At 37.3% G+C, this 72089-nt stretch overlaps 1 protein-coding gene across 1 annotated transcript; it reads right to left on the reverse strand.

Moving 5' to 3' along the window:
* Nucleotides 1–3639: 3639 nt before the first annotated feature.
* On the reverse strand, nucleotides 3640–13936 carry LOC139731371 (uncharacterized). The gene is made up of 12 exons (XM_071642262.1): nucleotides 13932–13936; nucleotides 12408–12498; nucleotides 11307–11658; nucleotides 9920–10730; nucleotides 9403–9509; nucleotides 8177–8340; nucleotides 7270–7471; nucleotides 6761–6833; nucleotides 5800–5857; nucleotides 5076–5149; nucleotides 4187–4262; nucleotides 3640–3798 (listed from the first exon to the last, which is right to left on the reverse strand). The coding sequence occupies exons 1-12, from the start codon at nucleotides 13934–13936 to the stop codon at nucleotides 3640–3642; spliced, it is 2172 nt and encodes a 723-aa protein (XP_071498363.1).
* Nucleotides 13937–72089: the final 58153 nt, after the last annotated feature.

Raw genomic sequence — 72089 nt, forward strand, 5'->3', positions numbered from 1 at the left:
AACACAGCATTTGGCATGAAATAGCACATGATGAATGCGATCATATCTGATAGCTCAGGGCTCCATTCAATAGAAAGTTGCTATGATAGCAATTTTTGCTGCAGTGACAAGTGTCAAGATTGTAGTGGCAAAATCCTGCTTCTGGATTGGCTGGTGCCACAATGTATGTTGCTTTTCTAGGAAAAAAATGTTATCCTGACATATTTTATGAAATGAGATCCTGATCTATGGTTTGACCAGTGTGATGTGAGGAAGTGATTAGGCATAGATCACTTCTTGCCAAAAGTAGCTGGTAAATACTGTAAAACGAGAAATGTTCGCGTGCATTTTAATTTCGCGAATTTCGCGAGCGCCAAGATTCGCGAAATTAAAATGCACGCGAAATTTCTTATCTACACTATATGCATTGAACGCAAGAGGCAATTCGCGAAAATTTCTTGCCACGAAAAAGGCCGTCGGCTCCAATTCGCGAAAATTTCGTGCCGCGAATATATCATGTTTTACAGTAAATTTTCTTTTCCTTCATCTTTTTTTCCTCATCTTCCTGCTCTATGGATATGCAGGCATTTCTCTAGAAATTCACCAGTATGATCTATGATTCGTCTATGCCATCATGTGAGTCAGTCCACTTATTTTAATCAGTATATTGCAGTTCTATGTGCTGCATTGGAGCAGCCAAAGATGTAGAATAGCACTGTTCTCACAGCGATTTATAAGGAGTATTTCACAAGGATGTTCATTACATCTAATATACAGCAATGCAGTTACACAGTGCGTATATATTATGCAGTAGTTGTGCATTACATATAAACACGTAAAGTGTAAACCCTATCCTCACATGCTTCCTTACTTTCGGTCTCATCCTTTCTTTTCTTCCACATTACAGTGTATTTCTAGTTTCATACTGGAAGGAGACAGGAAGTCAGAGGATTTTGTTCGTATGAACAAAGAAAAAGAAACATGAATTCTCAAAATATTTTGAGAAAATGCATTACCCCAATGTTTGTAAGCTGAAGTAATTCTTGTCATTAATCTATGGCACATCAGCATGTACACTTGTATTTTCATTCACCTTTAAGAACTTAAAAAGTATGAAGCTGTCCATTGGTATCGTTTTGTATGTAAGAGACAAAGTGCAATTTATGGGTTGTTGATTATATTGGTTTTTCATATGGAAGAAATTAAAAGCCCAAGAAAAGCTTTGAAAAAGAAAGTGTGTTGGTTTTCTTTTATTGTGTTGTGTACAGTGCACTCCCGTTATATTGAAGTCCTATGGAGTGACAGTTTTCTTTTGTTATATCAACATTTTGTCAGAACCAAGCACTGAAGTGTATAAAGATATTCAGCGGAAACTCGATATAAAGAGATCGGATAATACAAAATACCTGGTATAACAAACTAATTTCTCTGGTCCCAATGAATTTATTTCCTTTGTTTTGTATTGTTTACTGAGTACTGATATAACAAACTATCTGATATAAAGAACAAAATTGTCTTGGTTCCATGGATCTTGTTCTACCAAGAAGATAATTTTGGGACCTGAATTTTCACTTCGTTGTAATGAGAATTTCATTGTAACCATGCTCTTTTTAACAGAAGTATCCACATATCCATTTGATATATATATATATATATATATATATATATATATATATATATATATATATATATATATATATATACATGTATATATATATATATATATATATATATATATATATATATATATATATATATATATATATTTATTACAATATACACAAACATGCATATATACACATATATTCATACATGTATGTATATGTATGTATATATCTAACACTACATGGAGGTCATGGAAGCTTTCCTTTTTGATATTTAGTAGTATGCCAAGTTTTCATTATCACGTTTTAAACAAACATCTCAGAAATCAGAGGAGAGTAAGAGCTACATAGTGAATGCCTTCACGTTCTCATAATATTTATAAAACGCTCATTCACGCATCTTATCATACTACTGTATTGTACAGTAATTTGATAACATGAGCGAATAAACATATCCCAAGACATCTTGGTACATGATGTAAAAGTGTATCACACATAGACACAGGTAAGAGCACATATGCATGCACAAAATGATTTACGAATGCCCGACATAAAAGAATAAATAAAATAAAATATTTCACGTATTGATTGGTCGGTGCGCCATGACATTACAGTAGCCTGAGCCTTCTGTACACAAATTCCTATAGATGGCTCCGGCAGCTGCAAGTTAGCCTTTAGGTGGGACATGTAGTCCAATTGAAATAAATAAAATCTAGGTTCAGGTTTGGTATTTGAATATACGAACTTGTTTCACTTTAATTTTGATAATTCTAAGATTTGGTGTTGTGTTCAAACTCTACCCAATTGAAAAGTAACCATAATTGTTTCCCTTCCCATACGCACGGACGGACACACACACACACACACACACACACACACACACACACACTCACTCAAAGACACACAAGACACAAAATAGGAAGAAAACAAAAAACAACAACAAATACTAGTAAGTATTTGAGATTTTGACAAACAACATACATCTAGCCCAGTTAGTTAAAAAGACAATGCCCAAACTCAACGTGCATTGCAGCTGAGAAGTTAATGTTATCGTGTTCTTCATAGATACATGTATCCAAAAATCATTACTCGGGGGTTTCCCCCAACGTCCTTGTTATTTGTATATATTCATTTTATTTCTTTTTAATCACGCGTTACAGCAAAGGTGATTTTCATAAGAATGTAAACATGCACACATGTACTTTCTCGGTGCACCATTAATAATGCATGTTCGTATTATGTGTTATATTCACAACATTATATCAAATATTTTTGTCACTACAAACATTCTTGCCGATGTATTTTTATACAAACTTTTCAAGACTGGTGACAATTATTGTTTCATATTCACCTTACCAAATACACAACAATATTCACAATATTTATGTTAAGTCATCCATATTAGTGGTCCGTATCTTGCAGCGAAAACTATCACAGGTCCATAAAAAATAATAATTTTAGTTTGCTTTAGTTAATCTACATGTCTACAGCGGAGACTGCTGCCTCAGTGACGTAGTCTCGTCACGTGATGCCATATGAACTTTCATCAAGTCACCATTTTACAGGACATTCAACCTTATGACATTGGTGTTTCACATTTTTTATGTTGATTTGCAAGGCACGTACACTGTACATGGAATAATCATTCATCTCTCTTGATTTTTTTGATAACGTTTACTTCTCGTTCTCTCTCTCTCTCTCTCTCTCTCTCTGTCACAAACGCTCACACACGTTCACATACGCACACATGTACGCATAATTATTATTACATAAGACGTAATGATGGCATAAACATGCGACGCTTTCATCAAAACTCTGCAATTACCACTTACAACTTTAGTAGTTTAGTCACTGACATCTTAATGAAAGGATCGAGCTCTGAGCGTCAGTTTTCCCCTCATCGCATCAAAACTTTAACACTACATAAGTTATGTAGAAAGTTTCCAACATCAATTTGACTGTAAGTTTTCAGCCATGTTTTAGACCCGATGGTTATATGGCACTACCGGATCTTTGGTTGTAATATTTAACTATCAAAAAGGCGTTGCCATGGAAATCAGGCCACCACCGGTTGGATCTTGTTATTGCAACACGCCCCGAATAAGGTGTGCTTGAGGAACTCGAGGAAGAGGAGAACGATCTCGACCAGGGTGACGACCGAGAAGCCGATATAGAGGCCGAGCAGACCACCGACCGAACTGAGGAATGAGACGAACTGGGTAGGAATGGAAAGAACATTACAAAGAGTTAATAAACAAAGATATGACTACATATAAATAGATATAAGTATAAATATGTATATACATATACATATATATATATACATATATATATATATATGTGTGTGTGTGTGTGTGTGTGTGTGCGTGGTTTGAAAAGAGAGAGAGAGGGAAACAGATTGACGGAGGGAGAGAGAGATAGAAAGACAGAGAGAGAAAGAGTTGGAACATATACGACATAATAATGTATGTGTACACATGTGTTGTTTTGTGCGTGAAGGCAGAGAAAGGAATAGACGAACAGTAGACGGAATGCATCAATCAATATGTGTTCATCAATGGTAATTACAAATGTTTTACTTGATGACAATTGTATATACTTACTGTGTATGCCTTTGTCTGCACAATCGATTGGAAGTTTAGCTCCTCAAAATATATCCGAACTCTCGCCAGATTTTTCCTAATTTGGAGAGATGAAAGATCAGAAACAACTGAGAGAACAGCATCGAACAGGGTAACTGGAAAATGAGTGAAGGAAATCTACAGTAGATTGCAGTTTCATTTTTATAAATTATGTCTCAGTAGATGATCAGATTCTGTGAAGGGAATGCAAATGTGACCCCAGCACAAATCAGATTGCAAAACGGAGCATCACTCCGAAGAAATACTTAGTTGTATCGATGAAAGGCCTACCACCGCAAGTAAAAACTGAGCCCAGCAGTGCAAGCACAAACACCTTCATCGACCATGCTGGAAAAAAAAAACTGTTTCCAACTAAAGTTCGCTAACAAAATACATTTCTTGCTAGGACATAGCACCTTCTATCATTTAAAAGTGCACGTTACAATCATTGTGCAAGGACGTATTAAAATCTACCCACTTTTCTCTTCGTTTAGAATAATATGAATAATGACTTGTTGTTGGCGTCACTCATAGAATCCTGGCAAACCAATTTCCTTAAGATGTGCGTATTTTGTATATCTTATATATTATGTCTTATATATATTATATATCTATTCTTATTACTGTCTTCATACCGGAAAGTAGGGAACCGTTCTTTTTTTTTTAAACATAAACATAATCATACAAGTAAAGGTTGACTGTCGGCTCTGGTTTATTGTGTCACTTGTCGCTTGACAGTGATGATTTGCGTCTTATTTCCCATTTCCCATTTGCGTGTACAAGTACAGCAACAAGGGGATAGATTTTGATGGTCTGCAAAATAGATAGATAAATCTGTATTTAAAACAGATTATACGAATTTTCCTCGTACCTTGTTGTCTCCACATTTTGAAGGATCCGTGCAGCTATCTCGTTTGATTCGGAGACTCTCGAGTACAAATGTTCCTGTACAAAAAAAAGGGGGAGCGAGAAACTGATGAATATTGATATCTCCAGGAAATTCAGATATTAATGCAGTGTTAATTTTATTCCTTTGAGTCACTTGTGAAATGAATGCAAAAATACGCAATTTGGGGTTTATTTTTCCCGTTTTCTTTATTCTTCTTTTTCTTCCTCTTCCTCTTCTACCTATACCTTCCAACTTGATTTTTTAGATTGCATAATCAACTTCTGCCGAGAGATAGGGTGCGACAAATCTTTACCTTTCCTTAGACAATAAAAAAAACCTGAATGAGTGATTTACTTTCATTAAATGCAGTGGAACTGATATAAGATAAACCATTTATTCAAGGTAGCATCTTATGACAGTGAATACAACATACTGAAATACAAAACCACAAAACAAAAGCAAAAGTTAAAAAAAAAACCGACAATCAAAGCCTCTGATGTTTTGTAAATCTATTTCTGTGACTCTTGTGCATAGATTATGCATTGTGCAGATAGTACACATGGAGGTGGAAAGAGACCACCTCCCTGTAGTACATCATCACAGTCCTTGGATTTTGCTACGTCACTATCATTTCATACGTATGCAACATAGTGATTGAAATAATAACTGTTTCCATTCTGTAACATTTATTTAAAAAAATCTTTACCTCATATCGTTCAGACGGCCAAAGCGATCCGGATGCCGAGTATACATAGACAGTTTCGCTGATTAAAAAAAAGAAAGAATAATATTGCTTTGTTTACATCGTCATTTTTCTGAATAATAGTAGCTTGAATAAAGCTTAGTTTATAGTATTACTTTGCGAAGCCTGCATTTACATGTCTTCCAGAGAGAGTGGTGTCTCCACTCATAAACGAGTTACCCTTCTAAAAACAAAACGCACGAGAGAAATGAGCATAAAAGATAAGGTATGATGTGCATCATCGGTATGACAACAGAAACCACCTAAAATACTCACCCACCTCCCTCCCCCTAGCTTGTAAACCTCTGAATGAAATGATATACAAATATTCAATGTTTATAAGTGCGATGGTTCCGAATATTACATGAGCGTGCAAGTTTGACCATTCTATTCAACGACGTGAAGCGGAGTTGAATAAAATGGGTAAACTTCCACCGAATTTAATATTCGAACCGTCGCACGAATGATAAAACATTGAATATTATTTGTTTTATGTTGACACGCATTCATCCAATCAGATGGCAAGGATCTACACATGTGTTGTCTAATGAACAATTTTAAGTGGACTTAACTAGATACGTTTTGAAAAAGAAGCGGCGGTGATAATGATTACTCACGATGTATCATTAAGAATAAAAAAGGGAGGGTGCCCCCCCCCCCACCAATAAAAAAGAGCGTCGACAGTGAATCTGCAGGCGCAGTCACATTAGCAAGATTTCTCGAAGTGAAGCTCTCGAAGTTTTGCTAGCGTTGAATGAAATCAAATTTTTAGATTAAATAGATAACTACCGTGGAAAGGAGTCACTCCAGGAATGTACATCATTGAATACTATTTAATTATAATCATTAATATGCTTTTAACAGGTTGAGTAAGTCGTTATTAAAGAGAGTCGTTTTAAAACTTGAAGGAATATAACATTTGTACCTGCAAGGACTCGGGCAGTAGCATTCTAGTTTTCCGTCGTTATTCAGTGACTCGATCAGCTGCCGGCATTTCTCTGCAATTGAATGAAGAGATTCAATTGTTAGCGTCTTGAGGCGGTTGATACATGTAATATCTTGGTGACAGTTTCGTTCCCTTTTCGGCACCGTATGACTTTAAAACAATAACGACTTTTAGGGTGTTTTTGTCAAATTTTTCTTTGGAGAAGGCTGTAAAAGCTATAACGTCAGATGTGGCCATCTCATATCTGTAGAGTAATCCTAAAAACTTGTCTCAATGAGAGTAATGCACAGAATGTAATTTTACTCTTTTTATCAATAACTTTGAAAATGCTGTTACAAAGAGATAACACCATATAAGATGTAATGTTATATTTTTACATAATTTGTCAATACAAAAATGTGTACTGTGATTCGATGGCTCAATATTCTGATCGTAGAAGTAAGAAATAAGACGTAGAAGTTAGTGGCGATGCTGACAGACAAACTTACGCTCAGTGGAATTGAGATAGCTACACTTGTTCTGATCGCCCACGATGTCATTGACACAACCGCAGCGGTCCCACATCTCGTCCAGGACACATTGCTTCTTGCAAGCCAAGGTCGAGTAGCTGTAGAACTCGTCTTGGAACTGGGTGTCGCTCCCGTCGTGTGTGCAGTTTCCGTGGGGCTCAGGGAGTCGCTCAATGAAGTTCTATAGACGAACAGATGAATATACGTTGTCACCATCTTGTCTAATTTAAATTAGCGAATTTTATATCTGCTAAGACGACGCAGCCTCCAGGGTTGGACAATGGAAATAGCTGTCTCGCATGTGCAGAACACTATCTTAAGCCTGACAGCGGCGTCGTCTTCAGCGTTCGCGTCACAGATCTAAAGCTCGCTATACTCAATTTGGGAAGACGGTACTTAAAATTAAGCGTTCAGCAAATTCAAGCCTTCAACCTACACAGAAACATCCATCGGTCCGGGGAGTTTTATATCACTTCAAAAAAGAAAGGAACCCCCCCCCCTTTTTTTATTTGCCTCTTTGAGTATTCTGTGAAGCCAGACGTATTCTCAGCGAAACATGTCCCCGACAATAAAATAGAGATTGATCTTTCGGTCAACCTTCCACAGTGACGTCGTCGGAAGATACTTTAATTGGCCAAACCGCCTCATTCAGCATGAGAGTGTGTCCAGTTTGGGAGTTGAGAATCGCAAGTTTGCAGAATGAAAGACTCTTAATTGTGTATTACTTGAACACACTGAGGAAATTAACGTCGTCACATCTATGACTAATATATCAAGGTAGGAACGTTTACTAGCAATTTAGACTATGTTTTATTTCATTCAATCGTTGTTTTCTTGTGCATGGGAAGAGTCAGACACGGGGGTACGATGTTTGAATCAAAGTTACCTGCCGGATACCGATAGAGGTCGCTTGACCAGTCGGAGCGGTTATTCCAACGTCCTCGGGGTAGGGCGTCACAGATGGATGATGAATAGTTACCCTGACTCCGGTTTCTTGAGAGAAGAGTCCGACGTACTCTGGCTGCTCAATGAACAGCGTCATATGTAGGCCTGGAAATGGTGGAGAGGTTAAATTATCCGTTGAATGTCAACGCACGATGAACTCATTACACATAAACTAATGAAACAATTTCGAAAGGCATCATAGTGCAAAGAGACCACGTATCAAAATTGTAAATGAAATATTACAAGGTTGAGCTGGAATGCCATTGTGAATGTAGTTCTTCTTTTTTTGTGCGTGTGCGGTGGGAATGTTCGTTATTCGCGTAAACGCGGAGCAAAGTGCTGTTGGAACATAACAGTCATAAGGGAGAGGGAATTCACCTTCACAGCAATATCATATCATACCTTTCATAAGTATAGTGTTATCTGTTGGAATTAAGTTCATCAATTCCAGTGTCGTTAAGTATACCCACCATCTTGAAAGGTGGGACACTAAGCCGGAAGGGAGAGAGAGAGAGCGCCAGAGTACAATGGAGCCTGAGGAGGACGGGGTGGGGTGGGGTGGGGTGGGGTGGGGTGGGGGAAGAGACAGGAACTGGAGGAGAGGTAGGGAGGAATTGTGGAGAGATGATGCCCTCTAACGTACACCTGTCTACCTTTCAAACGACACATTTTCAGTGATTCTTGCTGAGCAATGTAGCGTAAGGAGCAAAATACTCAGGTAGGACATAAAATGAAAGTGTGGGAGAGAGTCTGAACACCTAACAAGGGTGCATGGCACCCAATGTAAAGATCGAACCTATAGGGAGGTAAGCAGCTTTCCACCTCCCTTATTATCCAAACAAGAAAGAGAGGGAGGCATGCCGACACCGCGTGGTTCGCCCTCAACGACAGGCACTGCATAGTCAGCAGACGGCATTAAGTGGACGCGGGATGCCGTTTGAGATGGAGGAGAATACAGTAGAGTTCGATTGCTGAGCGTGTTTAAATTAATTAATACCTAGGTCTTGATGTTTTCATCGCGACTGACCGACAAAGTGCCCTTCATCGACTTAAGTAAGAGCCAATTATTCAGTTCATACCCATGATTTTTACCATGGCTACCAATAAAACACTCAATAATCGGTGCTTATTTACGTCTACGTAGGGCGAAACACTTGCTATACTTACCATATGTAGAACCTGATTTGCTTGTAGTTCGCATGGTCGAATTATCATCGCCATGGTTAAACGTGAAGCAGTTTCCGTAGGCCTTGTTTTGCCACATACGAAAGTCGCTACAAAATCAAAGGAATAATGAAAGTGTTGACATGGATATCATGACAATAGTGTTAATGATGATAGTTTTGCCAATTATGGTGATGATGATAGCTATGATGGTAATTGCTTGAAGGGTCAGGTATTTTGCACAGGGTGCAGCATGATCATGAATATTCACACTATTCTCAAAGTACGGGGTTAGGAAAATGCAAGTGTAAGCATTTCAGTTTTCTTGTAGGCCCGGTAAAAGCGCTAGATATGGGATTAATTTGTGGGTGTCAAACGCAAAACATTTAGATCAGGCATGAAAGGGGTCACATTTTGTAGCCACCGTGACATTCATCTCAACACAGAAGAATTTCTACATGATAATGGAAGGTTATGACACGAAGAAGTGCATTGTCTGTGACTGTGACGTCATACATACGTGTAGTTACAACTCCTCTTATCGAAAGTGCACTGTAAGATGATGTCTTCAGGTTGGTGCCCAAGTTCCTCCAGTTCGAGGCGTGTAGGGTTGGCCACGTCGATGATGTCGCTGAAGTCGTCGGCTCTGGAGTTCTCGTAGAATCCTTCCCAGTCACTCTCGCCTTCTACGAGGTCTCCCCAATCGTAGTAATCATCGTACTCGAATGTCCAGCTACCCCAGAGATCGTTGCCCCAGCTATCCCACTCCTCAAACCAGTTGTCCCAGTAGCTGCTCCATCCCCCAGAGCTGTAGGAGTTCCATCCGAAATAGTAAGATGAACTGCCGCCCCAGGCATACGATGATGACCAAAAACCGTACGATGATGACCCAAAACCGTACGATGAGGATGAAAACGACGATCCCGCTGATGACGACCCCGCTGATGACGATCCCGCTGATGACGATCCCGCTGATGACGATCCCGTTGATGAAGATCCAGCTGATGATGAAGATCCAGCTGATGATGATCCTGCTGATGATGAAGACGATGACGATGACGAACCAGCGCGCTTTTCGCGAGAAAGTCCTTGAAAGTCCTCCTCATCGTCTCCCATGGCTTCGGGCACGAGTTCGAAATCGTCGAAAAAGTTGTCGTAGGGTGTGTCACGCCGTCTCCTACCCACGGCGGCAGAGCTTGAGGAGAACCCACCACCACCACCCCAAGAGTACCCCGAGGAGTAGTACGTGTTCCAAAAGTCAGAGGAGAAATCGAACCACCAAGAATAGTCGCCGCCATCGTCTGAGAACCCACCATCAATTTCAACGATCCCTATCGAGAGGACAGTGAAGAGCATTGAAAACAAGATTTTGCCAAAATAGTGCAGCTCAGCTCGATTAACAAAATCTGTGAAAAACAATAAGACAATTGTATGCACATCCACATCTATTTATTTACAGTAAGGGTATTTCGTAACTGATACATTATGTTGCTGGTGATACTTATGTGGAAAAAAACATATAGACATTGATAGATAGTACTCGTTTTAAAGTTTAGAGGACAAACAAACTTGAAAAGAGGTAAGTTCTTCAAGGATACAGGGATATAAGTTCTTTAATAATGATTAAATGCATGTAACTGCTCGTTGGTGTCATTGTAATTTTTTCTTGTATCATTCTATAATCGTGTTTAAACCTACTATTATTTTTTTTCCAAATGTTTGTTACGTTGCTTCAAGTCCTTGTGATGCTACCATTTAATTTTTTGTTTGTTTGACCTTTGTTATGTTTTTTTTTGTTTTGGTTTGTTTTGTTTTGTTTTGCTCTTGGTATTGCTATGTATGCTATTGCTATGCAGTAGCCTTGACGTTTGGTCTTCTCCCGACTTTGTTTGTCGTTTTCATCTTACCCTCGAATCTGGTGCCCACCAACTGGGACCGTTTCATGCGGTTCATGTTGCAAATGGTGACAGAAGGAAACGTGATCGTGGTTTCCGTAACCACGTCGATCTTGGTGTTGTAGGGATAACTGCGGTAGTCCCAGAGGATATCCAGAGCCTGGGTGGTAAAAAGATAAAAAGCGCCACCGAAGATCAAGAACCAGAAGATCTTCCAGTACCACTTTTCCGAGGTGACGATTCGGGGCAACCCGTGAGCCGTGGTGGAGTCAGCGAAATCGACAATGATTGAGAAGTAGGTGGTTCGCTTCGGAGGCTGACTAGGGGGAGGATCGGGTGACTTCACCTGCTTTGGGAACGCGATCTGGAAGTTGAACAAGTCAGAGATTGTGAAATGTCAGCTCGTTCATTAAGGCAAGTATAGTAGGAGCAATCTTAATCACAATTACACTCATAGCATTGATGGCGATGATTTAACTGTTATGATAATGATAATACCGATAAATAGTCTTTTGTATAGTGTATTTACAATCAGAAACTGATCAAAATCGTCGCAATGATCAGGTTAACAAAATAGGAAGTCTTTGAGTTTCTTTTTGAAGATTAACTCTGAGGGTGATGACCTTAGTTCCTTTGAAAAGGTATTTCATGCTGATGGTCCTAGAGATGAAAAACTACACTCACGTTCAGCATTACCACGACTCAAATTTCATTTTAGCTTCTGTCGTTCGTTCCTTCTCATTGAATATTGCTCCTATGGCAGTGGTAGATCTACGGGGGGGGGGGGGGGGAGATCTTTTTTTTTTTTTTTTTTTTTTTGCTTGTCATGACCCGTCGAAAATGGGTCAACATCCCCCCCCCCCCGCAAAAAGCTATAGGTCCACCCCTGTATACATCAGTAATATAGCCTATATATTGCTACAATCATTTGTGGAGCAATGACATCATCACCTCAACTATTACGTACAATGCTGTCACATCGATTTATTATTGTTGTTGTTGTTGTTGTTGTTGTTGTTGTTGTTGTTGTTGTTGTTGTTGTAGTTGTTATTGCTGTTGCTGTTGTTGCCTACAGATGGAAATATACATTTTCAAACACCAGTGATATGTTACCTCAGGCTCCACATCAACCATGGGGTTCGGCGAACCTCCCCCATGAGACATGCTGAACTTCTTGGTGTAGGCTGATTCGTCGTTGTAGTACCTACATCGGAAAAAAAAGAAAGAAAATGAAAACCCTTCTCAGGTACTTTACTCTCAGAACGTTTTACTTTGGATAAGATTGCACGTAAAAAAAGGAAGTGATAAAGTCTTGTTCAATGAAATTTGTCACTATTTATAACATTGCGATTATGGCACCTCTGCACCCTTGTTGACGCACAACAAGGATTGTTCATCCCGGTATAGCTTCAACGGAGTTGTAGTTTGGGGATTATTTCAACAAGTAACAAGTAACAAGTAATAAGTAACATGCAGTGCTTTTCATAAGGTTCCTTCGTTCTACTCTCATTTCATTTCATTTCATTTTATTTCATTTCATTTCATTTCCAATATAAATGCAATTATAGCAAAACATTCACATGCAGATAGTTTTACCAAAAACAAACAAACAAACAAACAAACAAACAAACAAACAAACATTGCAATAAAGGAAAATACTGCAACGGGAAATACAAATATTGGCTGTGATTTTTGTAGGCCCTACGACTTACGGAACAAAGCTCTTGGAATGGAGGGGGCTTAATTTCTGTAATAATGATGATAATAAATATCATCTATATAGCTCATAATACAGACATTTCAAAGCGCATTGACATAGAACACAAGGCAATGAAATGAAATGCCATTGATTTCTTTGCGTGAGTTATGTTCCCTGTTGGTTCATAATGACCCTCTATCCCCGGGACCCGAGGGACGCTACCAGTAGTCATCATCTCCTTAGGGATTGAGTCTGATCTCTTTTGAAAGTCCCAGGTTGGTTTAGTCATTATGGGCCTGTTCAAGGGTCCGTTTCATTAAAATCTTATGAGAGATTTTTTTTTTTTTTTTGGTTGCTCACAAGACACATTTGATATGAGATACCTCATGAAATTGATTTGAAAGTCTCTAGTTTAGCTACATCATGAGCGACTTTGGCCATTCTGAAATTTACGTACAGATTTTTGCGTGATGACTTCATGAAACGGACCCTTGGTCAACCTTTGCATTTGTTCAAGTTCATCTAATTGTGCAGTTTTAATCAAAAAATGGTAATCAAACTCAAGTGAGAACGACATAGAATTTCATAATTATACTGCAACCTTTTTTTTTTTTAAAGAGTGCAATTATGAAATATAACACTCTGCGCGGAAATACCAGACTAGAAGTAATGAAGTATGGCAGTAAAAAAAGATCCAAGAGTCCTGTTGCGAAGTCGACGATATTTACTGGGTCGATATGAGGGGATATAAGTGATGTAACACGCTCAGAGGCTGGTCCCAATCAAACTCGCTGTATGGTGTAATCGATATGATCGCTATGTCGATATTTACACTTGAATGCAATCGCAGACTGATGGAAGCTAATCGACGCTACCATGTGGTAACAAGATGGGATGTGGGGATGACTGAGTTTTTCTCATTTCAGGAGCCCTCTTACGCCATCTTCAAAATAGGTCGTCAAATTCATGTATTTCGTTGAAGATTCGGATTTGCACCTTAAATCAGTCAGTGCTTTGTGGATTTAGGCGTGTTTTTCGTTGATAATAAATTCGAGTGTTAAACATGAGATTAAACAGAATGATATATAGCAGAAATGTTCCTTGTAGAAAATTGCTGAGATTTCTGACGGCCTTAATTTGTTTAAACTTTTGTTTCATAACATTTGATCTATGGTCACAATGTTCCCCATTTCTTAAGAAATGCATACTCGATCGTGTAATGCAAAGCGTCGGAAACCTTCTTACTTTCATAGGCATTGAAAAAGAATGACGTAATTAATCTTTATATATTTTCGCCATTGTGGATTTTATACATATATTTCACCTGTACTTTTTATATACAAATTATCACTCCAATTATGAAATACTATTAAAAATAAACTGCTGCAAAACAAAATAACCGAAGCTAAAACTAGGACACGCGTATAATGTAGAGAACACGATGATTAAATCATGTTTCAATTATCAATCACCTTCGAAGTAATATAAGCAATCCGTAATTCTTAGAAATGTTTGATGGTGAAGGTCAGAATTGGAAGCTGCATAGAAAAGTAAAGCGCAAGTTGCAAAGGCATTATACTGATATTCACTTTATCATGACTGTATCGGATGAAATGAAATCGTCTGTAACAGCAAAGTGACAAAAAAAAAAAGAAGAAAAAGTAATAAGGTGAGGATGTAATGATTACGTCATCACAGAGCTCGATATTGGCGGAGGCCAAGGGCCACAAAACTTTCAAAAAAGCATGTCTTACCGGCATCAAAGAATATAGATAGATTCCTATGTTTCCTTTTCTTTAGCGCCACTGCACTTTTTTTTTCGGAACATCAACATTTCACATTTCATAATTTTAGCGGCCCTGACGGGCCACTAGAGAATAAAGTGAGTGTCGAGCTCTGCGTTGTTGAAAAAAAAAAATATTTGAGGTTTTGATAGGAAAATGCAGTAGAATGTAAGGGAAAGCTGTATCAGTAGCCTGATCTACATTTTTACCCAGTTGTCGTTGATATATGGAAAGTCTCGCTAATAACATACTGTAATTTCATTTTTTTAAATCACTTTTATTGTCGTTTTGGTTTTATATGAACGCATATGTTGCTTATGTTGCTTTCAGAGTCCGTATCAAGAAACATTCACTGAGCTTGCAATCAATACGTAAAGTGCAAAAAAAAAAAAAAACCCGCAAAAGTGGACGAATATGCACGCTATTTCAGACATATGTTACTAACACCAGAAATGTAGAAATTTGCTTACATCAACTGAGGAGATGGGAAGATAAAGTAAGTAGTGAAGGAGAGATGAAACGGTGATAAAACAGTGTGGCTCTTTTTTATTGCAATCAAGTACTATTTTCGGATTGACCTTGTTGAAAGGGAGACAAATCAAACATTGAAAGATAAATAAAAATCGGATAAAACGATAGCTATTAGATGTATACTATCTAAGAATTGCACAATTTCACCAACAATTTACCAATATTTTACTGATTTAACTTCCACATGATATGCAAATTAGACAAGGTGATGCTGTCATATCTTCCCAAGTATCTGTTGACGAACAAACGTTTTTCCTTTTTATTTTGGAAATTTTAATCAAAAGGAAAAAAATAACGTATACTCTTTGCAACAATAAATTGATTGAAGCAATAAGCTAACAATCAAAATAGTATAGGAAATCAATGGTTGTAGTTGCTCTATAGGTTACCCGCCAAAATATTTATAGGATACCGTTGTCCAGAAACTAGCTGGAATGTTGTGAGCTGATGTCATAATCGTTTCTCGTTATTAGTATAAATGGATGCGACTAATATAACAATCTACAGAAAAACAATGAAAAACGTAAAACTTTAATATTCCATAAACTAACGAACGTTCTACCATATCCCTTAACTATCTGATAATACTCTATTCACTAAAGTCAGTTTAAACATGGTGCGGGCTTAAAATGTAAGAGGACAAAGGAGAGATGACTATCAGAAAAGAAGAATAACTCAGAAAACCGCCAATGATATTGACTTCACCTGATAAACATATCTATTTTTATCTTCATTTCAAAATTAAGATGGAACGAGGAGACAGGGTCGCACGAAGGGTTGTGAGGGAATTGCGAAAGTGATAAAAAAAAAAACTTAAATTCTGACCCGATACCAGTATTACCAGCTCGTAATGATGATGTGCAAAAAAAAACCTCTCAAAATTTCATCTCAGTTGGTTTTTTAATGTAACATAACAATATGTCAGTAGAATTGATATAGTGTAATTATAACGATATGCGTTTGCCCATTTTATTTTGAATACTTATAAGACTACTTATGTGTATATTGAAACACGTTGGGTCTTTTGAAAAGCAATCCTATGTGAAGGATAAAAGTGACAACACTTAAAAGTACCAGTATCTAAAACAATCGGTAAAATCGGAACAACATAATTATCGGCAAAAGTCTTTTATCGGTTAAGCATGAAAACCCATTATGGTCGCTATGTGGAGATTTGATAATAGTTTTACTATGGGTTACGCTGTACAAGTTGTTATTGCGTAGCGTTACTGATTGTGGCAAACCTGTATAAAAAAAAAGCCAAAATAGCCTGAATAAAGAAATCAATAGTCGCTACATTGAACAACTTTTTAATATGAAGTCGTTAAAGAAAAAAAAAAGGAAAAAAAAAGAAAGAAAGAAAAGGAAAAAAAGAATAGAGTATGCTCTGTGTTCGAGAGAAATCCGACACATCACGCGCAGAGCACAATAGACGAGATCATTGCTCAAGCGACGCCACAAACCCAGGGAGGTGTCTCCTACCTCCTTGATAAACCAGGGGATGACACCAAAGTATATGTTGTAAGCATGACCTTACATGCTTATTACGGTTCCATTCTTGCTTTTATCATTTTATGATGGATGGTCTTTTGATGTTTTTTTTTTCTTGAGGTTCGAGTTAAGCGAGACTGAGGCGAGTATGCATGCAATCCCGCACTGAATTTCCTGTATTTTTTTATTGGACGATTAAAATGAATTGAATTGAATTGAATTGAATTGGATTGAATTGAATTGAATTGAATTGAATTGAATTGAATTGAATTGAACTGAATTGAATTGAATTGTATTGAATTGAATTGAACTGAATTAAATTGAATTGAATCTCACTTCGCGTTTGAGTTCATTATGCTGGCTAAAAAATACAACAACAATGAAATAAAATTCCGCTTGTCTTCTGACCTTTTGTATATAGGAAAAATACTTTAGTGATTTTAAAAAAATCATTCTTTAATCATTTCAACGGGATCACTTGCCATGGTAACCACTGCACCATCTCGTATTTCATATTATTTTCATAAAATATTAGATGAGGAAACCCTGTAATGACAAGAAATAGCCGGGAAAGCGACAGCGCGAGTATCAGTCTACCATCCTTTATATCCACCAATGAAATATATCTACCTATACGTGGTATGTATCAATAATGTCTATATTCCCCATCTCTCCTCCCTCTTATCTTCTCCCTCCATTCTGTATGTGTCCCTCCCTGTCACACTGCTGTCTCATACTAGTACTTGGATCCATTTAATTTCCTGCCACTTTTTCTAAACAAAGACCTCTTGTTAGCAAGTGTATCTAGCTGTCTCTATTTCATGTTGTATTTGCCTACTTGCCAACTGTTACCGAATCATAATTATATATGTTAGATTTAAAGAGTAAAAACAATGACAGTGAATATACCAAAGAGCAGAGTAAAGAACAAAGAAAAATATAACGTATTATAAGTGAGATAGACAAAGTATTATATAGTCTGTCTTATGGCGCTCCTTAGCATCCAAGGTATTGCGGTTGTGCTGTCAGTCACTCGTGGAATACTTACGTCATTGTGAAGGCCTTTGAAGCTGAACTCTAATGGCTGACAATGACCGTACCAGTAATAAGAAAAACTGTCACTCCTTGTTGATTAACTCCAAGGGCAAACCAAGCCCACTTTTCTTCCTTAGGTATTCCAAACTTGCTCTTCTGCTACATGTAGATAGGATCCCAAAATTGAGGATTCCCTCCAGCCAAGTTGCACTGGACGCTCCCTCGGGCTCAGAGAGCGTGAGCAGCGATGACTCCCTTAGACCAAAGTACACATGCACGCAAGGTACAGATGCCGTGAGCTTAATCTTTCTTCGTCACGAAATCGCTGTACAACAAACAAGCCCCTTAGCATCCAAAGGAAGACGGTCCAAGAGTTACATCTAGACAAAGTCCTACCATTGTTTCTATCCATCGATCTACACCATCCGGTCGATAGGGAGATGCCTCAGTGGCATTTCTCTTGTTGTTGTTATATTCTGGTAGATGAGGAGGATCGAAACGATCCCTCTCCATGCACCCTATACGGCACTCTTCTCTCCGATGTGCCTTTTGCTTGTTAACTCTTTATTTCTGTGACAGTATGAATAGATTACAACGCTAAGGAATCTTCTGTGTCAAATGGCACACAGCACACAAAGGGTTAATCTTGTAGTCTTCTCATCTAAAAACAAAACAAAACAAAACAAAACAAAACAAAACAAAACAAAACAAAACAACTAAACAAAAACAGCAGCAGTGTGGAACGTGTAAATGGTTTATTTATCAGGTTTTCATTTAGTTCATAAGCCTAAACTTCTGTCGATAAGAATTTTACTGTCTTGCAGATCGTAGGAGTTGTTTGCAGACTATTGAAGGTCTTAGTAAGTGACAATTTTGTTCCAGCGTACTTATCTCTTAACCATTTATACAAATTTACTCAAATTTTAATGATTGTCTGTCTTTTAAGGCTGCGAAATTATGGTCTGATATACGCTAACAGAACACAAATTCAGCAGTTTCGGTTTGTCTTAATTCTCATTGCTAAACGATAAGAATACTAAAGTTGAGCCATGCCATTTGTCACAAAAGTGAAATCGATCGGCAATATACATATGGTTTTATTTTGTTGGGTTTTTTTTTTTAGTTTCACGCAAATAAGCAGGAAATTTATGCCGACACACCTATAACTTCAAAACCTAAAAGTCTTAAACCTGTATTTAGTGGTATACGACTAAAGGAAACATAAAACGGAAAGGGAAGGAAGCAATACAGCATGTGAGAACAAATTAGTTCATATTTTTGATCTTCAATATAGGTTGAATAAACTTCAGGTATTACGCATCAATACTTCAACCCCCAATCAATCTTGTATTTTCAATTCTCTATAGCTTACCTTACTCTTTCTGCATTTGTGTTTGTGTGTTAGTTATAGTGTGTTTGTTTGTTTACATCGCAATATGCATCAAACCTGAAAAGCAATTGGTCCGTACCTTGATGGACAGTTCGATGAAAACTTGCGTGTATTGGAACCTTTATATATTGGTGTTGGTTTTTTTTTTTTTTACTCTTCGCTGATAAAAAGTAATCACTGATAAAAAGTAAAGAGTAAAGAAAACAAACGGAACAGTCTGTAAAATTGACGAATGATTTTTTTTTTTCAATATGTCTCCCTCTGTATATATCAAATTTGTAAGATCGCAACTGCGGCGATCTACATTTTTACAAGAATGTCGGGAAAAAAAGAAACCAGCAGGAATCGAACCTGTCATGTGCTGCTTTCCGGGCAGCGACAACCACCAGGCTGTCCCTGGTTGTCGGCAGTGACATGATGATAGTTGCGATCTTATAAATTTCATTTGTATACAGAGGTAGAAAAAGAAACCTCATACATCAATATTCATCCCTCTGCTTGATAGTATCTTGCTTTCATTTAAGAATATGCCTTGTCCTCCTTGGACTATCTAACATAACAATGTCGGAATTTCGGAGCTTGGATATTTGTTCCAAGTTCATCATTTCACTGCCGGCAACCATGCAGGGGTAGCCTGGTGGTAGTGTCGCTGCTCGGGAAGCAGTGTGGATGACACGTTCGATTCCGGCTGGATCCTTTTTTTTTTCCCCGACATAATTTGTTAAAATGTAGATCAGCAGTTGAGATCTTACACATTTCATTTGTACAGAGGGAGACAAATAGAAGAAAACTCACATCTCAATCTTAGCCCCTCTACTTGATAATCTCTTGCTTTCATTTAATGTGTAAATTATTACTGTTGTGTGTTTTTTTCTTGCGAAATACGGATATATACTTTGATCGTAATAAATGCAAATTAGAGCCCTCAAAAGTCTTCCTTCGTTCTCGTATGAAGACAAACAGCAGCTCAACTACACCGTGTGTTAAAGTTGTTGATTTTTTTTATTTCACTTTTGTCCACTTGAGTCAATATTACACTCACAGTGCTTAGTTTTAAAGAAAACCAAAACCCAAATAGCAATGTAGATTGAGTGAAAGCAGCAATGTATAGTAGAACACATCAGTGGTGAAGGTTTCACTGATGTGTTCCACTAATGTTGCTGCTTTCACTCAATCCACATTTCTTTTTGGGTTTTGGTTTCCTTTAACAGCTGTACTAATTTCGATTCTGATGCAACCATAGCTCATTTCTGCGAAGCATGGTGTGTATTGAAAAAAAAAAAGTACCGGTATGTTTTGATTCTAAAAACATGTGAGCTAGTCCGTCCAAATGACGCTGTATTGTTAAAAGTTCATCTTCTCAACATCCTTTGATTTTTATGATGTCAATCTTAAAACTGACAAACAGTTCGGAAGACAAAAAATAAGTATGTGCGCCAAACATGGCGCGGATTCCTTTTTTTTTTTGCAATCAATAGAACAGTCTCAAGATGTCAAGAGTATTGAATGAAGTCGTGAAATGCAAACAGACTTTTGAGCAAGAATAAAGAAAAAGGACGATTCCCTGCCCTTAGGCACTTGTAGAAGTTATCGATTCTGAACAAAACCCAGGAGAGAGAAGAACGCGACAATCTGTGATGACAGTAGAAAACTTTCCGGGAGTTTTGAAGAATGGATTCCGAGGCGTTGTTACTCGGCATTATGACGTCAGTGTATGCAATAATGCTGTCCTACAACTCTTCCCCCTCAAAGATCAAAGGGTGGACGAGTTATTCATTTTGTTTGAACATTCGCTATACATTTGCATGAGCATTTACATTAAAGTCCCCAAGCCTATATATCGTAAATATATTCATAGAATATAATTTCTTTGACTGTTTCGCAGTGTTACAATACAAAAAAGAAGAAGAAGATATTGGAAAATAAACCCAAAATGCCCAACTGTGGATTTTTATTGGGATGCAGTAAGGGGAAATGTTCTGCTATAGTCAGTGAAAGTTTATGTAGCTTATTACAGACAAAATAGTTATGACTATTGATATGTCATCCGATTGTGACTTCCTGCAAAAGTCATCTTTGTCCATGACATTAATTAAAGGTATTGTAAATTCAGTATTTCACACGTTATATCCTCGAAGCCTTACAGATTTCTCAGTCATGTTTTCAAATCTAAATTGTTACGACTTAATTTTCTCCGTTCACTATAGTCATGGTTCGAAGGTCTCATTTGCCACGGTTCAAGTACAAGTTCAAATCTATTTTCATTTCCATCAAATAAACAGAGAAAATTATATACAATATATAAGCAGATGTGTGTAACATGATTGATAATAGTGCCATTTTTGTCTGACGCCATGTGGCATTTTGTCATGTGAAGTAGTCAAACCTTTTATCAGATTCGTCAAAATTGGGTTGAGGACGGATGTAGGGCAAGGACGGAAGAATTTACAAGGGGGGGGGGGGGTAAAATTGATTCCACTTGTTACACCAAGACAGCACACCTTTGTTCTATAGCCCGCCATGGAGCTAATGGGATTATTGGTCCCGTTCAAAGACTGACAAAGAATCGGCAAGATGCAGGAGGTATATTATGTGTTCTGTGCCCAGCGTCGTTCTGTTATACGCCGTGGATCGATAAGACATCCCTATCTGAGCTCTGCTTGGTATGTATGCATGTCTGTGATCACCGTCCAGCGCCGTCTGAATTCGGCTCGATGATATGTCATTGATCATAGGACCAGTGCCATTTCTTTAGATCAATTGCTCTACTTTTAATTTCGCCCTCTTGTCGATATTGTTTTTGTTCTGACCGAAGAGGCAGAACAGACACACCCGCAGGCCTTTTCTTTGTTTTCAGGTGTCGCTTTGGGAACAGACTCAATTACTTCCCAATACCAGTCAGACTCAGATCCTTGTTATTTCCCTTTACTAGTATTTTCTTGTTTGTGCCTCATAATTTTGTTGGAGTGATGATTCTTTGGTGTAGATACAAAATTACAATTATTTTCATCGTTTCTTTTTCCTTTCGCCAGTAAAAGCGAACATGTAAGGCTATACATCGTAATTGCATGTCGTTTGTGACCTATATCCTTTTTCAAGAAGGTAGTTGTGAAGCCTCAAATTTAAATGGGGCCTATATACCCCCTGACTTTTTTAAAACGTTTTCCCTTTTATTTACTTATTTTGTGTGTGTGTTTTATCCGGTTTGACGAAGCTGTCACAATTCTGCAGTTTCCTTTAATTTCAGTCTTTTATTCCTATCAATTCAAGGTAAAGTTCATCATAGAGTGGAATTCAACTCTTAATAAACTGTGCATTTTATGGTAAAAAGAAAGACCCAACCAGCTTTTGGGACTTTTTGTTTTGTTTGTTTGTTTGTTTGCTTTTTCTTTTCTTTTCAGAACGTATAACTACCATTAAACAGTATCTTCTCTCACCAGTTCCTGCACGAACGCAAGCCGTTCTCTTTTGTAGAAAGCAATCTTTCATTGGAGAGAGAGACATTTCCAAATTATTCGATTGACCTGAATGTCCAACAAATTGATTCTGTAATTTCTTTCCCATTACAATACTGTTCTTAGATAAGAATAGAGGAGATGAACGTCCTCGTATAAGCTGTTTTTTTTTTCAGTTTAGTTCAGTTTATTCATTCATCATAAATTTCCATTGAAATACAAAGGCATACTGCCACAAAATTACAGAACTTTTTCATGTAAATAGGGATCAACAAAAAGGACTTTAAAGTCTTATGACACGTTAACCCCGGAAGTACAAAATACTACATTAAAAGGAACACAAAACACAAACACAACCGTACGATCATACACTGCATAAAGTCCGGTGTTAAATATGAAACACCGAGCTGGAGTTAAATTTCCGGTGCTCATTCATGGTGTTAGATTAACACCTCCGGGTGTCATTTCAAAATATAAAATTGTTTTTTTTTTGTGGTAGTTTCTTAGTTATTGAATTTCTTGTTAATTCTGAACTTCAACAAGACGATGAAGAATTTTCCGATAGAGTACTTCATTTTTGAAAAAAATGTGTAAACACATTTACACCACAGTAACACCAGTTGGTGTGGTCTCCTATTGAAGCTGGACGGATGTTGTACCATTGAAATCAACACCACCAATATCAAATCAACACCATGCGGTGTCATTAATGAATTAACTCTAGCGCAGTGTCAAAAATATCACCAGCCACAGTGTCAAATTAACACCACGAAGTGCCAGGTGAACACTTTTTAACACCGTCACAATACATTTTCTACACCTGTGGGTGTGGTCCTCTATTGAAGCTTGATCGGACCCAGGGTGTTAGATTTAACACCCATGGTGTTAAATCTAACACCGATGTTTTTACAGTGTATCACAAAGTCGATAGATAACGTTACAAGAGTACCATTCAAACAAATCAGCAACGGGAAGAATACAAACTCATAAGATGATCTTTATGCACGTTTGAAAACATTAAGGAATGGGATATTTTGAAGAAAGAGCGGTAAACTATTCCAAAGGACTGGATCTTTAAAAAAAGACAGTGTTTCTATGAGCGTTTGTTCGGACCAAAGGAAGGTGAAAATTACCGGAGTTTCGCGTATGATAATCATGAATACTATTATTATCCAGGCTACGCCGGTGCGTCTAAGCGGGGGGGGGGGGGGGGGGGGGTGACCTTGATACCCCCCCCCCCCAAACTGAAAAACGTTCCGCGGCCCCTGTAACATAACTACGGGCAGCAAACCTGTGAAACAAAAGTACCGGTAGAACACAAGTACATGAACGTGGCTGTGTTCAACATATAAATTCCATACACGTTTAATCGTGTAGTCTTGAAGATACAACGCGAACTGCACGCGTTTAGATTGACCCACTTTACGGGAAATCGATTGGACCTACACATTACCTGGGGCGCAAAGGAGCATAATTCTGTGCCCAACAAATTATCAGCTTTATGTTATAATGCCATGACACTATATCAAACATCAAACTTTCCCCATGTATTTCTTGTGAAGAAACAAAATACTTCTGCAAGAAACTCTGGCGGGAGAATGAGTATTCATAGGCTTATACCTCACAGAAAACAGAACCCACTTCGGAAATTGAGCGTCATTTTTCATAGGTAGGTGATAGTAAATATAGACGGCGCCCTCCACGGTAATTGTATGCACAGCAAATTACAGCGGAGTGAAGTTTGTGGAACCGATGTTCAGAAAGACACTCAGAGCCTTGTAAGCCAGTACCAAACAATACAAAGCAATTGTCCTACTTTCTAACTCGTTGAAGATGCGAATGACACTGAATAAACGTGCTGAATGTACCCTCTCTCTCTCTCTCTCCACAAAAAACAAACAAACAAACAAACGAGGTAAATATCAATGTTCACTCTTGAAGGAGTGAATAACAGAATAGAGTGAGTTTAGAGTGATTTTTTTTTTTTTTTTATAGCGAAAATGTTTATTTCACTAATTTTGGAGTGACCTCAGGGATAGCTCAAAGTATTTTTAGTGATCCCAGAGGTCACTCCAGAATAAGCGGGGGAAAAAAAAACATACTTCAGCTCCAAATTCACTACGATTTCACCCTAAATTCACTCTTTTCTAAAATTCACTCCTTCGTTAGAGAACGTTTTCACTCGTTTTGTTTTGTTTTTGTTTTGTTCTTTTTTTAGAGAGAGTATAGAAAGGATGGAAAAGAATTTATGCACTCTTTGACAGCTCGATGTCCATGATGTTAGTCAACAAGTATCACGATATATGCCTTAAAAATGTATAGTCTTCAATATATTTCGTTTCTTTTTTAACATAAGATCGAAAATGATTGTGTCATTGATTTCAAATCATTCAAGACTTGTAACCACTCGGCGACGATGTCTTTCTAGGACAGGGGTTGTAATTGCTGACTTCCTTATTTGTATGAATATATCATGTTGATATGTATCCACGTATTGGCATTTGCATATTGATTATTCTGAGACAATTTAAGTTGATGACATTGTCAATTCTAATGTGACTTTTTGGCGGAGACCAAGGTCATTGCCAAAATGTAAGCAACGGGAATTTATAACAAGAAAGGAAAGGGAAAAAACCGAAACAACAAGTATCAGAGGAATTATAGAAGATGGTAATGATGAAGAAGAAGTAGATTAAGAAGAGGAGAAGAAGAAGGAGAAGAAGAAGAAGGAGAAGAAGAAGAAGAAAGAAAGAAAGAAAGAAAGAAAGAAAGAAAGACAAAGAAAAAGAAAAGAAGATTATCCGCAACAACAATCCCATTGAACAGCCCAGATAATTTGCTGTTGTACTTTGAAATAAAGTACTTTGTACTAAAGAAATTGAGGAGGCGCCCTATATGATTTTATAACCTAACGCGTTGCTTCTTCAGGCCATCGATACATTTTACAGGCCTAATCCTAACGTATGCTAAAGTCCGTTAAATTCACTGATCATGTGTGATGATCGGGTAAGCCATATTACGGCCTGAATGATAAACACTTACCAACTCATACCCGGGTCAATTTTCCTCAGACTGTATGATGCTCCCAAAATGTTTGAATTCATAATTTTAAGCCCATAAAAAAAGAAAGAAAAGTCTCCAATATATGCCTTTCGTAAACCTTTTCTTATCATTAAACATAGGCCTAATTCATGTGCATGACATAATAGACACTCTCAATAGGCCTATCTTAGTCACATAGAGAATATCAACGAATGAAAAATAATCAGTGATCGGCAAACAAAGCAAATAAAAATTGTTTTTTATCATCTTGATTTCATTTCATTTCATTTTGTTTCATTTCCAAAGCATATGATTACAACATTGAAATACACATATACTAATGATACAACAGTGCAAGGAAAAACAAACAATGAACAATGATATGATTTTGTACTTTCAAGACAAGTACAGAAAAATGGTTTGAAATGGAGGTGACTGCTAAAAAGCAGAGCTTGTAGTCTGCAGTCCCCTGATAACCCCCTCCCCCTTAATAATGAAAAAAAAAAACCTGTAGTCAGAAACTGGGGAAAACGAGGCAAAGAAAGTGAAGTAAGACAGAGACAAAGTACACGCATACAGACATATGAAAAAGTTGTTCTTTTGTAATGAGGGGAAGAGGAAATGTATAAAGAAAGCATGGAATGAATGACAGGAGACTGCCTTCACAGTGGACAGAGAAAAGAGAGAGGGAAGAGGAAGATGATGGGCCAAAACCAGGGCACGTGCTAGACATGAGATATAAGCTCCCCAAAATAAAGGATAATGATGTTTCCTTTATGTACCAAGTGGTCCTCTTCTACCTCCTTAGTAGCACAGGGTTGTCTCTCTCTCTCTCTCTCTCTCTCTCTCTCTCTGTGTTTTAAATCTTTCTTTTCGGGGAAAAAAGGGGGCAGGGGACAACCACATTGCCATGTAGCAACTTCATAAAAGTGTGACCAGAACAGTTGGATCGGGATCATTTTCTAATGTATCCTAGTAAAACAGTGATCAATTCAGTGCTTATTTACGTCGATGTAGGGCAATTTGTCAATCAGTTGCAATGAAAACATCTCGACGGAAGAATTTCATGAATTTGAATAATTACGCAGTATACCCGCTGCATGCTATAAGGATTAGAACCAACACTTGCTGTCGGGCGGAACAGTGGTCTAGTGGAGATGACGTCTGTCCGAAGATCAGGAGGTCGTAGGTTCGAATCCTGCTCGAGTACGTACGTCCATGATTTTTTTTAAAAAGCATGACTACTAGTAAAACACTGATCAATTCAGTGCTTATTTACGTCGATGTAGGGCAATTTGTCAATCAGTTGCAATTAAAGATCTATCCTATCTTTCACTGTAAATTAAACTTGTCACTGCCCCGAAAGTTCGTGTTTTATGAATGAATTTGATGATTTTTCCTCATCCCTTGATAGACAATCATGTAGCCTATCAAGTTTCATCAGGTGCTCCCACCACGTTCATGGGTGGGGGGGGGGGGGGGGGGGGGGGTCGTCGTCTGCCTGTATCGATCGACCGGGGAACCACCAGATTACCTCACCTTTGTTCGCTGAGACATGTAGAGGTCGCGATTGATTGATTGGTTGTATGATAAAATGTAGACGATAGATGAGACCCGCGAATATTGAAAGAGTGGTTTATGCGTGAACGAGGCTAGTACTCTGAGGGAAATGCTGTTCAGAAGTATGGAAAAAAAGGTAAGAAATTGAATCGTGCTGATGAAATGCTGTATTATGAATGCCCAGAGTTTCGTGAATAGAATCTTGCAAAGACCGATCTTTCGATCAACACACTACAGTGCAGTTTGAACTATCATTTGCTACTCTTCGTCTGGTGTACGGTACTAGCAGGGAGGTAGTTGAGGTGTACAGCGGGGTGTACAGCAGGCCGGCCAGCGGTGACGTGTGGGATGTTTTGCCCGCGACGCGCTACCGTTTACAGTGCAGCAGCAGGCGAGTGGATATGATGGATTGGCAAAGCAATAATAGCAACATGCTGATCCGTTTTTAGTGTAGGCCTATGTTGCAGTCACAATATGTTACATGATGACTGATCACATGCTGTAATCCTAAAGCTTGTGCACTTTCCCGAGAACCAAACTTTACCGAGTGGCGGATCCAGAAGGGGGCGCACCGGGCGCGCGCCCCCTCTTTATATTTTGTTAAAACAAAAGAAATAAAAAGAAAAAAAATGGGGGGGGGGGCGGCGAGTGCGCCCCCCTTAAATTTTGTAATGGTGCCTCCCCTTTACGGAATTCCTGGATCTGCCCCTGTTACCTGTAATTGTACTGTAAACAATGAAGCACTAGAGTATTGTTAATTTTGTGTACCGGTACAGATATTTTTTTTTTTCACGAATGAGGAACTCACAGACATTTTCGCGGGATGTTGTTTTTGCGAATTTACCCCAACTCTGTCCTTATTGCACATACCCTAGTGCATTGCGACTTTTTCACATGTTGATAATAAATTCGCAATCCAACTGTGACTTGCGAAATTTGCGAAAATTAGAACCTCACGAAAATAATACCTTATACAGTAACAAGATCATTTTGAACTATATTATTAGCCTCCATGTTGATCACATACAAGTGTATACCAGCCTGTCTAACTGGGCATAGAAATACTTCACTGGCTGCTCAGATGTGTTGCAGTACATGTGTCATGAAGGAGCTTGTGCAAATGCACTTTCATATCAGTCTTATTTTCTCACATGCTGTAAACATGGAAATATTTGGTGTTACATTAATTTCTTTGCATATTTCGAGCTCCTCTTGGTTAGGACGGTACCTATCACAAATTTTAAAACCCATGAATATATCTCCACAATTTTATCTGCTCATTTTAAATGGGTTGACAATTGCACAGTGTGAATTCAAGAACCTGCGAATATGTTTTTGAGCCCGCTCAGCACGAGAAATTAATCGCACAAAAATATTGACGTTTACAATATTGAATTATTAGATGCATGGGAGACTTGCACCTCGTCTGTGGTCTTTCTCACGTTCACACGCCAGACAAAGTTGTATTTATGCCTAACAAAAAGAAAAAGAAAAAGACCCCCAACACACACACACACACATGCAAATGGATGTCCAACAACTGAAAAATTCACATTTTGAGAACACCGACATGAATTTAAAAAAATGAGAATGAGCTATTATATTGCATGTAGGTACACACTAGATTGACTGCCAAGTTTGCATCTCAAATGGTACATTGCGTCTTTTATGGACTCCTGCTTGGCCTTGTCATTTTGCTATTGTGATTTTGTTTTGAAATTGCATCTGTAGGGCCTGCTACTGAAAAGGAAAATTGTGTGGGAATATTTGGTTCAGAGAAGGTCACTCTGTTGTTGACCAACAGGCTCAGTCTTGGTGCAGGGACAGATTGACACAGGTCAGTGCTCCTGATAATAAGTTACCATCTAATATTCCCAGACTGTCCTGATTAAACCTGATCCTAAACTACCTGCTGATTGATGAAACTGCAGCAATTATGATCATTATTTCTCTACATTTGTCAGGCAACTCATTCAATATTTTTAATGATCTCTACCTCTTCCTTAATCCATTACAGGAGGTCATTTTAGAGCTTTAGAAAAGATTAATGGGAGTTGAATACCTTGATGTCACTAAGGCGGGGTTCACAGGGAGGGAGATTAGATGAGTGTTTGCAGGGAGGGGGATCAGGTGGAAATGTAGGAGCAAAGGACATTGAACTAGGTGTCACTCTTTGAAGTGAAAGGGGCCTTGGCAATGTTAAGAATGAGGATGTAATGACAGTCACTATTTGAGCAATAACAATGAGACACAGTCATGTAGGGACATTGTAAGAGCATCATCCTTTCAATGCTGTTCAGTCCTTATTTTCCAGACAATATCCTCATTTTTATGCAGTTAGTTCTTTGTTTTTAACATGTAAAATGAAGTTTGCAGCAATGGATAGTATTCAATGTTTGTTAGGAATATACATTAGTTTTAGTTGTTTTACTCTATTTTGATTGGAATGAATGCAAGTAAATAACTTGGCTAACACTTGGCAGACCAAAAGAGAAAAGAATAGATTCTCAAAGAAAGAGTTTATAACAGATCAACCATACATGTACATACAGGAACTATTGACATTTGAAATGACCTTACCCACACCCTTTGTGCTTCACCAGCTGCTATAAATGACACAGTACAATAGGTCAAGCATAAACTATACGTCTATTGTGAGATTTGGTACAAGATGAAATGTGTCTGTTTTGTTTTGCTGTCACCATCGAACTGAGTTCTGTTTATGTCTGTTTTTTTCCCCCACTCTCTATCTCTCTCTTTACTGGAATAAAGTTTTTTTTTTCTTTATAAAACTTAAAGATTTGCACAGGCACTTATCCATTGAAATTTGATTTGCTCAATGATTGTATGTGTATAACCATGCTTGTCATTTGTATGATATTAAGAGAATGTTGTGAAATGTATGAAGCATTATATGATCGCAGCATGAAATGTTTGTGTATTGGAGCCGACGGCCTTTTTAGTGACATGAAATTTTCGGGAGTTGCCTCTAACATTCAATGCATGTAGTGTAGACAAAAACTTTAATGTGCATTTTAATTTTTACGAATCTTGGCTCTCACGAAATTCGCAAAATTAAAATGCACATGAACATTCCTCGTTTTACAGTATGTGACATCAAGAAATCCCGGCAGTGTAAGCACATGCAGACATATTGTGTATATTGTTGTGCATAAAGCCTTTACCCATGGTGACTCAGCTCAGATAGCCAACACAATGATGAGGTGAACGATAAAAAAAGAAAAAAAAAAGATACTGTAAAAATATGTAACAATATATATAAATATAATGAAAACAAAGTAAAAATCTGAAAAGTGAAAAATCTTCTTGTCTATGGGGCAAGTAGGAAAAAAGAAAAGTTAGCAGAGAGCCTGGACATTTTTAATGGTAGTCTACAGTAACAAACTAAAGCCATACAATTGCAGTGATCATTAATGATCTCCGTGAGAAAACTATCAATTTGAACATTGCTGGCTCTGAAATAATTGATATTGGTCATCTGTAAGGTTCATAAATCATTTTGAATTGCTTGTTTGTTGTTCAGACCACTCCTAATTTGTATCCTTTTTCCAACATCATAATAGTTCTACATTCATCATACATTTGTGATTGTCGCCATCTTGCTTTCAGTTGCATAAATGCAGTTGGAGTACAGTGATGTTCACTAAGCTTCTTGTAAGCTGATTATGTAACTGAGACTGACAGAATTGTAAATCTTAAGACTTCAAGGCTTGTTTCATCTTTTTCTTACCTCTTTTTGCTTGTCTTAAGCATCATCTCAATTTGTAGCATCCCTCTTGTACTGCTGGTCACCATAGCAACAGACTGAAGGTTTCAGAAAGTAAGCACACAACAGCCTCTCATCAATATTGTATGAAGTCTGAGCAATATCCTGTAGGATAATGTGTGATGTCTAGTAGTACAGCACAGACAAGGGATTGGATGTGTTGACATTTATTGCAGGGGGGCAATCTCAGCTCTTTCAAAGAGCAGGTGAATGCATAATTATTGCACCGCCCCTCCCAACGAAAATTCAGGCATTGTTCTCCAGAGTATTAGGTTTTACCATTATGATGCATGCGTTATTGCATTGCACTAGACCCAAATCTCTTCATTGTGTTCCAAGGTTTCATTTGTTTTAAAATGCATGGCATTAGATTCTTACCAGATGATTTATATTTTGCCATTTGATAAAGAAATTGAAAGAGTTTACAAACTTCTATTGTATGTTGTCACATACCAAAGATATTATGCAACAAAATGAAAAGTTTTGCTGCGCTGCTGCAGTTTCAATAACAGAAATCCAAAACAAAGTGTGAATACCAATCACAGGATACCAACTATCAGTCATGGATACAAAGTTTTTGTATGAATGTACTAACAGACTGCAATGCAGTTCTGTTGCTATGGTGACCGGAGAGAGAGAGAGGCTTCACACTGAGATAATGCCAATGACAAGTTATAAGAGACAAGAAAAAGATACAACGAGCCTTGAGGACAATCGTGATACATAATGGTAAGATTTGCAGTTCTTTCACTTTCAGTTACATAGTCAGTTTGCAATAAGCTTAGTTAATACCAATGCATTTCATCTGCAGACAATTTTAATTTTCTGCTAAAATTTTTGACATATTTTTACGAAGATAGATCACTGTATTGACTCTCAAGCTTGCTCATCCTTGTGACAAATAATGTTAGAAATAAGTAGTAATAAGAATTCGGGTAGACATCGTCTTCTAATCATGCAAAGAGTGAACACAACAGAACTTCAGGCAACCTAGTGAAAATTGGGGTTGATTAGAAAGTGTCAAAACCTGACAAGCCTGCAAATAAAGGTGACTCCTGTTTTTAAGTAATGTATGTAAAGCAACTTAAAATTTTGATATTCATGAAATAACAAGGGATATTGATACCTCGTTAATTTGTATGGAGTTGTAAAAATGGACAGTAACAATAACCCCCTTTGCAACATCAAACATTCTACTGCTGTAAATGTGCATGAGAGGTAATAAATGCATAAAATAGGGAATTTTATGACCACCGATTGGGAAACTACGCAGGTGATGTGAGTGGATGGCAGTTGAAGGTTTCACAGCATGATGAGTGTAATTTCTTGTAATGAAACTGTAATGACTGGGAATTGACACATGTGTGCCTTTTTTACCCACGATGTGGACTTCGTGTTTTGTTTTGCTTTTCAGCGTGATAACCTGTGAAGGACTAAGGCTGGTATATAATTGGAAGTGAGCTAAGGCTGGGGATAATGAGCATGCAAGTCATTACAAAATCATTCTGTCCTCCACAGATTAAGTACCCATGTAATATGGCTGGATTCAATTATTCTGCCGTATTGTCTCATGCATATTCTTTTACCTACAGTGAGAAATTAGGCGTTTTCACATCAGCCAGATGTTTCGAAATAGCGCGCTATTTTCTGACTTGGGAAATTAACCCGATCACGAAATAGCGCGCTATTTGATAATGTGAATACAAATTGATCGAGAAAATTTCTTGAGTCCAACTCGGGAAATTTCTGAAATAGCAGGATAATTAATGCGAACTAGCGCGCTATTTGATAATGATCGGGCTGATGTGAAAAGGAAATGAAATAGTGCGCTAATTTGCGATCATGAAAAATATCTCGAGCTTGGATTTTTGTCGGGCTGATGTAAAAACGCCTAGATAAAGAACACCCAAGGTCATTCAAAACAGTAAAATAATCAAATTATGCCCCCTCATTTTGTGCCATCAATGAGGACATAGTGAAAGATGACCAAATATTAACTTGTTTACCAATTTTACACCAGTAATTATTACACTTCTCCTTTGGACACTCAAGATTATGTTTACATCATGTCTGTAACTTGTCAAAATTATGGAAATCCGCCATTTTTATTTGGTATGATTGTAGTCTTGGTAACAGTGATATCCAGATATCATAATGATTAATAATAAAGGACATTTATATTGTGCAGCTACTATAATAATATACTCTACTGGGTATTACAAAGTCATAATCACAACGTACATAATTCAAACATAGAATGCATTCTTCAGAAAGTGAGTTTTTGTTTTTGTTTACTTTGGGATGTAGATTCTGCTATAAAGAAATTACATTTTTTCAGGTCTACAGGTGTTTATTATTTTGGTGAAAGAAACAACAACATATTTCACCAGTGGGCAGTTCAACAGACTTTGTTTGAATAGTAAGAAAATACTGACATAGTTTCAGTAAATACCCCTATCATACTGATCAACTCTATTCATTCTTCTTTGTGGAGCAAGGTTTTAAATGGGGAGGCGATCTCAATCAACACGATATCATCATATTCATCTGCTATTCAGAAATTGTGAATTCAGTGACCCAGTGGCCCAGTTTGTTTCATAACTAATAATTACACTCTGTAGGCATTTCATATAAGCACTAGTATATTGCAGTTTAAAGGAAAGGAATTCAAATTTAATATCTCAACTTCCTCCGGTCTGAATTTCTAAGTCTAAAATGATTTGAAGTTGGAACTAATCAGCTGTGTGGTACTGTGGTGTTTTGAATTGTTAGAATGCCCAATTTGTTGCGTGCTGGGCTACTGTACACTTTATGTTCAAGGATAATTGTCTCAAAATGGTGTCCATCAGATGGTCTCTGCGGTGGTTTTCTATCCTCGCAAGAAGAGCCAGGACAGGTGGAGAGAGTGGTTTCACACTGAATGGAGTCCATGGCTAAAATCTCTCAATCAATCCTCAGAGCAACATTAGTGATTTTGTACATTTTGTAAAATGATATGGTTAGAGGGTGAGGGGTAAGAAAATTTAATGTTTGCCAATAGATTGTTTTAAGAATAAGTTTCAGTATGATTTTAATACAAAATGCAAGAGTGCATGAACATTTACACTATCAGTGATTCAAAATGTATTTCGGACCTTTTTACCATAAAACATTATTATTTGCCAAAACCTTATTGTGGCCTTGAGATATGAATGTGCGAGTTCTTTCAATTTTGTTATCCTGGTGGATAGTTTACTTAGATTTCATGTGATTACTCAAGCAAAAAGACTTACATAGAGCTGATGTTTGTTCGAGATTCACACAATTCCAACTTAACCCGTTCAATACTGTATTCTGAAATACTCACAGGCTTAATGCACAGGCCACCAGGTTCCCATAGGGAATGGGATAAAGTGATCTGATACAAACATATATGCCAATAAAAAAAAAACATGTTCACATGTACAGTTGTATTTTCATGTCACAGCTATGTTGCTTGGGTATTTCTGTTACTGTGCATTGTAACCAGGATTAGACACATTTCATATCATACACCAGTTATCAATCTTCATTTTCTTTATCATTTGCCCAAACCAAACAAAAACTGATTCCCGATGGCTTGATGACTTCACTGTCTACAGAACACAGAATTATGAATCTAATTTTGTGTGCAAGCCAGGAGCTGCCTAGTTTCATTTCTAATTTGGCAAGGACAGCTGTTGCTTGTTTACACTCTATGATGGAAGCACATGTGTGAGAGTGCTAGTCTTGATATATAGACCCTTGATGGTCAAGTTATCCACTTATCATTTCAAGGACACCAATCCATCACTTAACCATGAATCTCACTTTGCAGTTACATATCACGGCAATTACCCCCACCTCCCCCCCCCCCCCCCCCCCCCCGCTGAATACTGGTTAGTGATAAGGTTAGAGTAAAAATTAGGGTTAGGTTTAGGGTTAGGATTAGGTTGAGGATTAGGATTAGGGTTAGGGTCAGGGGAAGGGTCTGGGGTAATTGCCCTAGACCCTGCAATTACAATGTACTTCACGTTTTATCTGTTTTTACTATCTCAGTGACTTTGTTTGCAGTAAGCTCCTTTTTATGTGCACATGAAGTTGTGATTTACAGATGATTTCAATTTGTAATGACAGTGTGGTGGTGGTGATTGTAATGTTGTTTATAAAGTGGATTAACATTCTTGCATGCATTGTAAAGCATCTATAGGACTACTAACAAATAACTCTTTACTACATGCAATGTTGCAAACTTCATTTTTGTTTCAGTGTAAATACACCAGTATAGACTGATATCACATGCTAGCTGTTAAGAAAGGCAAAGTAGAGAAATAGTGGAAAGCAACCATGAAATATTGTATTACATGCTCATTTCATTTCATTTCATTTCCACGTCTTATAAAAAGCATGTACGAAGAATGTAAGAACTGTACATATGTAGAGCATAGGAACAATACAGGAAAAAAGTACTTAAGCATTTTGACAAAAGACAAAACACAGTGTGAGAACATTTAGTTCAGTATGTGGGGTGGGGGAATCAATGTACATACTTTAGACCATTCTGTCTATGGCCGGTCCCAAGATTTACAGTTGAAAATGGTAATATTCATGCAACACACACAAAAAAAAGGAACAAAAGACACATAAGAATTCAAAAGTCAGTGTATCAAGGTACATACAACTAGCTTTCTACATTTCATCCTGTTTTCCCTTCATTACCTTTCATATAGGGATGATTAGGTTGTTCTGCAATGATCTTCTCTAGTTTTGTTTTGATTGCTCTGTCAATTTCATCTTTTATTTTGCATTGTGAAAGTGCAGAGCATGTATTCAACTCTACTCATATTATATTCAAAATGGCCACCCTCTTGCAGAAAAACAAACAAAATGAAATGAAACGATAAAGGCTGAAAGAACAAAAATGTACTTAGCATTCACTGATGTGTGCCACCTAATCTTGGGTTTAGGAGCAAAGACTAGCATGTACATGTGTGAGTGTTGATAGGAGGCGGGGTTAGAGTGGGTATGGATTGTGACTGCGCTGGGTGAGCTAGCTAGGTGAATCGTCAGCAACGACTCAGTCGACATCTTTTCATCGCATCTGTCAAAACGTGAGCTGAATGCTGGCCTGTTCTCACTGCCTCTCTGCTCATGTAGAAGTAGTCAAGTGCATGTTTTCTATTTTCTCTGGCAGGATGAGAAGAAGGAAATGTTGGCAATAGCTTACTTACTGGAATAACCTCTCCCGCAGACACAGCACTCAAAATTGACTCAGACCCCTTTCTCGAGATTTATTTCATAATCGGATGAACTTCAGTTCCTGTTTCGTCTTCGCAGGCATCTGCTTCCTCCGGTTTATTCCTGAGGACCAGTCATACGGTGGCTGCTCTCTCTGTGAATGAATTTGGGGAGCTCTGCAGACAACGTGATCGTTGACTCATGTGCATAGTCGGGTTTTCTATTTACAGCACCTCATTCATTGTGAATACAAAGAGGATTGGACTTACGATCTAAGACCCTGTGGGGAAAAAAAAAAGATTGAGCATTTGTCATTATTCTTCAGTTACTGTTGCTCTTCTCAGCGCTACCGGGCTGATGCGACTTGTCACAGTCCATATCAGGATACTTAATACGGATATATTCACTCATTGGGAAAGTTGGAAACTGTGCCGTCAATTCCACGGCAGTGAATCACATTACAGGCACAGCTTGGACGATACACTTGTCAATACATTTTGAGAAAGAGAGAATGTTGATATAACTTCTTCTTTCTGGGAGACGTTCATATACTTCTTGTGCAAGTCTGTTGTACATCATTGGTGAATGTGAAGGTCATGTTCTAAACAAGGTAAGAAGGAAAGAACATTGCTCTTTGCTCGTGACATTCAACCAAAGAAATATCAGAAGTAATATTCGTTTTCTCCATTTGAACATTACTTAGTATGCAGGACCAGAAAGAGTGAAGCAATATTCCTTGTAATCTTGTATGTGCCTGCAGCTTGTAGGTTTTCCAAGCTCATTTTTGTGTAGAGGTGCATATCCTTGATATAGTAATGTTGTAAATGTGTCCATGTGATGCAGCTTAAATGGTTGAAATTGATTTGAACTTGGTAAAGATATCAGGCAACATTTTACCCTTCAAAATGATTTTTGCTGATTATTTTGTCAAAATAGATCTTTTATATCAAATTAAAAAGGCAGGACTTTCCTGCTACTTCTTTGCTACTTGTATATCTTGCCTGCCAAGAGTGTATAATGATACTGTATTGCAAGGGATAAACCCAGTATGCTATGTTATTTCCATAGAGGAAAATGTGTTGTGGAAAAATGCAGAATGGAAAGAAGTGAGAATTTTGGCCTATGTGTAGGTATAATGTTTGATATCAATATTGGATGAGTATGAATCATGCCCTGTATGTTTACCAGAATTGAGTTTGTCTGAACTGTGTGGTTTTTTTTTTTGGCTATTGGGTTAATATACATTACCTTTTGTGTGCTGAGTATTGTGCTTCTTAAAGATACAGAAATAATTTTGATCTCAATGACAAAAATTAATGAGCTTTGTGGATATCACAAAGGAGAAGCCCCCTGCAGAAAAAGAGCAACAAATATTGAAGTAGAAGTTTTATGTTGCTCAAATGTTCTGTCAGGCATGTTTGCTGCAAAGTTAATATGATCCATACTTTCATAACTTGCTTCAGTGCATTGTAAAACCAACTCCCCCTCTATCTCTCTCCTTCTTTATTTCTTTTGTCTGCTTATCCATTCATCTGTCATTGTCTTTTGCTGTGCATACTAGTTTGTAAGTCTGTCTGTCTTGAATGTCCCTCTTTCTCTTTCCATCTCAGTCTTTGTGTCTGTGCATACATGTTTGCCTTTGTCTGTTTGTCTGTGTGTCTGTCTCTTCCTCTGTCTCTTTCTGTCTTTTCCTTAGGTGTGTATAATAGTGCTCTGTGGTATACTATAAAAAACAGTTGTCCTGCTTGGCAAGTGTCCTTGTACCGTACTTGCCCATTTGTGTATTGTTGTTGGTTTTTTTTCGTTACCCCTCTGCAAGCAGGCTGGTGTTATTATAGCAAAATGACAGAATCAAATGCATGTATAATTTGAATCATGGAGCATTGTCATTTATTTGATGGTTGTACATTAGTTTACTAGTCATGCGCTTATGACTGTACATACAACATATTTGTGTTGACATTTAGGGCTGGAAAGTTCACATACTTTCCATTATGTGTCTGTGTATTATGCATGCTAGGTAGGTTGTTCATTCTGTGCCCCATTTTCAAGATGCTTTTATGTCATATATTGCCCGTTGAGAACCAAAAGGGTATTACCATTGCACAGAATGTAAGATGTTAGGCCTTTTTGCATCTCACCTTCTAAACTGTGAGAGGCAAGTAGACGTAAAGGCACAGAAATGTGCTGGTATATGAACTGCTCTCGCACTCCCATAGATTGACTGCAGATTTATATTCACACAAACACTTTGTGCCTCACATTTATTTTTAACCAATCATGAGATGGGAAGTTTAGGTTTGCTCAAGGTTTGGAATTTAATGCACAGGTGAGCATGAGTTTATATACGTAATGGAGATGCAGCACACTTGAAGTTACATAAAATGGTGCATCATGTGAATACTTGGGGATGCACTGCATCTCTACCAACATCGAAAACTTACATTATGCATTATTTGTTTTATAAAATTGGCCTTATGCGCTATGATATTAGCTGGCAAAACTTTGTATCTTAGGAAAATAGGACCACTCTTCTATTGGTCTTGCAGACCAGCATGTGAATCAAAGTGATTGTTTTGGTTCGTGCTGCGCACTTTGCGCTAGCTGGCTAGTAGCTGCGCTTGAAATGCATGCGCAGATCATGCCAAAATCCGCAATCTGCTATACACGTAGGATAACATGCCGTGCAATTATGCTTTCCATGCCCATGCATGTGAGTATAAAAAAAATAAAAAATATACATGTGACTCATTTCAGCAATTGTAATTGGCTACATTCTTGAACCCATTTGTAATGTTTATTAAACTCTACTGACTAGTAATCATTACAGTGGTAAACTCTAGTACTATTTTATAATCTCTAAGTGTAATGGCTCACATAGTGCAGAGGTTGTACAAACTCGCAACATGCTACCATCATTGCACAGGTGAAGGAATGGATTTCTGGTCATTGACTCAGCTTTTTGTGAATGTGCATCGATATGATATTTACTATTGTATGGTTGCTCCCTGGAGAATATATCAAATTATAGACTGTAATATTCATAGGAGATAGAAAGATAGAAGAATTGAATAAAGTGAGAAAAGAGGTGTCAAGAAGAGAGAAAGAGAGAGAGACAGGGAGAGAAATAAAGACAGAAATGTGAAGTGAGAGAGAGAGAAGGAGAAGAGAAAGATAGGACTTGACAGAGATAGAGAGATAGATGTAGATAGATAGATAGATAGATAGAGAGATAGATATAGATAGATAGATAGATAGATAGATAGACAAGTAAGGAGAGAAATAGATAAGGCCTAGATATTCATGTATAAAAGGGAGAGATTTTAGAGACAGAGAGAAAAATTGAGTCAAATTGAGCAGACAGCAAAGAAAATCAGACAGGTTGTATTTGTTTTTCCTTTGAAATGCTGCTGACTTTATTTTTGTAAGGGAACTCCCATTTGTGTTCCCTTCAAACTCCATAATGCATACAGTACTATGAGATAGGCACTGTCAGCCATTGACTATAATGCTTACATTGAATACAATGTTAACAGGTACATTGTATGATTCACTACCATTTTTATAGTGTCTGGCTCAATTTGGCGTAATCAACAGATCACACTTTTCTGTTTACTTGCAATAACGCTCAACTGTTTCAGGTCATTAACTGAGTGAGCATGGTAGTCTGATGAGAATAGAAGCTGCGCTTGTATCAACATCAGAGAAATTCTCGGTACCACACCACTCAACTCGATTATTTTGAAAGTCTCAGTAAAGGTTTTGGATTTTACCAGGAAGGAACCATTAACGGCTGTGCACTTGTTTTGTGGCATAAAGCTAATAAGTTGACAACATGTATGAGCATGAATTCTTCAAAAATTGCCAGTAACACATTATTTGATACCCCCCTCACACACACACACACACACACACACACACACACACACACCTAGATACAGACAGATAATGTCTGCTTTATATTGATGAATGAGAAAGCAAAGGGCAAGTTGAGTGATGCTATTTTGATGGAAATATTGGTTATCAACTTTGATACATGAGAAGAATTTGTAGAAAAAAAAGTAATTTATCTGGGCCCCGTTTTATCAAAGGATAAAATGGATTTTAAATTTTCTTACCACACAGGCTGCCATAGACTCACAGTTGAAATCAACTTTATAATAGATTTTAACTCTTCATAAAACGGGGCCCTAGACAGATAATGTTTTCATAGGCAGTGATTCAAATTCACCAAACTTCACAGACAGACCAAACCTAATTTTTGACACATGCATTCCAGTAAACAGGTGGTGTCCTTTTGTAAATGTCGTATGATTATATCTTTAATTGGCACATGGATATGACAGTCACTACCTGGTACTTACTACTTCCACAACAGTCATTGAACACTACGGTCACCATTCATTGTCTGTTGAAATGTTCCAGAGACATATCACAATATCGCATACATACTCCGTCATTGGAAATTACCTTGCATGCAATTTGTGGTTTGATCCTGTTTGTTTTGTCTTGTTGCAACTGCATACTGTATAGATGTTAATAGTCATACTCCAAGATTTTGATAGGTCCACTATGTAGAAAGTTTCTGATTAAAGGATTCCCCTTCCATCATTGACATTCATAATGATGTAGTGTCATGACCTCTGAATAATCAGTTATTCCTGTCATAACTTTGTCGTATGAATAAATATTTCAACCCCCCCCCCCAAAAAAAAAAAAAAAATGTATGTACATATTTTCATTTCTCATTACAGAAGACCTAGATTATGTTTACAGCACTCTTGGTCCATAGAATTGATAAATTTTCTATCAGTCCATTTTCTATTATATGATTTTATGATAGATTTATTTCTTTTTAAAGAGAAATCATGAAGTTGTCCCAAGAAATGTGTGTGGGCATTGTGCAGGTGTATTCGCATACATGCTTTTTGTAGTTTCCAGAGACTTTGAGGTCTGTTGATCTATCTCACTAGGATGATGTACTTCCCTCATTGTATAATGGCAACAATTACATCTGAATAGGCTTAAATCATATAACTATGATGATAGTCATCACTTATACTGTTTTCACAATTGCTGTGTTTTGTGCATTCTTTTTTTATTCTAAGAGAGTAAATGAAATAAATCAGTTGGCACAATCATGAGGGTTGGTAAACTGATTTTATCTCTGTTTGAGAATATTCTTTCCAGCAATTTTGTTGTTGCTGTTGTTTAAACATTGTAATCATATAGAGATCATAATGTAATGACAACTCAGCAGTGATAAAGTACAATCTGTTTTACACCTGCATGTATGCTTCAATCCTTCGTATGCACAGCCTCTTTGGGTGTTGCACAGAAACAGATTCTTGCAACCTTATCTGCCGACGCCTCGCGTAAACATTGGAATATTTATCCTGTAAATGATCTCCATGCATGAAAAAGAAAGCTGTGATATGTTCCCCTTGACCTCCCTTAGAACTTCAAGGATAACAGGTGTGAAATCCATTCTTCTTAGAATAGAAAATGGTAAGATAGTTTAGAGCAGGATGTTAAAGGACGACAACAACAAGAACAGCAACAAAAATCTATTAATAATCATTCCCTCAGGGGGGCTCAATATCGTAATCACAGAAATTTGATTTGTTTCGCACTTGTGGAAGAAACTGCTGTTTCCCCCATATCTATTGTGGCTTTCTTTTCATATGGATGTGCATTCAGGAAATACTAAGGATGTATCTTTTGTGAAATGAAATTGGAGAAATATAATACACAGAAAGAAAGTTGTGACAGTGACAGATTATAATTTTGGTGGTATTTTAGTGCATGCAAATAATGTATGGCAGGCAGGGGAATTTACCATACATAATGTCAGTATGTTGTCATGGTACAACACTGTATAGTATTTGTTTGGTCTGTGCATAAAACGTTATCATAATGATGTTTTTTTTTTTGTAGATTCTTTTTTAATACGTCTGCCCCAAAGACTATCCTTACACAATGTACTGTAAAACATGATATATTCGTGGCATGAATTTTTCACGAATTGAAGCCGACGGCCTTTTTTGCAGCATGAAATTTTTCGCGAACTGCCACTGCCATTCAATGCACATAGTGTAGAAAAGAACTTTCGCGTGCATTTTAATTTCGCAAATCTTCGTGCTCGCGAAATTCGCGAAATTAAAATGCACACGAACATTCCTCGTTTTACAGTATGTCCAATGTTCTCAAACAGTCCTTAAGGACCCTAGCCCCTTACTATAGCAGTGCTACTCTCTTTACAGTACCGTTTGTTCTGGGCGTGTCATTTCCCTGGAACTTGCTAATGACCATTAGGGCTCACCTGTTTGCCTCACGGGTGAGCAATGATTCCTTTGTCAGACTTTTGTGTGTGTATGTGTATATGTGTGTGTGGATGTGAGTGTGCATTCATACAATTATTTATAATCATTCCACACTTCTTGGCAAGAGAGTAGTCTTTGTTTTCAGACCACATTACAAAGTCATCTAAAGAGCACATGTGTGATTGTGTTTTGAAACCATTTCCGTGATAACTGGTAATGTAAGGTTACCACTAGGTTTCACAGAATGGCACTGGCTCCTAAAAATGAAAGGCAAATAAGTTGTTTTTGAACAGATTGTGAAATATTAAAGGTATAATTTACCAGTTGCAGATGAAACAAAAACCCAGAATTAATGCTTCAAAATAGTTCTAAAATGTGAGTTAGGGATAGAAAAAAAACCTATGTAAAAATTTGAATCAGTAATAATCAATGTGAAGTATGGTTAGATATACAAAATGTGAACAATAGTTATAATAAAATTGTTTCCAGACTAAAGCATCTACAGTTATGGTTCATTGAGAAAAACAGTGATATCTCCTTATATTTTAGGCTTTATTGCAAAAGTTTTCTATGGTAGGATGTTTTGTGATACAACTGACCTACAGTTGTACACATATGCATCAAATGTGATATCTTGAACATTTTCTAAATCACTGCTCTCCAAGGTAGACAGGACCTTTGACATCCACATTGAAAGCTGAGGTTCAGGTAATGTTTAACAATCACATTTTGTTAGCACCATTAATTTAACACATTTCTTGTGGGAACCTGATCGATAAGCCCTATACAAGATCCCTGGAGTTTCAGAAGATGGCACAAAATACGAAGGTCAAATCATGTCATGTTCTGTCTTTGATATATTTAACATCTCTTGATAAAGTGGATGGTACACTGTAGATAGAGTACAAACACAAGATAAACACCAGTTGTTTATTTTGATTATGATTTGTTTGGTTTACTATGCATAAAATGTATAAGATACAGATATGAATCAATCAAAATTTTACCTTCTTAATCATAGTTTCCGTTTTGGTTTTTTTCGGCCCAGGGCTATAAAACTACACACACACACACACAAAAGATATTTTCTTCAACAAAGTACATGTAGTTGTGTCACATAACTGTGCCAGCCATAGCTTTTTGATATGAACATTTGCATAGATTTATTAAAATTGTATGTAGTTGTCATGAAAAGAGTGCAGATTTTGCTAGAAAATATGACTGTAAAAGAACCTCTCTTTCAACAGTACTGTTGCATGAGCAGGGACTGCCTTGGTTCTTCAATATAAACACAATGGGTTTGTGTTTGTTATTCCAAGCACACTTCCAAATGTCATTTTCTACACTTTTTTTTTCTTACTCAATCGTATCCCAAGCCCAGAGGGGAAAACCCAGTTTTAATGGTGAAATGAAACTTGGCTGCTCTGAAAAATTCATTGTAATTCTCTGTTTATTCTTTCCTATTCTCCACATCAAACAATGCAGGTGTCAAACATATATCTTGAGCATTGTCGTTGTATGTATTTTTCCTTCTCTATTGTCAAAATGGCAACTCGAGTGCAAATTCATTTTTAAGCGTGCTTCATATTTATTTGATGTTTGTCACATTTTTATATCCATTGCAAGCTACAATACATCAGTTCAGTCTGTGCAGTAGTCATTGGTATTGCAGGGAAACCTAGCATATTGCTCTGTTACCATTTCACACATTGGCTCGGGAGGTATGAAGACAATTTAACACATCATGGAGATTGACTTTTTGTTATTTTTTTGAAATATGTTCCTTTCTGGGAGCAAACTGGACTACTCTGTCGTTATGAAACAATATTAAAGGTACCTACTGTTTACCAGTGAGAGCAGTGATTTTAAAAATGTTTGAGTTGTATTCATTTGATCGATGCATAATTATATGTGTAGGTCAGTTGTATCGCAAAACATCGTACCATATGTGACTATGCACCTCTAAACAAACAAAAAGTCGCCAGACATGAATTTTAAGGTAAGACCATATTCTGAAAGAGCAGACTTTAAGCTTTAAAATGATGTATAACTCAAATCAAATGGACTCTCCTAACCTATCTAAATATTGGAAAGAAAGCACAAACTCAGGAAAAGTGTGAACTGAGAAAAGAGGCTCTGAAGTACAGTGTCTATTCAAGTGCTTAATCTTTACCAAACCGTGCTGGCTGTGCGATGAATGGGACAAAAAACAGGAAGTAAACCACCAGAGTAACAACAATGAAGAGATTATCAAATTAAACTGAAATTAAGCATGCCTCATTAACACATTCTGTCCATAATAAATGCCAACTTTCAAAGCAGTAGCACTATCCCTTCAAAAGTTATGAGAGCTGAAAGTGGAAAGTGTGGACAAGGTTTTTCAGAAAGGAAAAAGGGATTCTAAAGACACACCTAATCACACTATTCTACCAAAAATGTTCGCGATAAACTGCTAAAAAACACACTTTCCTGCCCGTTTTATGATACCAAATTTTAGCATAATGTAAAAGAAGACCCGCTCTTTCAGAAAATATGAAAAAGTCAAGATCGGCTAGGTTGACCCATTTCACTTATTTTCAGTCCTCACGCAAAATCAATGTGTGCGACTTTATGTTCGTTTTGAGGTGCACGGTCACATATAAAAATTTTGCAATAAAGCCTAAAATATAAGGAGACATCACCATTTTTCTCAATAAACCATAATGACGGACAGTTTATTCAAGAAAAAAAAGATATTATAACTATTGTTCACATTTTGTATATTGAACAATATTTAGCATTAATTATACTGATTGAAAATTTTTACATTGGTTGTTTCTATCCCTAACTCACATCTTAGAACTATTTTGAAGCACTAAAGCTGGGTTTTTGTTTCACCTGCAAATGGTAAATAATGCCTTTAAACCTTCATACTATGCTTTCTTGTGGATATGGTAGTACTTAGCAAAGAAAAAAAAGAAGAAGAAGAAGTATTATGAGTTTGACTTAAGATGCCCAGCATTCCCGAGGGGAAATTTCATTTGGTATCAAAAGCGAGCCAATCTTAATAAGTGGCGATGGAAGTGCAATGACTCAAAATTTGATTAGAGCTGTCCATTGCGACACGTCACCAACTTGCGTGTGTCTGTCGGCACTCACTTAAAATGAGCATTCACAATGTGTACAAAGCTGTGTGAGTTGATTTTTTTTTGTACTGTACTTTTGAGTAGAACCTGTCTTTTCCTAGGCTGACTTTAAGATAACAGTTTTATTTATACCATCTCTTGTCTGGAAATGAAACTCTATGGTATCATTGCCAATCAGATGTGTTCATCATGTGTAATACTACATCATAAATTTGATTTTTTAAAGGAAAATGTTTTTTTTTTTAAAATTCCATTTAGCATACAATACATGTGCAATTTTTCCATATTTGAACATAAAAATTATTTTGACTTTCAAAGTATTTCTTTTTTAAGTATGATTTTGTTTTTACTGTGCATCAGTATGTTTGTAGATCTGTCTTAGGTAGGCAGCCCTGGGGGGTGTTTCATAAAGCTGCTCGTAAAGTTACGAACAACTTACAAGCGACTGGAGATCAGTTCTTGTGCTGAATTATGGAAATTCTGATAAGTATAGCACAACAGAACTGATCACCAGTCGCTCGTAAGTCGTTCGTAACTTTACGAACAGCTTTATGAAACAGGGCCCTGGTATGGAAAGAGAGAACTGCTTACCTGTGAAAGATTTTATCTTTAACCTTTCATGAAGTGGAAGAAATGTTAGGGCAATAGGGCCATCTTTAAGGCGCTGATCCCCCAGTTTATTTTGGAGCCTAATATCACTAGAGGGCGTTGAAATGAAATTTCTTCTGTTGTAAATTTGTCCCTAGGGGCTCAGAGGTGTCTGCACTTAGTGGGTCCATTCACACAAAGAATTACTGCTTTTTTTGATCGAGATGCAAAAATCAATGTCATTTGCCCCAGTTCACACATTGGCAGTTCAAAAGCATTGTTGTATGTGGCTGCAAGCAAAGCAGTTTAAATCTCCAAACTGCGCCTGCCTAAACAATAATTGAAGCATGACCTTGGTCACCTTCACCTGAGCAAGTTGAAGGTTCCAGGGATGAAACAAATTGATTTTGTGTTGCTCTTCACACACACTGCAAAAAGCAAGTTTTGACCGATTTTAGCATCACGGCGTGTATCACAGTAGTTTGTGATTTGTGTGTCCACACTCAAGTATTATCTGTTTTTGCATAGTGTTAAAAAAATGAATTAAAAAAACCAACAATGCTATTTTTCGGTGTGTGTGAACATGCCCAGTAATGGGTTGTTTTAAATGAGATTATTCTTGCATGAGATATGATCGACCAACATGGTGCAAAAGACATTGAGCTATAGGACAATTTTAAGTATGCTTGAATATGGAATCCCAGTGTAAGCTGTCTGCCATACAATTAAGGAACCTGGTTACTAATGTGGTTCCAAATTAAAACTAGATGCAAAGTGTTTAAAGCCAGCATAGATGATTGATAATACAGTTTGCTGGGTAGACTAATATGAAATAATCTACCAGGTATAGGCCTACTGGTATACCTGAAAGCAAAAGAGTCTTATCATTTATCATTTTATCTGCGCAAATGTCAGAAAACCATGTGAACAAAGTTTTCTATACTTACAATAGGCTATGTAGTGTTGAGGAAGGTCAGACTTCAGAAAATCACGTTGTACAATACATGATTTATGAGGATTTCAGAGGACATAAGGGAAATAGAGTAGATTGTAAGTGCTGCTTTTTTACTTCCCTTTCCTATCTCCCTCTGTGTCTTGTGCCATCTCGTTATCTCTCTCTCCCCCCCCCCCCCCCCCACCTAAAATCATCTCCACTTTTCCATCTACATCTTTCAATTATGGCTGAGGTGTGTGATGCTTGCCTTTATTGCTGGGCAATCAACACATAACAGCTTTGGTCCAAATGAGGACCTGTGTAGCCTGATTTAATGAGCTTGTTAATGGATGCAATTTGGTGATGCGTGAGGTACGGAACGATCTTGTTGTAGAAGATGAAAGCAGGATGGAAGGTTGATTCAGTCTTTGGCCATGATCACGTAAGATCTATCTAGTGGCAAAATGAAGATATCTAGTTTTCAGCTCAGTTGTTGATACGAGATTTGACTTGGGAAATGTGGTTAAGGTGAGTTATTTTGTTAATGCATATTCTACAAATTTGATGCAGTTTTATGGATAGTTCTGTATGTTATTATCTGTTATGTAGATGATTTAAAATCAAAGGACATCTGTATTCATCATATAGAGATCTTCTCTTGCTGTTGTTTGTGCAATGTAATTAGATAAGCAAGAATGATATGTTACCTATTTTGTGCTCGAGGAGTTGTGCTGGAAAGGCAAGAATAATTGTGCAAGTGCCTTGAGTTGACTATGAGACCATGAGAAAAGATATATTGCTAGAATATTTTCACCAAAGCTTTCTCTCAAGATGGATTGCAAAATGAGCATGATATTGCCAGCTATTTCTGACACGGGCCAAATATTGCGCCATGTGTTCAATATGACATGCCAAATGATCAGTCCCAAAGGGCAATATGATGTTATCTGGTAGGCTTTCATCAAATCCACTGACAGTCTCTGTTATTGCCAAGAGCATATTGACCAGGGGTAGAGGGGGAGAGAGAGAGATGGCAAACCAGGCAAGTTGTGTCTGCCATCAGCAAACACCATTTAGCGGAAAGAATGAGACATCCTTGCTACCGTCTCTTTATCAAATTCAGAAAATTGAGTTTGGCGGAGGAAATCCCGATTTTGACGTCACTCTGTTGGCCTCGGCCATACAATCTCACTTGCCCCTCTAAATTTGTCACCGACATGATCAAACTACAGGCGCCTACCATGTTGTATAAAATTAGTACATGTACTTTCAATGAACTTCACAGAGGTACTGTAAGAGATCATCATTTGAAGTGAAGTCATGTTGTTTGTTGTGAATCAACTTACATTGCTGTCACTGGTGGAGTAGTGGAAGTCCCAGTCTTTCATTTCATGTTGGATTTTATCTGTAATGACTTGACATCACGTTCATCACATAAATCCTTTAGGTCATTTTCAGTTCAATTCAACTTGTCTAAACAGTATAGCATGTGAATGTTTATGAATTTGTCTTATTTTGTCCTTTTTTTGTATGTTGAGATAGATAAACAAAGTCTTCAGTTTGTATTGACATCATGATTGATTGAATGGCAACTATGAGTAGGATTGTCTTGAGCTACTCTCAGTACCTTAGAATGTGTCTTCAGTCTTTCTTTGTCCATTGAATTTTTAAGAAGATTGTAAAGGACAAGACAGCCACTTATTTTTGAGTATACTTCATATGTCACTGTAACATTCACAGGTATGGTATGATGTAGAAAAAAATACTCAAAGGTTGCACAAGTATATTTTGGCAAAAGGCGTAATTTCATAACACCTTCTCACTGTTCATTCTCCATTTTAGCGAAATATGCAAATGAATCGGAAATACATGTAATTGAGATCTTTACCCTAGAGTGATTTACTTTGAGACATTCTTCATTTACATTTTACTGAAATTGCCATTTATACAGTGCAACCCCAGTCTGAATATAACAACTACTGTGTACGTCATATATTTCGCAAGTCGAAATTTTTGTGATTCAGGGATCCCCCCCGACGATTTCGCGAGTGGTTAAATTAGCGATGGTGGAGTCCTGTACTGAACAGAGATAATGTACAAGCGTACATCACATCCACATGGGGATCAGAGTCAATATTTTTGCGTGTCTTTAACTTTGCGAATAGTACCTGACACGGGAAATTCGCGAAAATAGAAACCTAGTGAAATATTCAGCATATACAGTATGCCAATTAAGAAGCATTAATTTTGTAACTATGAGCGAGTGTTGATCTTAGAAAAATCTGAAAATCTTGATCAAAATTTTTATCATAAATTTTGCAAACTTCCAAAGAACTTTTTGAAAATTGTACTCAGTCACCAGAGAGACATAGCAAAATATGCACACATACTCATACACATAAGGATGGGTATATATTAAAGCAAAAGAAGAGAGAGAGAGAGAGAGAGATAATCGTAATTATCCTAATGGATGTGTATTTGCTTCTCCATCAATTTATTTTGAATTCTTTCTATTTGGGACCATACAACTCACACTGGAATGATTCAGGTGCCGTCAGTCATGCAGTGTACTGTACGAGCTGAAATTTTCGCGTACAGATATTTTCGCGAATTGCTACTTGGAGGACATTTTCGCGTGTTGTTAATTTCGCGGTTGCGAGGGTCTAACTGAACCAAGTTATTTTCACGTTGTTATTTTCGCAGTTCAAAGGCGATTCGCGATATTCGCGAAAATAAAACCACCGCGAAAATTTCAGCTCGTACAGTATTCATTTTCATTCACTTTCTGGAAAACAAGTTGGTTGGTCCCTTTGTTATTACCTGCATACTGTGAGGTATGAATGTTCGTGAAATTACCAACAGAATTGTGAGAAAAGGACCTGATTCGTTTCTCAGTACCAGCACAATTATATGATGGTCAATAATAATGAATAATATTGTGCAGAAGATAGTTTTCTCTGATGAATTAAATGAAATGTCCTTTTTAGTTGTGGTGTTTTTCCCATAAGCTTGTCCGTTCATGTCCATGTGCTCTATTTCCTCTGAGGTTGTAATCCAAAACAATTGACTTTTTTTTTCCAATATAATGTGCAATTAGCAATGCTTTACACACTTCAGATTTTTATATGTCAAGAGTGTATAACTATTACCAAAATATATTCTAATTTGCAATTTTTACTCGGAGTTCTGCTACATCATGATTTTATGTTATATCTGTTACATATATCTTTTGAAAGTGTGCTCTTTTTAATATAAATTCAAATCAAAGTAGTACATGAATTTGTACAATGTGGACAATTATACTAGTAGGTTAAGACATATGTATAATTGTCATCATCAGTAGAAAGATTACTTAATTGTAATAAGCTTTTTCTGTGAGCAGTATTCTCTCTCAAAATGAAAAGAAATACAATTCTGTTGGTAGCAAATCTATGCAATGACCCTTGCACACTTCCATCAGTTTATAAAGGTTTTATTCATCTTCCACTGTGGGAAATGTATTGTAAGAGATGCAACATTCAAATTTGTTCACGACATTTCTAGCATGTCAGTGGTCTATATTCCTGAGGGTACGTGCCAAACTTGCCCTCCAAAATTTGTGAGTTGAACGTCGCCAGGAGCTGGGGAGGAAATAGATAATCATTTCCTAATCTGAGATTGACATCCGTTTCCAGGACAGATGATCTCTGGTTTCTTTACACATCCCTCACATTCTCATCGGCTGAGGTGTGACCTAAGGACAGAGTAATATATCATCTCACAGAGGGCATTCATGAAGTTAGATGCACAAAATGATTATACTACCTCTTAGAGGGCAATTGCTACACTGCTAAGTTTTGTGATACCATATAACGTTAACCATATGAGTAAGACAATTAAAAGTGAGCGCTAAAATTAAAGGATCTTTATGTCTTGCTGACAAGCATCACCAAAACTTCCTGCAAGCTACACTCTCTTGTTTAGCCCCTCGTTATCCCTCCATCAGACTGAGTGATTTATACTGATATTAAGCCTCTTAGGCCCACATCCTTGAACTTCCATTGACAACTTTAGTGGTTGCCAAAGTAATGGGACAGTTAAACCCATTGACAACAGGTGCATCATAGCTCAACTGCCAGTAAATATTAATGCTACACTACAACGTGTTACAGGAATATGATGCATTTGCATCCTGCCTGTTCCAAAACAAAATAAAATCGCGAGACAAAAACAGCATGAGTGTACACAACATGCGGAGAGCTTGGTGTTGGGCAGTACTGGGTAATTTCATTTTCTTCCTGTCTTGCTGACTTTAATCAAGGGACTTCCCAGGAGCCCAAGTTAAGGTCAACTTGAACAATTTCCTCAAGATGTTGTCCAGATGTGTCAAAAATTATTGATTGACTTCCAGTCAAAGAGGTTTGTTTAAACCCTGTTTGTGTTTTAAAAAGCTTCCCTTACAGTCATCGTGAATCTGCAATTTCTTTCAGCACATCACTTTAAAGTTTGTTTTGAGCAGAATTAGTTATACAATGTGTGAAGAGATTTAAAAGCAAGGTAGTAGGTATTCACATTATTTCAAGAAATGCAAGTTTTCCTCCATCAGTTTCGTAACTGCATATTCCAATGAGTTGAACCTTTGGTATACAGCTCACATGGACAGGTAATCCCCTTAGAAATGAAGACGGATGTTAAAAAGTAGTAACTAGAATCAATCGTTGTGCTGTATTTCAAGATAATGTGCCTCAATCAAGATTCTATAGCCTTTTCATTGGTTTAGAGAGTGGACATAAAATAGTGACCATGCCTTATTGGATACAAATGTCCATCACCATCCCCCAGCCAATGGTTATTTAAACTGTAACCCGTACATCAGGGTAGACTCAAGGAATCGCATCATAGTTAAATACTGTAAAACGAGGAATGTTTGCGTGCATTTTAATTTCGCGAATTTTCGCGAGCGCCAAGAATCGCCAAATTAAAATGCACGCGAAAGTTCGTGTCTACACAATGTGCATTGAATGACAGTGGCAGTTCGCAAAAATTTCATGCCGCAAAAGAGGCCATCGGCTCCAATTCGCGAAAAATTCATGCCGCGAATATATCATGTTTTAAAGTAAATTGCATAGGTAATTTTTACCATTGGGGGCAGTGATTTAAAAAATGTTTGAGATATCATATTTGATGCATATGTGAAGGTCAGTTGTATCACAAAACATCCTACCCTGTAAAAATTTTGTAGTAAAGCCTAAAATATAAACAGATATCTCTATTTTTTCCATAAACCCTAACTGTAGACAGTTTAGTCTAGAAACATTTTTATTATAGCTATTGTTCACATTTTGTACATTCCTGATTCAAATTTTTACATTACTTGTTTCTATCCATTACTCACATTTTAAAACTATTTTAAAGCTCTAAAGCAGGGTTTTTATTTCATCTGCAAATGGTATATTATGCCTTTTAAGGAGTGGAGTAATGCGCTGCATGCTGGCACTGGTCCAAAGGTCTGGGACCAGCAAAAATCACTGTTGGACCAGTAATTTTTTTTCAGGAATGGACTAGTAAAATATAGAAAAACTAGGTAGAGTATCCTACCTACTGGTTTGACAGGGACAGGTCAGACCTGTAGAAAAAATGGGTTAGTGTGCAGCCCTGTAATGATAACAGTTATCATGCTCCTCAGAGCAATGAGACTTTCTGCAACAGATTGGCATGAAAAATAAGCATAGTGTATAGCCATTCTAGGTGTGTGATATTGTCTTTCTAAATTGAATTATTCCTACCGAGCCGTAATGTACCAAGTATCGGGTCATTCAGAGTTTCTTCAACTCGGTACAACCATCATCTTTGGGACAAACGCATGCTTGGAATGTCACGAAATGTCGAGCAGACTGCTAAGCGATTGCTTGTTGCGGTGTGAGAGGTGTCGTTTGGTAGAGCACTTAGCACTGTCGTTCCTAATTGGCCAATGATGCATCTCCTATACACACTCTGTGATCACCAATTACGGCCTTCTCTTTGATGGGCCATGATTACTGGAGTTGACTTTGTGGCGGTGGTGATGGAACAACAATCACCTTGTAAGTGGTTAAAGCTGTGGGTTATGACTGGTTTGTAATGAATGGAGTGATTTCTTTCTTTCTGTTTTTAGTGGTCATTTGAAATTTCTCTTCATTACAGATGATCAGTCCATTCAAGAGGAATCAAACTGAATGGAGGGTAAAATAACCTTTGGGAGAAGGTGATATAGATGTCTTTCTCTTAATGTCGCAGATCATTTCCATGTTGATGTACAATGGAGATGTAAATTTGTTCATAGAAACAAGATTAGGATAGTGACAATCATTGTAAGCAGAATGAGAATTCAGCAGCTTTTCTTCTGTGTGATGTTATGGAATGTTTATTTAATTCTTTGCAGGAGTTGGATATTCAGATTTGACTTCTTTTTTTGTTTGATTCTTGCTTTATGTTTCCTATTATGTTACTATATAAATGTTGGATATAAGGTAGTCCACATGTCAAAATGAGTAGATAATGTAGCTATCACAATCTATTTTTCATATATATGGTGAGAAAAGCTATTCTGCTGTAAACACTTCAGAATTTCCACCTACATGATGGTAGAATCTTTAATTTCCTGTATGACACAATATTCACCATCCTCTTCTCTCAAGGATATAATCAAAATGTCTTGAATAATTTTGTCACTGGCTATAGCCTGTGATTCAAGGAGGACAAAGAAGGGATTGTGTGGCTTTACTCATACTATGGCTCTGCTTTTGTGTGATGTTGTGTTAACATTTTCTGCAGTATCTTTTATATCCCACATGATTCTACTGTAAGTCACCAAAATGCTAATCACCTAGCCCACAAGAGCCTATTGTGAAAGTCTTAGTGCCAAATCTCTGAGTGCGCTGTACAAATACGATAACATGAAACTCATGCTAGATCGTTTGTGCATCCAAGTTGATATGCTGGGCAATGCCCTGCATAATGTGTGTGACAAAACAAACTTGACAAGCAGTGCATGGCAAATTTGAATTTTCTCACATGAAGTATATTCAATCTCAATCAAAGATGGTGGCTTTAAACCACTCCAATGGCTCAGGAGCCTATTAAATGCTATACTGGGCACACTCGATCTCAGCTGATTTCCAAGTACCAACGTTGACACTTTTCTACTTTGTGCTCCATCAAGCACATTACTGTGTTTCTGGTTAGAAACCAACAAACATTCAATACGTTGAATTTGGATGAGATCTATCAATAATTTCTCCAAGGGAGCCAACATGCACTACAGCAAGTGAGTGCAGTGTATGGACTAGTGTTTTGACTTGCAAAAATAATATAAAATAAAATAAACAAATAACCAAAAAGAGAAGCAACATTGAAACTGCTGTCAAAATTTGGTGCAAGCCAGTAGTACAAATCTCACACACATTAACTTTGTCCTTCTTAATGCATTTGAATATTTCAAAATGCACTGAAACACAAGCTTGCCTGAGATGTGCCACAGGAAATGAATTAGCAAAGATGGAATAGTCCTGCAGAACATCATCGCATAAAGAAGTTTTTGCCAAGAAGTTGTCAGGTGCTCATGTTATTTCTTCAGACAATTCTCTTAAAACGCAGTGTAATTATGTCTTTATGATGATCAGATTAAGTCGTTGAATGTCCATGATTTGTGATATTGTGTTGGCATAATTTTTAATGATGCAAAGCATTTGTATGGTACTGTATGCCATAAGATAAGAGAGTCTAAGGGTATTGCTGTCTACAATTCATATTAGAGTCAGTTCGTGTGTATATCTGTTGGTCAGTTAGGTTCTTAATACACATCCCACTAAAAAAGAAAGAAGGTGATAAATTGCTTCCAACTAGATGATAAAAAAAATTTGATGACTTGAGAAAAGATGGGTTGAGTTTAAGTTTCTCAAAGAGGCCATTACATACATTGTACAATGTACATTCATGCAATCACATTTATGCGTGTTCAGGTTTTGCTGAAATAGTAACAGGTCTGTCTGTTTTTCTTGTTCTACTGCTAGAGTCAGATATTAGCGTTATTTGTTTTGTTTGATGTTATTATTACTATTGTTCTCACTATTCATATCTTTACTCTCACTTTGTTTTGGAGGGAGGGGGAGGTAAATCCTCCAGTGGTTATACTTTTGATATATATATGATTATAAAAGGATATTTCCCCCAAACTAATACATGCCTTTACCTGTGCTCACTAATTTGGGTTATCCATGAAAATTCAAAAGATAACACTCCAACGTGACAGTGGATTCTTTGTAGCTGCCGACCTGCTTTGTATTCGCACTGCCACTGCGTCTGTGTTCTTGAAATATGTCGCGTCATGCTCATTATTTTTGCACGCCGGCAAATCGCCCCCTGAGATAAACCGTCTGTTGTCTTAGAGCAAATGAACAAACACGAGAGCCTCCGTAAGGTGGCGCCTTTTTCTTCTCCACGTATTGATCTCCTGTGCCCAGTGTCAAAGCACAGAAGTGTTGTTTTAATTAGTCCCTGGAGCATTTTCAGAGATCAGATATTAGCTCTGAGAAGCAGAAGGGCATTATTTCAAAAGGTTTTGAAAGCATTAATGCCCTTTTTGGTTTTCAGTTGGCAATTATATCTACAGAGAGATGACATCTTCGGCTGTTTGTCTCCTTTTAATGGAAACTTAGTTTGCATTGTAAGTAATCAAATTGGGATGAAACTTGTCTTATAGGGGAAGATGAAGTAATATTGGTGCAACCTATAATAGTTTTGAATAATAATTTTGTCCAATCAGGACGTTTTAATTTTACATTAAGTTGATTTACATACTTAATAGCAGTGAGGGTGGCATCTTTAAGGAATGAGTAAAATCTTCTTTGAATCTATCCCTGGAAGAAGATAAAACATTCTCCTTTCCATACCAAGAGTCATTCATTATATAAGTGATCACTGTATTAACCATTATCATACAATAAGTTGAAGAATCCTTACTTGCAGGTGATTTTGCAACTTCAGATGCTGTAGATTTGTGATATCAACATAGGAAATTCAATTCTTATTGGCCCTTGATCTATTTGAACAGCCATCTTGTCTCGGATTAGGTGATGTCCCTTCTACTGAAGATGTGATATCACTATGGTAAACATAGGTCATGTGACCTTAATATTGATTAGAAAGTTAAGCTGTATGTACGATGGCACTACACTCTCCTCGTGTCTGCGGACAATTGATAGGGCCAGTACACATGTGGATATGGTATCTGTAAACACACAATACAGCAGAAGGTTCTGGAATCTTTGAGCATAGATTCACGTGGCACTGTAGACAACTTGTCATTAGCATGCTCTACTGTTTTGCAACAGCACATGGCACCATTTGTGGATAGTAGTCTGCTGGCACAGACCCATTCAGCAAAAAGATGTTACATAAGATAGAAAAATGAAAAGGAATTAGACAGTCTGCATGGTAAAGGCAATCAATATTCTTGGTAGAACACATCCCATAGAAAAGGCAATTTTATATTTATAATCAGGCAGAAGGAAATGAGTGAAATAATTAATATTATGAAATATGCCCATTAGAAATAAATCATGTTTATAGTATCAGTACATCACTTTTTATATTACAGTGTCCTTCTGGGACCTTCAAAGACTCATCAATTCTTCACATGACTTCATAATGTTTTGCATACAATACCCCTCATTTTTTCCTTTTTTTTTAATTTCTTGGTATACAATAGGTATAGGTCCTGAAAAAAAGCATATAATCTCCGTGATTATCTGTATAAGATAAAGGCCATTTTGATCATGACATACTCATCCACCAGAACAGAAAAGGTCAAGCCTTTGTTTAGTCAGTATTATACATATGTAGGCCTTGTGTATATATTTTTTCTCTGTAGCAAAATGAAAGTGGACTGTTATTCCTTCAGAACATTATGTTAGATACAAGCAATATGACAACTGTGAAATCATTGTTTGTATCTTGCTTCAATTTGTCTAAATCTGATCAGAGGCTCCAGGTTTGATTACCTTTGAACATTAAAACACTTTTTGAGAATAAGTTTTTCTAGTATTTACATGAATACACAGGGTTTTTTTTAAAATACTGTATATGTATATATATGTATATATACAATTTATGCATAAAAATGTATTATGAAATTATATATACAGAAACACACATGCACACACACATTATTGTATACAGTTATACATGTTATATGTGACCCGCTACAACAAAATGATCCTAAAGTCGGGCGAGGTCGATTATTTGAAAATTGTATGACACAATTCCCTAATCTTTCTGATTTAAATTGATATATAACACATCTTATAAAAATAATCAGCTGCGGAGATATCGATGTTTAAAAGAGAGCATGTCGAGATGTCTGGGAAATCAATGTTTCGAGAAAAGCGCCCTAAAAGTTTTCCTTGCGACGTAATCACGGTCAAGGGACACGCAGGTCAGTATTCACCTCCGAACAATAGAAGGTAAGCCCTAGCAACTCCCGAAATGCTCATTCAAACACATCGTCGGCGATCTCCTCACCGACCAATCAGTGACCAGGATGCCAGGAGAAGCGGCTGGGCATAGCGCAACCCGCCAGCACGCACCAGTCGACTGGGCAGTGTGCGAACTTCACGCTTCGGTTAGCGGCAAGCAGCAAACTGACCAATGAGATCACTCTGGTCATTGTTAGGGGCGGAGCCTATCTGTGGCGCTCAATCCAAATGTTCGAACCAGTTTCTGCTTCGTTGAAACGCCAAAAAACATGGCCCAGAAAAACGCTATTTTTTGGTCTTTCCTTTCATCATTTTGCTTCAAAATTTCAACAGATGATAGAAGACATGTCATACTCTAATAATATGTCAAATTCAGAAAATCATAAGTTTTGACCAATTTTGATGCTCTGACTTCAAACTCGATTTTCAAGGCTTCGACCGTGCGCAACTTTAGGACCATTTTGTTGTAGCGGGTCACATATTCTCTCTGTGTATAGTATAATGTGTGTGTCCACTTGCAGTATCTTGTTTATTATAGCTATTCTTGGGTGAATATTAAAGACAGGAGTTGATATTCAAGATACTAGTTATATATCACTTGTACTAGAAATTCAGCATTTGTGAATAGCTTCTAAAGTCTAATTTTATATATAACCATAGGCAATAAAATATGTTATTTACAGCAAATACTGGTAAACAAGTGAAATAAGTGTATATCAGAGTGACATACACTACCCTGTCACTGATAGCTTGATAATGAAAGGTGTTATGGGAAAGCAGCTCTGAATGAATTTCAATTGTAAGTGTGGTTGCAACAATGATGATGATGATCATAATAATAATGATAATAATAATAATAGTAATAATAATGAGAATAATATTAATAATGATAATGATAATAATGATAATAATAATAATAGTAATAATAATGATAATAATAATAATAATAATAATAATAATGATAATAATAATATTAATAACAACAACAACAAAAATGATAATAATATTAATAATAATAATAATAATAATATTAATAACAACAACAACAAAAATGATAATAATGATGGTAATAAGAGTAACCTCTTCAGTGTTGCCACTGCTCTACCACAGGGCCCTGCCATTATTATTACCCTAGCGTTGCCAGGTACCCATTTATACACCTGGGTCGGGAGAAAAATTGTGGGTAAAAACATCTTATCCAAAGATGTAAGCACTGGGCGGGGATCGAACTCGGGTTCTCCGATCGGGAGTCAAGAGTCTTATCCACTATGCCACGGAGCCCCCATTCATACTAACAATTAAGTGCCTTTCGTGTGCACAGTGTGATGTAATAATAAATCTGTCACTGCTGTTGGGGTGTTGTATTTCTACATCAGTCCATGGTAACTAGTCTGTATAACAAATTACTGTATGCACTTTTTTTTGTATACAGATATTTTTGTGAATGAGGAGGTTATAGGCATTTTTGCGTGATGTTGTTTTCCCAAATTGATACAGAGGCCATCATATAGGTTGTAAGTGCATTATAACTTTAGCGCATGGTGAAATTTTGGTGTATAGTTAAATTTGCAATCCATCTGTGATTCGCGAATTGCACAAAACTTAAACCCATTGCAAGAATGACAGCTTATAGAGTACATCAATACTCCTTTATTCATTACTATGTTCAAGCCAAGTATAAATTCTGGAATGAATCAGACAGGAGTTAAAGTGATAAAAGGAAATAGCATAAAGACAAATCATGCTCCAGTTTCTACAGAAAATCTTTCTTTCTCACCTTGATATATTGTGACTTAATGAGAGTGGATGAAGAAGTAAACTGTATCACAGATGAACAGAGAGACATTCCCAGTGTCACCTGAATTGTTTAGAGTGGATGCCGCCTGCTTGCGTGCAGCTGGAAGGCCATGGATCATTATATTCCAGAAGCATCAGATGAAAATCTGATTCGTATCTTTTCTCCCCTGGGTTCCATAATGAACCACACACAGCTCCTCTCATTCACTAATCATTGCTGTATCATGGGATGGTGATCGCTATGTCTAGCACAATTAACATCCTCCATAAAAGTCTATGGCATTGCTGCAGTCTTGGCTCAGATTCATTTTTATGAATGATATCATGAATGTGGGGGAGGGGGTTGTGGGAGAGAATCTGTTGGGAATTTGCTCATTGAGCATTGTATGAGAGTTTATTGCACCCTTGCGATTCAAAATTTTCCTTGTAAAATCATGATTTACTGGCCTCTCTGATTTTACTGCGTGACTGTTTGAAATCACAACAGATAATTGGATGATGTTCATGAAACAGCACAGGAATACAGCATCAACGCTAAAGTGTATCATTGATCGTCAAGCCAGTTACTGTATACATGGAAACAACTGCAATGCATTGCAACTGATTGACAAATTGCCCTACATCGACGTAAATAAGCACTGAATTGGCTACTACTAAAACACTGATCAATTCAGTGCTTATTTACGTCGATGTAGGGCAATTTGTCAATCAGTTGCAATGAAAACATCACGACGGAAGAACTTCATAAATTTGAATAACTGCAATGCATTCGTTGAGTATATTTAATATGGAAACTGTGTGTAGTATTGAATGGAGGTGAGGGTGGTGGTAGAGCATTTGCTTTAACCACCTGTAATGTTTTTAGAGAGGAAATCCTCGTTATTGTTAGACCCACTGCTCAATCAGTTAGGTTATAATTCTGATGAGTGTTGCAGCCACTCAGGAAAGCCAGAACATGTTATGGTGATTGTCTTGCAATCATGAGACAACCATTGACTCACCGTGATTTCCTCCTTCTTCATGACATTCTCTGCTTCTGACAGTAATCTATTGGCGTTGTGCAAACATTTTATCGAGACCTTATACAATTTCACTGATTGTCAGTCTAATTGGTATTAGACTGATAATTGGTATTACACTGATCTGTGGAATAAGTCTTGATATGAAATCCCTAAATGCACACATTCTTGGAAGTTGTCATATGTGTGTATGCCATTATGCCATTATGTGTGGTAGGTGTTCTAGCATCTATGAATGTCTCAGGGAGATATGCAGTGACTTTAAAAGGATGTTGCAATGACAGTGAACAAAACTACCCATTTCAGCTTGGATTTTCATGAAGACATGGCTCAGCTGTAATCAGATGACAGTCGTAAACATCACTGTCAGACACAGACCTGTCTATTCAACATGACATTCGGGTGTATTACAAAAACCAATTAAAAATGAATGATTTTTTTTTTGCGTCAAGTCAGTGTTATCTTTTTTAAATTGCAACTGATTGGGTAAGTGTCCTTTATTGATGCAAATAAGCACCAAATAATTAACTGATTTTTATCAAATATGTAATAACCACGATGTATATGGATTAGAACCGTACTGGCTGTTGAACAGAAGCTCTGTAGTCTAGTGGATGTGACACATGCATAGTTATCAGATGGTTGTTGGTTTGTGTCGAACCTGAGTATGTAAGCCCATGATTTTTTATAATGACTTCTACTGATACTATACTGCTATTAAACACTCAATAATTGGTGTTTGTAATATTATAACAATTTGTCAATCAGTTGCAATACATGACCAATATCTCACTCTGATGGTTGAACTCATAATCGCCGAGGTTGCAAAAGAAAAATCTGAGTTCCTTTGCTCACTGCAATATATAGATTCACTCTGTGTTAATTTGAAAGGAAAGCCATGGATTATATGTGATAAGCTTTTCCATGTATGCATCAGATTAATGTTAACAAACATATTTCCAATCAATTTATAATTTCAAGTAAGAAAAACAAGTCAAATAAGTTTATAACTATCAACTTACATAGGTTTCCCTGTCAAATCTTTATCAGCATTCAGTCTGGTGTCTTCTATTTTACCATATTCCAGTTTCCAGCATTATTCTTTCCTTTTTTTTCTGTGTGTGTGTCTTTTTTCTTGGCATGTGTTAAAGCATCTGTCATGCTCTTTGTTTGATAAAAGGATGTCCGGCTCTGTAAATGTCCATATGTGGCACAGCCAGAATGTCTGTTTGGACAATAACAGTGCCTTTGCCTCGACTTCCCATGTTTACATTGATGCCTAAAGACAGTATACCATTAAAGCCTGGCCTTGATAAGCAGATGAGATATTCACATTTGGTGAGAATGATGATTATATCACATGTTTATCTTTTGAAAATCATTTCTGCAAATAATAGCATTCCTTCTTCTTACATCCTTGAGATCTTGACAAGGTAAAGTAAAAGCAAATTGCAACCAAACAACACTAGAAATCTGTCACCTCCAATTTACCTTAGGGCTGGAATTCTTTCTCATTGTACTCTTAAAACTTTCCATGGTTTCTTTTTACCAGTCACATAACTTGGGATTGATCACCTGAGACAGTGAGACACATATAGGTGAAACCATTCTAGATTTTGCCCCAAACTGGTGAATACTGAAAGGAATGATCACATACTGACACTGGGGTGAACAGGGAAAGACTTCTGAATGTGGTGAGGTCACAACAATTAAGGGTACTGTAACTTTATAAAGTGTCTCCTTACCAGAGGAAGATGTCTGAGGTTAGGAAGTGACTGAACTTACTTAAAGTTTTTTTTTTTTCACAGTAGTCCTGGGATCCATCATGCCGACAATAATTCTGGTTTCTCCTGGTTTATCTCCCGTCTCTAGGGAAGATGAGTGATGATGGGAGTGAGAACCAACAGCGTTCGGTGAGAGACATGAGGACCGAGTCAGATATCTTTGGTGTCCAGCTTGAGGTAAGCTCAAATGGGGTCACTGGACTGACTCTTACCAGAAGACAAATGGTATATAAAGAACAATAGTTTACATTGGTCATATAATTATGTAATTATCAAATAGGTTTGATTATCAAAATGAAAAAGGAGGGATTAGTGAGAGTATGTCTTCAGTCCATCAGATGTTCTATATACTATAGAAATATAAGCTGATTAAAGCTGGGTTTAATTGGTCCCAAAAGACAATCCTTTGAGCATGGCCTGTCTCTCCACTAATAATCTTTTGGTTTTTTCAGATCTGAATTCCTCAGATGTTAAGCTTTAATTGATATATAATTTGCCCTTACCTTATTCCATGAAAAATGTTTTTAAAAGGAATTAAAAAATCAGGAAACTGTAAGAGTTATTTTGCCATAGTAGGCTTTGCACGCATTTTTCTTCTTGTTATGATATCCAACTTTACACGGGTTACATGATGACGCACAACATATTCAGTTTCTGTGAAGATGACATTACAGTGTTTGCACAGGCCTGAACCTGAAGGTGGAAAACTGTTAACTATTCAAATTGTGCACTCACAGAAAAGAACTGATGATGATAATAATGATAATGATAATGATGATAATGAAAATGAAAATGAAAATAAAAATGAAAATGAAAATGATAATGATAATAATAGTGGTAATAACAAGAGTACTATTGTTATCATCATTATTATGATATGTATAATGATTAAAAGCATAATTATGACAATAGCAACAGTAATCATAATGATATGATACTTAGAATGAGGTTACAATAATGATCGTAATCAGAAAACAAATATTCTTCAATGCTTCAAGTGCATAGTATCGTCACACACTCACACGCTGACGCATACACACACCCACACACACACAAACACACATACAGACACACGACTATATGCAGATAAAATTATTTCTTTATATAATCTCCACTAAGTTCAGTTTGACAATCACTAGCTTTGATGGCTAATATCCTGGACAGATCATCACAACCTTGGAGCTCTATCAATGAGACACAGAACATGACAGAACAGGGCCTTGAGGAAGGAGGGGGGGGGGGGGGGGGAGGCTAACCCAGACAGAGACCAGGCTAAAGAGAGCTTCGAGAAGATATACTCACGTGTAATCGCATCTTCCTTACATTGTCCAATCATTCATCTATTCTCCATCAGAAATTTGTCTGCTAAAAATTAAAGTGATGTGTCCAGTAATATCCTCATGTGATGTTAAACCTGTACTCTCAATGAATCAGTGGTAACTGTTTATCTTTTGGGTTCTGGTCACACTTACATAGAAATATGTATCATATGTGTGTTTGTGGTTTGAATGTCTGATATAGTTCACTGTTCCAGTCAGCTACAGTTTGTAGCATTAGAGAAACTAGGCTCCTTATCAAACCTTCACATGCCAAACATTTCATGTAAGCTCATTTTAAAAAAAAAATGCAAAAGTTTTTGTGTTTCCTAAATGATTGCAGCAATCACTAAATCTTCAATATTGCAAACAAATATGTAAAGGCTTCTACAAATCACAAACATTTAGACCAGAGCCATGTTTAGTGAGAACTTTGAAGTTATCCAGAAATGAGTGCTATTTCTGGATGTTTAGTTGAGAACCAGAAAGAGAAAAAACTCTCTGGACTCTAAACAGTACTTCTGTCCATCTCATTACAAAGAGACAATTTTCCATGACAACTATAAATCTCCATTGTCTCTGTCATCCATACTTGGTGTACAGTACATATGTGTGCTTGCTATCTCTTTTCCATGGTGCTGGTGCGAAACGTTGAAGTGCAGCCGCAAGCCGCACGACACTAAGGATTCGATTTCTCTCAGTTATCATCTAAGGATTGTTAAGCCGGGATTATTCCGTCGTTAGTGGCAGATACCTGACCTGATGAATGTATTCCTTACTAAGCCACATCTGCCACTGGTTTTGCGTGACAGAAATTCCCCACTTCCTGAATGGCTGATATATGAACAGGGACTGGAACGCGCTCTCTCTCTCAGCATCCAGAAATAAAACAACCTTCACTTATACATCAGTCAAGGTGAAACATTCTGACGAATCTGAATCTGCATTCTCCCAGAAATGCAAAGTTAAAGGCATTATTTACCATTTGCACATGAAACAAAAACCCAGTTTCAGTGCTTTAAAATAGTTCTCAAATGTGAGTCAGGAATAGAAACAGTGAAAGTAAAAATTTGAATCAGTATAATCAATGTTAAGTATTGTTAAATTTACAAAATGTGAACAATAGTTATAATAATAATGTTTCTTGACTAAACCATCTACAGTTATGGTTTATTGAGAAAAATAGTGATTATCATATCTCTATACATTTTAGGCTTTATGTATTTATTTTATGTGGTAGGATGTTTTGTGATACAACTGACCCACACATATGCATCAAATGTGATATCTCAAACGTTTTTTAAATCACTGCTCCCAATGGTAAATGGTACCTTTAAAGTATGAAGCTTGCTCTGTTTGGTGTTTACATTATTCATAATGTTAGATACTATCAGGCCAGAAACTGAACAAAATAACAACAACAACAACAAAACATTCAGGCAGAAACATTCAACTTTTGTTTTAAAGTTAAGATCACTCAGCTTTAAATCCAAGTTTAGTAACTGAGATTCATATTTGGTTTTTTTTTTTTCTGTTGGTTTGGAGTACAACTAAACATTCAAATTAAAACATGCCAGACATGTCTTTCTTTTAGTTGTCAAAGCGTGTACCGCTGGCTACTGGCAAAAAGCTGTAAATAGGATCATTCCACCACCGAGCAGTCAAGGTACCTGTGAATATGTTTCAAAATTGAGAGAAAGACAGAGAGAGAGAGAGAGAGAGAGAGAGAGAGAGAGAGAGAGAGAGAGAAACATACAGCAAGAAAAAGAGAAACAGATAGGGGAGAGAGAGAGATATGGGAACAGAGAAAGAAAACAGACAGGGGAAGGGGGCGGGGGGGGGGGGGGAGAGAAGTTGAAAGGAGCCAAGTATACCTTATCAGACAGTCATCACTTTCATTGTGGTTTCTGTGATGTAGATGATCATGTAGGCTACCAGGGGCTATTGACCCCATCATGTGACTTTGTGTCATGTGACTTAATCCCCTTCATTCTTCAACCAGGCAACACTTATGATTGTATCCATGGAAATGGAACAGAGCAATGACAGTGAAAATTTCTCTCACTTCAGGGAAATATTTCTACATGTCTTCAATTAAGGGAAAATCATTTCTTGAGGACTCACTTTGTGTACTGGATTTTTTCTGTTAATGTATGATAGTGTAACAAACACAAACAGAAGAAAACTGACCAGAAATGATTATAATTCATTAGTGGAAAAATGAGCAAAGAAAATGGGATTCCATCAGGATCCCATGAAATTCCATTTTCTTTGCTCAATTTTCCACTAATAAATGTATAATAGTGATGAAATTTGTCATTCTAATTCAAACTTTGCAAGGCAGTGTGACGTGGTTTATGCAAGGTACAGTTTTTGATGTTGATGTTTATGAGATTTTTGTCTTTTGGGAACATCATTTTCCCCTCCAAAGGAGCTTATTTCATATCCTTCTCATGTTACTGCTTGGTGGAAAAAGAAGATTAGGGTTAGAATTGTCCTTCACCAACTACAGCGTATGTCTTGTTAATAGGTGACTTGAACAAAGAGCGTGTTTCTACTGAGCGACGAAAATTCGAGGTGATGCCAGCCGATGTGTGGTGATACCGGCCGATGCCGGCCGATACCGGCCGATGCGTGGTGACACCTCGAATTTTTCCTCAGTAGAAACAGATCGGGTAGTGGCCGATGCCGGGTGATGCGAGGTGCTCCGTTGCCACCTATTGAGGTGGTCGATGCGTGGTGACGCGAAGGACGATTCTCAGTAGAAAAACGCCGGGTAGCGAAATTCGTGGTGTATCGGACGTCTAGAATTTCTCCCTGCGCTTTTCAAATCGTTTCATCGCACACACTCCTTCGACACATGTGTAGAAAATACGTGTGTACACACAGCAACCGTGTTCGCATCATGCTTTGTTTGTACCAACTCGCTTGTGTACGTGTTATAGGTCCTATACGTTACGTTACATGTGAATTGTGGCATTCATAGTCTATTGTTCGCGTGATTAACAGCCTAACTTATTGCATTACTAAGCCCTCATCACTTACTTTGATTTTACACCGCGTTATTTCATTTTATATTGTCTCGAATCGCGAGAGTACCACATTAGTATGTCGCAGCCTTGAGAAAATCTCAACTGGACCCTCGATCTCCAAAGATTTCTCTGGCAGGATACCAGTATGTTAGTTCGGGGTATATTGGATGGGGAGACGAAGAGAAATGGCTTATCAAAAAATAGCCGACGCAGTAGCAAAGCAGGCAGGGTTCTGAACGTATCAACAGGCAGTGCGCGCGTGACCCAATATACCTGACTTCCGGAATCGCCGCATTTGCACGTCACCTTTGCATCACCTCGTATTTTATCGCTGCAGTAGAAACAGCTCGAGTGGTCGTAAAATACGAGGTGCTGCGTTGGACAAAATTCGTGGCGATGCCAGGGATGTGAGGTGCTCTCAGTAGAAACACGCTCAAAGAGATGATCTTATCACATATTACATCATGGGGTCAAAAGTAAATCTTTGCGCTGAATGCATGCATGGACAGCGGTAAGTGGCGGGGGGGGGGGGGGGGGGGGTTTAGGCCGTGAAAGCTAGAGAGTGAATAATTTGGTATTACATTTTGGCAGACAATTCATGAACTACAATGTATGTGAAAATGTTAAGTCAAAATAACAAGGGGATACAATGAAAGACAAGATTCAGCATTACACGTGTGACTTGCTGCCTTCGAAGTCAGAGTTCAAAGGTCAAGATGATTGTTTCAACAGAAATTCAGTGTCTAAATTGTGAATATCGGGGGCAGACAAATCAAGATGGTTGAATTGGGTAAGTTTATGTTGTATAAAGGAAGGTGTCAAACTAGTAAAAGGTTAAACTCTTTCAGCCAGAGAGTAGTAAATACTTAGAATAGCCTCTGTGCAGAAGCTTTTGAGGCCAAATCAGTTAATGGCTTCAAGTCTAAGCTCAATGATCAGTGGAAACAGAAACATAACAAATTTAATCCAGACTGCATAAATTGACCACCCCATGGATACATCACATGGAACTCCTCAGGCTCAGGATTGGATCCTTTGAATGGCCCTCTAGTACAAGTCTTTGACTTGACTGGGCATCATCACAGGTAATTCAGGTAATATCCATGAACAGTAGGATGGTAAAGTTGCCTGATTTCAATACTAGATCCATTTTCCCATGCCAATCACATGTCACAGCTGATAGTTAAAGGACATGTTCACCTTCATAAACATAAGGATTGAGAAAATGCAACAATATTAGTAGAACACATCAGTGAAAGTTTGAGGAAAATTGCACAATCGATGCATAAGTTATGAATTTTTTAAATTTTTGTGTTGGAACCGCTGGATGAGGAGACTACTACAGCTTGTGAGTCATATGCGTACAACAGTATAAAGAAAATGTAAAAGAAAATTCAACATATTTTCACTTTTTTGGCAAAATAAAAGTGCACTTGACTTGCCTCTTTCTAAAGGCAGGGGGAATAATATTACCCATAACATTTGTCGGTAACGAGTCAGGGGAATGTGTACTTTTTTCAAAAGATGGAATTTTGTGAAATTCTCTTTATATTTTCCTTATATTGTTGTACGCATGTGACATCTAAGTTATTCATACACTGCAGTAGTCTTCTCATCCAGCGGGTACTGCACAAAAACTTCAAAAATTCATAACTTTTGAACGGATTGTCTGATTTTCCTCAAACTTTCAATGATGTGTTCTACTAATATTGCTACATTCTCTCAATCCTTATGTTTATGAAGGTGAACTTGTCCTTTAAGATAAACTGCAGAGATTGAGCAAAAAAATCTCAGTACCTGTACTGTATCATGAGTCTCCCAAGAGACAGTATTCATTCAACCAGAAAACCAACTCTCATCTTCCATGTGACTGAGCACTGTGATTCACCAAACTGAGGCTGAGGCAGATGCTTGAAACATGAGAAAATGAAGCCTCCCTTTATTGACACCAGTGGTGTCTGATGCATTGAAGAGGAGCATAGAGCAGACAGACTTAGTGCTGTCTCCATGGCAACCACATCACGCTGTTCCTGCTCTGCACAGAAGGGCTTGAAAAGAGGCGAACCTGTCCAGCAGCAACATCCTTTATACCTCTCTCTGTTTTTTGAGTTGGCCAGGGACCACAATAATTGGGTGGATAAAGCACCATGATTCATGCCACATTAGCATTCACATCCTATCCTATCTCTTCTTCAACTGCCTCATTTGGAGAGAAAAAAAAGAGCAGTATGCTTTTCACTGAATTTTTCCTTGTCTGCTATGCACTCCTTGGACCATGGCACAAAGTAGTGCTGTATGATGTACTCATGTACAGTCTATCCTTGGTTATCTGGTCATCACTTTTCCAATTCTTTCTGTTATCCGAACATGGACTGGCACATGATTGCCTTTGAATTTTCAGTGCAAAACTTAAAGGACAAGTTCACCTTCATAAACATAAGGATTGAGAGAATGCAACAATATTAGTAGAACACATCAGTGAAAGTTTAAGGAAAATTGGACAATCGATGCAAAAGTTATGCATTTTTAAAATTTCTGTTTTGGAACCGCTGGATGAGGAGACTACTACAGTTTGTGAGTCATATGCGTACAACAGTATAAAGAAAATATAAAGAAAATTCAACATATTTTCACTTTTTTCGCATAATAAAAGAGCACTTGACTTGCCTCTTTCTAAAGGCAGGGGGAATAATATTACCCATAACATTTGTCGGTAACGAGTCGGGGGAATGTGTACTTTTTTCATAAGATGAAATTTTGTGAAATTCTCTTTATATTTTCCTTATATTGTTGTACGCATGTGACATCTAAGTTTTTCACACACTGCAGTAGTCTTCTCATCCAGCGGTTACTGCACAAAAACTTCAAAAATTCATAACTTTTGAACGGATTGTCCGATTTTCCTCAAACTTTCAATGATGTGTTCTACTAATATTGCTACATTCTCTCAATCCTTATGTTTATGAAGGTGAACTTGTCCTTTAAAAAAAAAAACAATAATTCTCATGCAAATATAAGGAAATGAAGAAGATTTGAAAAAGAAGGAAGAGAAGAAGATGAGGAAGAGGAAGAAGAAGAAGAAGAAAAAGAAGAAGAAGAAGAAGAAAAAAAAGAAGAAGAGGAGGAGGAAGGAATGTATGTTTGATTTAATTGTTGGCTTGGAGTCTTGTGTCATACAGACTTATTCTTGAATGTTTATCAGTCTAGGATTGAAAAAATTGTCTCAATTCTGCTCGACAGGCTATCATCTTGTGAAGCTTGTTTTCCTACGGCTGTGGAAGCAGATGTTTTTCATGGATCTCTTCATGTAGAATGAACCTCCAAACCACTTTTGGCAATCAATCAAAATTATAAATGAAAAAGTTATTCTTAAATGTTGTTACTTCTGCAGTGGTAATTGGCTTGTTATACACACAAAATATTAGTCCATTATGAAAAATATGATCATCTCCCAAGTTTTTTTTTCGTTGTTGTTGTTGTTGTCACTGCAAGACAAGGGACTTGATTAGCTTGTTATCATTATCCAATCCACACTATAGGCTAGAGGGAGGGATAAAGTTTGAGGAAAGGGGGGTTTACCAGGGTGCATGCTGTTTTTTTTTTTCTCCTGCCTGAATGAAACAACAACTCACAAGGTCAGAGTAATGAATGTACTCATTCCCTGAAACATCCAAAGACCTACTCACATGCACAAATTATCAATCAAGCGATCTCGTCACCAAATCTCAAAAATTCATAACTCTTGAACAGATTGTCTGATTTTCCTCAAACTTTCACTGATGTATCAATGCTGATATTGCTGCATTCACTCAATCCACATGAATACTTGGGGTCAATTACCCTTTAATGGAGAAGAGACTCCCTAAAGTTACCACTGGCTTTATGACTAGCCCACAGCATGCATAAACAACATTTTCCCCCCTGACTCCTCCAATGTAGCAACATTCTACGTAGAAAGAAAGGGGAGACATGTACAGACCGCGTGGAATTCCTCTCATCAGTGGGAAGTCTTAGCCACATAGAGACCTGATTACTCTATAGAAAAAAAAAGAAGAAAAAACAGTATTTTAAATGAACATATCAATTTCAGTGGCCATGCATTATGATTATTTTCAATCACCTTTTGGGAATATATTCATATAACATTGATATTTCAACCATTTTTTGGTTTTCTTTTTTAGTAAAACACAATGAAGAGGAAATAGATGACTGAAATACACACATGAAATTGCACACAGGTGAATCTTGGCAGCAATGCGCAGGGTGAGGAATTGTCAATAATCAGCTTATTATTTTACAAATGAAGAAGAAATCTTATGTTCTCTCGTAAGATTCATCTGAGATTGATCATTCTAACATTTTTTTTTTTGATGTGAAGTATATCATAACCATTCAGTCACAGATTTTAATTCTTTGGAAGCACTCTTTCTTTTATATTTCAACTTTTAAACACGGTATCACAGACCCTAAATATTAAGTAGAGTCTCACAGAGCTCTAACATTTTCAGATGAGAAATATCGTAAAATAGTGCCTTAAAGGTAGATCACAGTACCTTGCACTGTGAAAACCTTGAAAAGTCTATTGATTGCATCCTGTTCCCATCAAAATTCATCAATTTTTGTACAAGAAGAGCAGAGAATGGACATGTGAGGATTTGTGATTGACATCCTTTAGATGACAACACGTATGATGACATGACAGAAACTGTAATGGTTTTGAACCAGTGCCAAGTAAACCACAAAATTAGGTTGGAGTTGTTTTTACATCAGCTGGCATCCGTGCAGACTAGCAACCACCCAAAAACCTGCTGCACAAAGTCAAAACAGGTAATCAACCTATTTTCAGCTAGCACGGATAAATTTGGATCTGCCATTTTTTTCCAACCATGACCTTTTGTGGCATCCAGAGATTAACAGTTTGAGGCTGTTTTAAAGCCTCTAATTACACTCGTGTAACCACATTTTCCTTGTGGTGTAAACCATTCTCTGCTCTTCCACACTTTTGAGGTCCTTGTCATCCCTAGGTTCTAAAATGTCTCTTTTTGATAGAGGCTCAGAGACCAGGATCTCTGATCTATCTCTCTCATCAGTAATTAGTTTATTACATCCTGACAGAGTTGTGATATAGCCGAGTATTTGAATTTCCACTTTCCAATGGCTGTGAAGAGCATGCGGTTTGTTTATTTGCTCTATGTACATCACCCCACTGACTGCCGGTAGACTTGTCTCTGCAATGCCTTTAACTTTTGTCTTTAAAGGGGTGGTATAATTTTGTTTGAGATTGGGCTTCAGCTTTCCAGCTTTTTTGTGAGATAATAAGAACCTCTTATGAAATATTCAAGAGCACTTTGAACTTTGGGTCATTCTTCCTCGTT

Source organism: Diadema antillarum, unplaced genomic scaffold, assembly GCF_040938485.1.
Source record: "Diadema antillarum isolate AM-2024a unplaced genomic scaffold, OU_Dant_1.0 seq00000368_RagTag, whole genome shotgun sequence".
NCBI lineage: Eukaryota > Metazoa > Echinodermata > Echinoidea > Diadematoida > Diadematidae > Diadema > Diadema antillarum.

Coding starts and splice junctions, on each gene's coding strand:
- LOC139731371 (XM_071642262.1), bottom strand. Junction 8,341..9,402: donor CAAATCAGGTTCTACATATG/GTAAGTATAGCA, acceptor CACCATTTCCAG/GCCTACATATGACGCTGTTC. Junction 5,150..5,799: donor GGCCGTCTGAACGATATGAG/GTAAAGATTTTT, acceptor TTTTTTGTACAG/GAACATTTGTACTCGAGAGT.